General features: G+C 38.1%; 7 protein-coding genes across 11 annotated transcripts; 4 read left to right on the plus strand and 3 right to left on the minus strand.

Annotated features, from left to right (window-relative positions):
* Nucleotides 1-5,376: 5,376 nt before the first annotated feature.
* Nucleotides 5,377-13,258, minus strand: cib2 (calcium and integrin binding family member 2; the record flags this gene model as incomplete). 2 transcript variants are annotated; one of them, XM_083893857.1, is made up of 6 exons in its annotated part: nt 5,377-5,398; nt 6,273-6,468; nt 6,579-6,726; nt 8,040-8,151; nt 11,513-11,547; nt 13,201-13,258. In XM_083893857.1, 6 exons carry the CDS (start codon nt 13,249-13,251, stop codon nt 5,377-5,379), a joined length of 564 nt encoding a protein of 187 aa, XP_083749983.1. The 2 variants fall into 2 exon arrangements, with proteins under 2 accessions (XP_083749983.1, XP_083749984.1); XM_083893858.1 differs by lacking the exons at nt 8,040-8,151; nt 11,513-11,547 and having other exon boundaries at nt 13,201-13,251.
* Nucleotides 13,259-14,337: 1,079 nt separating this feature from the next.
* lrrc61 (leucine rich repeat containing 61) lies at nt 14,338-17,641 on the plus strand (the record flags this gene model as incomplete). The annotated part of the gene is made up of 9 exons (XM_083893255.1): nt 14,338-14,365; nt 15,857-15,952; nt 16,035-16,181; nt 16,302-16,362; nt 16,481-16,566; nt 16,651-16,716; nt 16,808-16,876; nt 17,308-17,433; nt 17,535-17,641. 9 exons carry the CDS (start codon nt 14,338-14,340, stop codon nt 17,639-17,641), a joined length of 786 nt encoding a protein of 261 aa, XP_083749381.1.
* Nucleotides 17,642-19,072: 1,431 nt separating this feature from the next.
* On the plus strand, nt 19,073-22,540 carry idh3a (isocitrate dehydrogenase (NAD(+)) 3 catalytic subunit alpha). 2 transcript variants are annotated; one of them, XM_083893938.1, is made up of 12 exons: nt 19,073-19,141; nt 19,441-19,506; nt 20,088-20,150; nt 20,258-20,341; nt 20,474-20,588; nt 20,671-20,858; nt 20,987-21,120; nt 21,210-21,312; nt 21,399-21,463; nt 21,755-21,839; nt 21,957-22,109; nt 22,198-22,540. In XM_083893938.1, exons 1-12 carry the CDS (start codon nt 19,115-19,117, stop codon nt 22,279-22,281), a joined length of 1,167 nt encoding a protein of 388 aa, XP_083750064.1. In that variant the 5' UTR covers nt 19,073-19,114; the 3' UTR covers nt 22,282-22,540. The 2 variants fall into 2 exon arrangements, with proteins under 2 accessions (XP_083750064.1, XP_083750065.1); XM_083893939.1 differs by lacking the exon at nt 19,441-19,506 and having other exon boundaries at nt 19,077-19,141.
* Nucleotides 22,541-24,051: 1,511 nt separating this feature from the next.
* On the plus strand, nt 24,052-30,031 carry dnaja (DnaJ heat shock protein family (Hsp40) member A). Of its 3 annotated transcripts, none has more exons than XM_083893815.1 (9): nt 24,052-24,133; nt 24,445-24,586; nt 26,513-26,687; nt 27,918-28,022; nt 28,109-28,336; nt 28,430-28,660; nt 28,756-28,856; nt 28,951-29,183; nt 29,272-30,031. In XM_083893815.1, the coding sequence occupies exons 2-8, from the start codon at nt 24,455-24,457 to the stop codon at nt 29,164-29,166; spliced, it is 1,188 nt and encodes a 395-aa protein (XP_083749941.1). In that variant the 5' UTR covers nt 24,052-24,133; nt 24,445-24,454; the 3' UTR covers nt 29,167-29,183; nt 29,272-30,031. The 3 variants fall into 3 exon arrangements, with proteins under 3 accessions (XP_083749941.1, XP_083749942.1, XP_083749940.1); XM_083893816.1 differs by having other exon boundaries at nt 29,338-30,031; XM_083893814.1 differs by having other exon boundaries at nt 28,951-30,031.
* A 37-nt stretch (nt 30,032-30,068) lies between these two features.
* Nucleotides 30,069-31,690, minus strand: LOC310930774 (small ribosomal subunit protein eS27-like). The gene is made up of 4 exons (XM_083893817.1): nt 31,607-31,690; nt 30,975-31,083; nt 30,359-30,469; nt 30,069-30,243 (listed from the first exon to the last, which is right to left on the minus strand). The coding sequence occupies exons 1-4, from the start codon at nt 31,610-31,612 to the stop codon at nt 30,215-30,217; spliced, it is 255 nt and encodes an 84-aa protein (XP_083749943.1). The 5' UTR covers nt 31,613-31,690; the 3' UTR covers nt 30,069-30,214.
* Nucleotides 31,691-42,009: 10,319 nt separating this feature from the next.
* Nucleotides 42,010-48,133, plus strand: LOC310930978 (ras-related protein Rab-8B). The gene is made up of 8 exons (XM_083894047.1): nt 42,010-42,203; nt 43,122-43,182; nt 43,281-43,341; nt 43,421-43,498; nt 46,207-46,296; nt 46,407-46,472; nt 46,574-46,624; nt 47,076-48,133. Exons 1-8 carry the CDS (start codon nt 42,080-42,082, stop codon nt 47,166-47,168), a joined length of 624 nt encoding a protein of 207 aa, XP_083750173.1. The 5' UTR covers nt 42,010-42,079; the 3' UTR covers nt 47,169-48,133.
* Nucleotides 48,134-48,286: 153 nt separating this feature from the next.
* On the minus strand, nt 48,287-67,964 carry LOC310930656 (transient receptor potential cation channel subfamily M member 1-like; the record flags this gene model as incomplete). The annotated part of the gene is made up of 27 exons (XM_083893698.1): nt 48,287-49,634; nt 50,400-50,532; nt 50,741-50,946; nt 51,038-51,182; nt 51,274-51,294; nt 51,868-52,060; nt 52,167-52,418; nt 52,511-52,639; nt 52,734-52,865; nt 52,946-53,077; nt 53,201-53,429; nt 53,565-53,857; nt 53,965-53,994; nt 54,085-54,225; nt 54,309-54,359; nt 54,458-54,592; nt 55,273-55,434; nt 55,636-55,736; nt 55,830-55,902; nt 58,625-58,748; nt 58,855-59,029; nt 59,384-59,555; nt 59,647-59,771; nt 60,073-60,286; nt 60,377-60,572; nt 61,135-61,211; nt 67,893-67,964. The coding sequence occupies 27 exons, from the start codon at nt 67,962-67,964 to the stop codon at nt 48,287-48,289; spliced, it is 5,061 nt and encodes a 1,686-aa protein (XP_083749824.1).
* Nucleotides 67,965-71,063: the final 3,099 nt, after the last annotated feature.

Below are 71,063 nucleotides of genomic sequence, written 5' to 3' on the forward strand. Positions count from 1 at the left end.
TGAGATTAAAAGAAAACAAAAAAAAAACATTATTTTTAGTTTTCACCCTCTCTTAAAGCAGTGGATGTGGATCAGGGATGTTCTGACTGCTGTTTTGTTTTTGTATTGATGCAGGTCATGACTGAAGAGCTGTATGACACCATCCACATCAGCCCTAAAGAAAGAACTGTGCAAACACAACACACTAACTGTGTTTCACCACAAACCCAGCCATCAAGGAGCGACATGGAAGAGGTTCGTACACTTCATCTATTTCTTTCTCTCACCATTGTTAGTATTTCCCTAATCTCTGATGATACATATATTATGATCATTTCATGTCTTAACCCTTAGTGCTCACATAGCATAGATCTTTGGTGCACCCATGGTCATTTGCCATGGGAATAATACACAACTCCTTATATGGACATCCTGGGGGTGGGTGTTTATAGGTCACATATTCTGGCTTTAAAAATGCCTTCATATGTGTTGTTGAGTCAAAGTTATGATTCATTTGATATCACATTTTTTACTAGGGATATAAAGTAGCAATATTTGTACAAAAATCACAAAATAGAGTGTTTTTCTTTACTTTTTGTTCATAAAACAAGCAAATTATGACAAATTTCACAAATTCAATCCGATTTTAAACATTTCGAGTACTTTTGCTCAGGTGTGTTTATATTTGGTGATTTTTTTCATCCAATTGCCTAGGTTGTGCTAAAAAAAAAGGATATAAAACACTCTAGTGCACAGTCTTATATATACTGTATATTTAAACATAGTAATGGAAAAAAGCAGCATAATACATTTTTGCCATATAGCACCTATAACAATATGGCACGTTTGTGTCAAACAGGAAGTGCCACCGTTGCCTCAGAGAAGCAGACACCTTGACGTTAGCCCCCCACATGACCAGGGCGTGCTTTTATATGCTCAGCTCAAGAAGCAATCACCCAGGGAGACTCCAAGATCAAAAAAAAACTGTCAACGCCATTCACCCGAGGACAGATCCACTGCAAGTGACCACTGTGTCAGTCGTTGTAGTTCTCCATCAAGACCGGACTCTATTTACTCTGACCCCCACTTTCTGGACAACAACAGGAGGTCCTTACAGTCCATGGATATGAGCTCTGATGTGGAGCACCACTACAGGCTGAATGTGCCGCCCCAAACTCCACCAAGACTTTCCCCCAAGCCCATCAGACAAGCCACGAGCAGCGACTCCTGGTCGCAGAAGACGGACTTCAGCAGCGCACCCAGCAGTCTGAGCTACATGGGTGACAGTGCTGTCTATTACCTGGCTGGAAGCCCACACACCGCTCTGTCTGAGAGAAGCTCGCTGCCGTTAGAGCAGCAAAGCGATTTGGTGTACGATGAGGTCCCACGTGACGCCATCTTCGTCTCTCAAGAAGACATATACGAGATGATTCCCGGGAGCGAACGTTCACTTCATCCGAATCTCATCAGCAACACTTACGAGCCTTTGGAGGACGTCAGACCCAAGGTGGTGAAGGTAAGCAAAATGTTTTCTTTGAAATACTTTGATTCTGTAAAATACTTATTCATCCAAAGTTTTGTCCTGTTTGATAATCAACTTTCTGATCTTTTTTCAGAATGATAAATGGAAATGGCTTTTTCCTGATGCCAAGCGGAAATGATGAAGAGGTTGAACTCCCTGAGGGAAACAATCACTAGCTCTACTTTGACACTACTGTGCTTCCAGGATGCACTCAGTGAAACAGATATTTAAATATTATCGTCTGTATTTTTGCTTGTTAATGTATTTATTTAAAAAAAAAAAAAAAAATGATGATGCATTTACTTTTACAGATGTAAACCAAGGCACTAAAACGTACTGTACAATCTTTTTAACATTTTGCTAAACATTTCATGGCATTTAACAATGATTCACAGAGACTGGGTCAGGAGGTTGTGGGAGATTTTTTTTTCCTGCCTTTTACTAAATATTTATATTAAAATACAATTGCATAAAATGAAGATGTGATTTTAATTAAACATACGTCTCTTGGAAAATAGTGTGTATTCTCTCCGGCTTCCTCCCACAGTCCAAAAACAGACAGAATAGGTTAACCCAACACTTTAAATTCACCGTAGGTGTGAGGGTGTATTTTTAGTTTGTCTCTTTATGTTGGCCCTGTGATGGACAGGCGACCTTGCACAACCTCATGTGGTGGATAGAGTGGTTAAAAAAATGAATGAATAAATAATGCATTACAGATAAAAAATTAATAGAATATGTAAAATCAAATAATAAAGGTATGACCTCTGAATTTTTTGGATAGTAAAAGCACTGTTGATCAAAAAAATTTAAGGGAATGTTTCTAAGTTCTATATTCCTACAGTATATGAACAGTCTTATACAATCTTGTATAAAGTATATGACATTTACTGCACTGTGTACGGTGGCCCTGAGGTGCAACACACAAACGCAAATCACAAAACGCAAATAAAAAACACAAACGCAAAAAACACAAATGCAAAACAAAAAAACAAATGCAAAACAAAAAACACAAATGCAAAACAAAAAAACAAACGCAAAACAAAAAACACAAATGCAAAACAAAAAAACAAACACAAAACAAAAAACACAAATGCAAAACAAAAAACACAAATACAAAACAAAAAAACAAATGCAAAACAAAAAAACAAATGCAAAACAAAAAACGCAAACGCAAAAGATAGTCAGAGGAAAATGTAGTGGAGTAAAAGTACAGCAACAAAGTATTTGTACTTCGTTACATTACAACACCGCCTATGAATAACTTACACAGTGTAAAAAAATATGCTTCTCTATTTACTGAATTCACCTGGACACACTTCATCATCATCACAGAGGATGAACGACGACTGTTGTCATGCTGTTTAAACTACAAGCTCAAATAAGAATCAACAAGGCCCCTGAAGAGACATCAGCGTGAGCGTCACACACGGTGTGGGCTGTTCTCCGCCTCAGAGGCGTTCACTTACAGCGACGGGCTGCTTTACAGCCCAAGTATCACAGTGTGCCAGAAGCCTCTGTGCTGGAATCACAATGAACAGATGTTCTCAGTTAATTAACGGGGGCCACACAATCGGCGCCATATTGCCGTGAATATGCAACACTGGGGGAAGCGTCGGAGATAATGGAGCGAATTAACTGGCTGCCCTGCGGACTGCACGCTGTTAAACAACATCCTCCTCTTTCAGCTGAAGTTTTGACAACACGTCGCTTTCATTTCATTTGTAACGTACATAATGGGACTTTCTGTTCACCTGAGTGGCTCTAATGTGCACTCGTATTTAGACGTTGATCCAAATAGATGTAGTTTGTTAATCTACATTCATTTTATTGTCTTCTTGCACCCACAACAGATTCCTCCCAAAAGCTGCGTGCAAGAGGAAACTACTCTTGTTATACTTTAAAGGTACAATATGTAGTATTTATGGGTTTATATAACCCAAAATCCACTTTTTTATACATATTATGTGCTCCTGCATTGTCTAGTCGCTGTATAATAGTTTTTGTTTCATTTTCGTAGTGTTTTCAAAAAGTCATGTAAAATAACATGGTCGCGGGCCACGGTTGCATTGCCACTGTTAGCAGCGAGACGCCATGTTTCTACCGGAGCCTGTAAGGACAAACTCGAGAGAACAAAACAAAGCGTCTCTTTACTTGTAGCGGAAGTCCCGCCTCCACTCTCTCCGCTTTGTCTGCTACGGCCGCGGTAGCTCGCCGTATCTGCTGACACGGAGAAAGACGACGAGGACGACATTTGACCAGCTGCGGATACCGTCGCGCTCAGGGAAGGGAGGGGGTGAGCAGAGCAGCAGGTCTTTGTTGTAAATTTCAGCCTCTCCTCTAGATGGCACTATAAACTACTTATTTCCCCTTTAATGCTTTAAAAAGATCTCATTTGACTCTTTCTTGTACAGTAATTAGTTCATTTAAGCAGGGGTTTGGGCCTCAGCAATTTCCTTGCACTTTATGTACATTCACTTGGCAATAATAACAGATGTGTAAACACGACACCACTGCTGTTGTTCAAACCCGCAGCTTGTGCCCCAGTTTCTACTTTATATCTGCGTTTGTCTGACTCAGCACCAGTCATCCGGGTCAAATTTATTTTCGCAGCACATGACGGCAAAAGCCTATAAAGAGACGCGCGGACGAGGCTCTCAGCAAACCAGCCAGACGAAAGTTCAGCGTGTACCCAACATCCGTGTGACTCGCGAGTGTTTTCAGCGTTGCGCGATGCTTCACGTGTACCTGATGCGAACCTGCAGCCTGGAAACAAGAATCCATAAATCATTAACCAACATGACCAAGGCCGTTTCCTCCATTTTCCCCCCCCTGCGAGATTAACTGTGTGTGCAGGATGTAATCTTGCTTGCGAATGCTGAGGCAGCTGGCTCTTGATCACATCCTGCTTAACAAGTTATTACAGCTCATATGATGAGCTGCACAGAGGCGCACTCATTCATTTCCTCATCTTTACTGTGCACACTCCTCGATCATCACGGGTGGGTGGGTTGAGGTGAACTGGTCATATGGACGGGATATTGCTGATCTCGTTAAAGTTGCCGGTCAGAGGGAAGTCTCTCAGTATTTATTATTTTCCTACTTTATCGAGAGACAACAAGAAATCACACACAGAGGGGGGGGGGGGGGGGGGGGAAACATTTATTCACAGTAAGACAAATACCTGAAGACACAATACTGTAAAATGTACAAAGATGGCAGTAACTAACATCTCATTATAATGGCTGAGGCAGATGGAAGCAACCAAATGGGATTGAGACGACGGAGCCCTTTTGTTTGACTGGAGAACAGATTATATGATTGTCATCATGTTCCAGTACCACAAGCAATTAACACACAACCTAAAATGGCAAGAAACGATGCACTGAATGTACAAATATTGCATAGCTTAAATAGAATATCTGTATGCCCTTAATGCCAGTGCTGTGTGCTTTCATTCATGTCAAGCTTAACCTTATATCTATTGTGTCATTTAGGAAGACATGTGCAATATACAGTAGGTAGATAAGCATTGTATCAGTGAATGTGCTCAATAAGCAATAATCAAGCAAGACTGGTTCATTTTAGGCTTATTTTCGAATTTACAATGTGGAAAATTCACTTTTCTACCAACAAGAGACCAATCCAGGTCGAGCCCTTTATACGGTGACAGAAGAAAATATATATTTTATCTATAGTAATTAATAAACCCTGGGTCCTTGGACTTCAGATTTACAGAATATTTGGAGATTTTGACAGAACAGACTTCAATAACGCCAGAGCCAGGCACTGCGCTGTTGCCAGGACACGGTTCAGGTCCTGAGGTTCATCGCACGGTCAACCTCGGATAACTTCCTTTTTTTTTTTCAGCCCTCTCAGATTCGTATGTGGAAGGTACTGCAGTAACAAAAGAGACAATATAAGGGGGGCGAGCACTCACGAGTAGACACAACAATCAGATAAAGGTCCAGTGTGTAATATTTATGAGGGTTTATTGTCAGAAATTGGGCGGGGTGGGAGAGATAAATGTAGGTCATAGAGATCGCTCTGTTTTGGTCATTTCTCAGAGATCCACAGGGTGAAAGAGATCCTGTGCCTTAAGTGTCAATGTCATTTCCATAGCCTTTAGAATAAACTCTTAATATGTAAATAAGGGCCTTGCTTTACGGAGGCCAAATAGACAAATGAGCCAGATCATGTTTTTCCCATTCTGAAGTTGAAGCTTACTATACAAACAACATATACACAAAGAACAGCATCCTCTCTGCCCTTCGCTATACAATCTGCAACCACCGTCAGATTCGACTAATTAGACAAATTCTTACACACTGGACCTTTAAAGGTGATGTAAACATACGCGGGCCAGAACCAAGGGTCCAATCGGGGGGCCGCGGGATGAATTTGTTAAATTTCACTGACGATTACAATCTGCTCATAATGTGAAAAAACGACATTTGTCAGTTTCAATGTTGTTCTGCACATGTGTAAATGGTAAACTTTTGCATAATATCGTTGAAATTGCACTTATTTTTGTAAAAATGGAGGTCATTTTCCTATTATTTTACTGGTCCGGCCCACTTGAGATAAAATTGGGTTGTATGCAGACCCCTGAACTAAAATGAGTTTGACAGCCCTGGTGTAAGGCATACACTGACTCATTTGATGTGAGCTTTTCAAGATGGGATGTAAACAACGTACTGCCACATGCTTTTAGGCAACAATCTGAAAGGGTTATTTGTATTTCAGAAAAAGAAAGTTTTTTTTTTTTTACCTTAAAAAGTCTGGAGCCCTTGTTATCATATTTTCGAAGTCAGCAAAGGAGAGTTTGTGGTCTCCGTCCAAATCTGCCTCCTCGATGGTCTTCTCACACACCAGCTCCACCTCCTCAGGAGTCAGTTCCTCCTTCGTCAGCTTATTCAGCGTTTTTTCCAGGTCCTCCTTGCACAGGTAATTGTCCACATTGAAATCTGCGGGGTAATAACGGGCACAGCAAACAATGGCTGATTTTCATTTGACACCATTCTGGAAATTTTTGAGCAAAAAATCAAAAAGTATCCTTGAGAAATTTGACAAATACCATATATTTTGAAGGCATATATGGCCTTGAGTTCTCTCGGAGCCATTTCACTGAGGACTGAAAACATGTCCACAAATTCATTGAAGCTGAGGTTCCCCATGCCGTCCTCTGAGAAAGACTCTACGATCCTGTTGCGGAACGGATTTTCCTATAGATGAAGGGGATAACATCATTAAAATGGATACAGGGAGTTCAAAAACCTCACAACGTGTATGTGTTTTCTAAGTTTTTATATATGGTTTTGTCGCCAATAGCATCAATCTTAAATTAAACGTGTAATGCCAAAAATGTGAATTTGAGCTGTAATATCTGCAATATTTTAAACACTTGCACGAGTGTTTGGTTATTGAAATAAATGTCCAAATAGGCAAAAGCTTTGCAATTATAACATCATTTCTATTTCTTTTTGTTTGGAGGTTCGATCCCCAGCTCCTCGATGTGAATGCTGATGTATGGGTAAGACACTTAACCCTAAACTGCTGTATGATGTGTGATAGATGTGCTGCAGTAGAGTGTTTGTGTGTGGGAATCGTTGAATGGCAAAACTGTTGTGTAAAGTGCTCCGAGCGGTCAACAAGACTCGAAATGCACAATAAAAACAAAGACCGTTTACCACTACAGTACATATGCGCTGCAGTGGTATTCTGCTGATTACAGTGCTCATCTAAAAAACGGCTGACTGCGTCCGTTTGCTCGTATGGCAAAGACAATATTTTCTCCTCTGTTGCTCAACCATTGGGGGGTTTTATATCCCCCGGTAATGAGCTGATTTGGCACAATGACTTGTAATGAATTTATCCTGTAGCGGAGGCCGTCAGAAGAGACCTACGTCTGTCCTCTACACAGTGGAGCAAGTTGAAACGAAAGCCTTCTAAAGCAAATTCATTTTGAACTAAATCCATAACACATGAGCAAAGCTTTAATCCGACATTTGAAACAAGTCCTCACTAACGTGGGAATGTGTATTACTCTCTCCATCCTTATAGTCAAACGGGTAAAAAACAACCCAGACGAACACATTTTAATGATTTTTGCTGTATCTTTAGTTGCTATTTGACAATTTAGTATTTTCAAATGGCAGGTGCTTCAAAAATAGCAGTGTAAGTAGCTTTAGGGCTGCAACTAACGAGTACTTCCGTAATCGATTAATCTGTCGATTCTTTTCTTGATGAATTGATTGGTTTGGCCCATGAAATGACAGAAAATGTTGAGGAAAGTTCAGTTCAGTGTTTCTTAGATGTGGAAACGATGATGTTCTCAAATTGTCTGTTTTAATGATTTCTTTGGAAGAAGCTTGAACAAACGTTTGTTTTAATTACTGAAAAAAGACAGTCATTTAGTAATCGATTAATAACTGATTGATCTAATAATCGTTGACAGTGTTTGTGTCCTTAAAAAGTACAGTTGTAAGTTGTATATGCATCATGCTGGTGCTTTAAAGTAAATAATGTTTCCCCTTACGTTTAACTCTGGCATATTGACTATCAAGGCTAAAGGCACTTTACACTCAGGATCATTGGTGTAGTCCATTGGAACGAGATGCGGAGCCAACTCATGGTATCTGGCATGCAACCTAGAACAAAAAAAAAAAGACTTGTATTACAAATTTTGAGACATCTTTATAACACGGCTGATATAATAATATTTGATAAATAAATAGCACACATGTTGTGTTATATGTTGTCATTTAGTCAGGCTTCCTTCTTCTTCAGAACACAAAGGTGATGAGATGACGATGCAGAACGAGACTTTGTGACACAAGACTTTTCTCCAAACAAAGAGATCTTTATTGTGTTCCAAGTCAAGTGTCGATTCCAAGCGCTGCAGTTCGCTTGAGAGAGCTTCAGCTAAATTCCCCAAAAAAAGCTCTAACTCTCCCTAAGCAATACTCCTCTTTTCAAAGGCTACCTGCTCCTCCTCCTCCTATACATGACCGTATGCCCTTGTTTGGCCATTTGAACTTCAGTCTCCCTTACAAATCCTTAACCTATACATTGTCAACCGAAGATGCAGAATGCTTCAGGTAAAGCCTGCAGCTTCCGTAAACATAATTATTGGGCATTGTGTACCTATAGTTACGGTGTATGTGGACACAAACTTATAGTGCATCGTAAACATATTTGCGTTAATGTGTTAATGTGTGTCTAATGTGTGTTAATGTGTGTCTAAGACACTGTATACACAATTTGTACACAAATACGACTTTTTCAAGTGTCAAAGTAAGTAAACAACTTTAGATGTAGCTGTTACATACATGTTAGGGGACATTTTTTCCAACATATTCAACATACAGCACTGGAAAAACCTACACAAATCTTTTGTTTGACATCATTTAACATCTAGGGGTGCAAAGAATGATGTTAAAAAAAAAAATGTATATCTTTAGCCTCCTCGTTTCATAACCTATCAATGTTGGCCCGTCCATAGATCGACATGAAGAAGTAAGGAATCATCTAAAAATAATTTATAAAAACATTATACAGTCCGTGACTACTGTGTGTAATCTGCATTACAGATGCAGCGTAGTTTAAAAACGTTCTCTCGCTCGTTTATAGCGAGTGCCGGTCGATGTATTTCCAGTTCCTTTAGGGCACACAAGTCTTTACCAAAGAGACAACACTCAGTGTGTTTTTTTTTTCTTCTGATTCTTGTTTTTTTTTATCACCAGCCGCCATTGTAACCTATCTCTGTTGCTATAGACCAGAGCCAGTCATTGATCTTAGAGGACAAACTGACTCCAATTTAATTAAATAAACCTGTCAAAAATGGTGAAATTCCACTATGGCACTGTAAGAAATGGATGAGCAGTTCTGCCGTTTTAATGCACCGCGACCTTTGAAAGGGTCATACATCTTCTCTGACCTTTCGGTCTCTAAAATATTGCGCTCCGTCGCAAAGATAAGCGTGATACTCTGTAGAATTATTGACATGGCACTTCATGATCTACAAAAAAAAAAAACACTGAAATGTTGTGCTCTGGTGTTAAAATACAGCCAAGAGGCTCAACAACGTTGACCTTCTGATCATCGGTGATAAGCTGTTTCTTTGACGTTGCATAACTGTGCTGTAGCAGCTGCAGCTGGGGACGGGAACAGGGCCTGTTTTATGTGGGTCATAAAGTGTGGGACCCTGTTAGACCTTCAGATGATTGTCAATTTAGTCTCCAAACCACGGCTGTCCTTAGAATCAAAGTCAATTCAATATCACTGAGGCGGAAGATGCACATGCACCATTTGTTGGTGGCCTGAAAAAGCGGAATAAAGCAATAATGCAACTGAGAACACGGCACATCTTTTTTTTTTTTTTTTTTTTTTTTTTTACATAGGTTTGCACTCCCTGCGTGAAAATTCAGGTATTTGTAGAATAAAGCGACCACCAGCAGACACACATGCCTTACAGTGTGAGAGCCTGGGATCATACAACCTCTGACGCTTCACTGCCACATTCTTCAGGATCTGTGTTTAATTTCTTTAAGTTGCTGTCCACCCCCCCCCCCCCCCCCACACACACACACATCTACAGCCACTAACAAAAGACACTGAAACACGAGCGTCACTGGTTAATTCCATTAAAAGGAGTGACATGGCGAGAGGAACGGCTGATGTCACCCCCTCTGAATTATGATACCTACAGTGCAATTGCTAAGAGCGCATTTATATATTTTTTTCTTTCATTTTTTTTTGTTGAGGCGTTGACGTTAGCAGAGGTAGAAACGTGAGACTTGTGAAAACAACACCCGCAGTCAAAAGGTCAACATGACTTTCAGAGGTTTCAGTAACATACTGATACTGATGAAGGATTATTCAGGGAGATATAAGATCACCAGGATGTCAGTCTGTGTAAAGAAATTCAGCAGCCCCCCTGGCAGTGTCCTGATTTCTTCTTTGCACTTTAGTTTCCTTTTGTACTCTTGAGACTGCTTGAAGTATATAGTAACACAGCGATATGTCAGTCAGTATATGTTGATTACATTTAAAGAAGATTGAAAACTATCTTGTATATTCTACCATCTGACGGCTGTAACATCACTTCCCCTTTTTTTGAAAAGTGGCCAAATACTGAACATGCTTTGTTATCAAGTTCCTTAAATAGTTATTATCTCTGAACACATGGTTCACACATGGTATAATAGGAAGTGTTAAAGGTGCCATATGGAAGAATGTGGCCAAAAACGGTTACTACATTCAAATTCAAAATACCGAGGTATTTTAGGTTTTGTTTTCTGACGTAACTGGCAACCCTCCTAATATGTCACAGAGACTCAGGAATAATATTCATATAACAAAACTGAACTCACCAACAACAACAGTACAGACAAAATATTTGCATACCAATCATTGCGGTCAGTAGAGTCTCAGCTGCCGAGCAACCACGGGTTGCCAGTTACGTCAGAAAACGAAACCTAAAAGACCTCGGTATTTTGAATTTGAATGTAGTAACCATTTTTGGCCACATTCTTACATATGGCACCTTTAAACATTTTTTTAAATTTCTAAAGTGATTATAGACTCATACAAACAGTCTCGGCAGCGGAGACTCTACTGAGTGCAATGATTGGTAGACGGCGGTAGGTGGCGCCACATGCCAAAACATGATTTCAAAACATAAACATGATTTGCAGTCTGCAAAATGTTTTTTTTTAATGCAAATATTTTGTCTGTACTGTTGTTGTTGGTGAGTTCAGTTTGTTATATGAACATTATTCCTGAGTCTCTGTGACATATGAGGAGGATTTTATGGCCAGTTGCTTTACATTTATTACATAATGCAGCTTTAATGTTTTAAGATAGAATATTGTACTGAAAGTAACGTAAATGCTAAATAAACCACATGGCACAGAGCAAAGAATGAAACAGTTTGGTGATAGTATAATGTGTAATAATGTGCATGTTCCAACACATAAATCCGTGAGACTTAAACTTATAAAAACTTACCGCAGAATTTCTTTGCGGGTGAAAAATGTGCAGTCCTGCAATGAAAGAAAAACAGCACCCATTATGATGTAATTCTGATCAACTGTACTAATATGTAAGGTAGAGTACAATTAACGCATTCTATGAAGGTCTTGAAAACACTCCTCTCATTGACACATCTGGGAGTCATGTCAAATAGCATTACAGGCTCTCGGAAGTCACGTGCACAAGCTTTTCCTGTAAAATGCCAGTGGAGGTGTCCGGTTTCTCTAGAAAATGACGACGTGTCTGTGAGCGTTGTCACCTGCCACTTGCAATAGCGATGATGAAGGCAGAGGAACATGATCTGCTGTTGTCTGACATGCATGTACCGGCACTTACATTATCCAACAACTCTGCTGGGAGCAACTCCATTGACGTTGCTCCCCTTGTTCTGTCTGTGCTGAGCTCCACAGACAGTGAGACCCAGACAAAAACAGGCCCACTGAAGATATTTGGATTAATAAATTACAATTGTGTGTAAATAGTTGACGCAATATCCGATTTTAATGCTGTGGTAGTTTCTATTCGACTTTATAATGCAGCAAATTGACAGATAATGTAGTGTTGTTAATGATTATAGCCGATGAAATTCATTTCTTGGGGACCAAACAACGACGCTCAACCGTATCAGGTGATGCATCTTATATGTTTGAATCTAAAATAATTAAAATAACGATTATTAAACCAGAAAACAAGAGTATTTTAAGAAGGACGCGAAAGCAATATACGAGAAACCAGAGATCCTCTTGAGAAGTAAACTGTCTCCTGAGAGTAGAGTTTCACAGCATATCACACTGACTTGGCATCAATTATTAAGTCCACACCTAACGACACGATAAACCTGTGCATATGACTGTGTGTGTGTTCCTCAAAAAACGCTCTACTTTCTAAAGAGAAAGGGGAATAAAAAGCCAGATCCAAACCAAAATTAAACTTCATTCATCTAAAAAAAAAAAGCACCCGACAAGGGCGTGTTTAATCAACATACAATTGTCAGTGAGTATTCAAAAGTAAAAGAATTAAGAGAGTGATGAATGTTGACACAACAGCTTGACACAGGTCTTATAGTCCTGAAGGTGAGTGATGAGCATCTCCAGCCTGAAGGTGAGCGACTGCGTTGGCCGTGTTTGTGTGTGTGTGTGTGTGTGTGGCATGTGAGTGAGCGGCATCAGCATTCCTTTTGTTGTCGCGCTTCTCTTGTAAATAGTGATTAACGACTCCGCCGCCGTGCAGTCCAATTACTCTGAGGATCAGTTTTATGATTTTGTGGGCAGTGATGTCGGTTTTCAGACCTGCACATAGTCCACGATGACACTTTTATAGGTAAATATATTAAATGATATGGAACATCCATGACCACTTTAGACTGAGGTTGGGCATTATTAATGACTGATACTGAAAAAAACCCATCTAATCCCAAAAAACCATAATAGAATAGAATAGAATAGAATGCCTTTATTGTCATTGCATTTAAGTACAATGAGATTCATAGAGCTACTCCAGTAAAGTGCGTCAGCACATTTACACTTAAAAAACCCTTACACACACACATACACATGCATGCACACGTTTCAATACATCCTCCCACCATCCATTGCAACATTGCAAACATAATAAACAAAAGGAAAGTAGTAAATAATAATAATAATAATAATGTGCAGACTTACCTGGTAGGCATCAAGTTGTTCATCTGTAAATATTGTTTGCTTGTTACCCATCTTAATCAGGTCATCTGTTGCTTGAACACATTGACGGCACTGAACGTCCGAAGCCTTTTCTCAGTGAAAGGCATTGAGAGCATCAAAGACTCTGTGGCACACACCCACACACACACACCCACACACACACACACACACAATTTGTCAAACAGGTTGCAAAGTAACCAAATGTCCCTGACAGAGTATATGAGTAAAAAAGACAAGTGTCCAGTGGTGACAGCAGCAGCAGCAGCAGCAGCAGCAGTGGAGACTGACTGACTATTGCAAACTGATCTGCTGCCTCCTCAGCTGCTCAGCAGCTCTGTGCACCGGAGCCAAGACAAACCAATAGGAACACAGGCAAATAAATTAATAAATAAGTAAGCACTGCTGTTGATAAAGGGAGAAACTGCTCATATACTGAGGGTGAAGTAATGTGCCCAGTGGCTATTATTATTATTATTATTCTCATTATTAGTAGTAGGATTATTGTTGTTTTTTTTATGTGAACTGTTGGACATTATTTATAATGCTATACATGTTATACATGTATAATAGATACATAATAGATAGATAGATAGATAGATAGATAGATAGATAGATAGATAGATAGATAGATAGATAGATAGATAGATAGATAGATAGATAGATAGATAGATAGATAGATAGATAGACAGATAGCCAATTGACAATAAACTTAATTATATTCATTGTGTTCAATAGAGAGATCATCATATTTATTGTGGACATTTTGACATTAAGTAATATGTCCCCAAATTTTAGTCATTGCTCTCAGTTCCTCAGAAGACGATCTAATAAACACAGGAGCGTGCGTGTGCGTGTGCGTGCGTACATGCGTGCACGTGCGCGTGCGCGTGCTGGTCCTGAGCCTGAGCCTGGACTCACTGCAGGGACAATCAGAGCTCGCTCGTCCACCTGCTACTGCAGCAGCACTACACTACATTACACTACAGTACAGTTCGTACAGTAGAGAGAAGCGGCTGCCGGTACAGATGTCACTTTCACTCCCCCACTCTGTCACCGCTGACCCGCCTTTTCCCTGCACCGGTTAACGACGCCGTCGACACGTCGCAAAAGTTGCCCGCGATGGACTCGAAGCGGGAGAAAGAGCAGGGTAAGTTGTGATGGAGAGCTTGTTGCTACGTCGCAATGCTAAGCCGTTAGCGTAGCTTATGCTAGCGAGCGGTGGCTGTAGATGTAGGCGACAGCGTATCGTCCGTTTGCCACACAACATGTTTGTTAATGTGTGTAAATTATCTGTGAAAAGGGGAATAACAGTTATCTTGTCATCTTAAAAAAAATAAAAAAAACACGTCTCCTCATCCTGCTGAATCACCCTCATTCATTTACGTATAACCGCTGCCGCACGACGTTCATACTGTAGCTACGCTACAGGTAGCATTAGCTTATTACACCCACTGTTTACTGTTTATCACATTGACACTGTAACACTGCACTGTGAACATATGACAGTATAATATTATAAGAATTCAGTGTGCAATGTTACTATGTGCAGTTTTACTTTTTAATCACTATCTTAAATTTACTAATCTATTCATATGATATTATGCTTTATAAGATGTATTAATTATATTCATAATATATGCTCTTTTATTGTCATTGCTCACTTATGTTTGTATTCTGTTGGCGTTAGTGCAATCACTAGCACAAATACTATCCTTCAGACTATTAAAGTTCTTCTGGTTTTGAGATGGACCAAATTATCAATATGATTTTTGCAGCATCAGCCAATTTTGTTCACAGAAACGCGTTAAATGCTGTGCAATAACTATCCTTTTCATCCACGTGTATTTTGTTGATAAGGATTTATTTTGAACATGCAACATTTACATACAATAATAAAAGAAGTCCAAACGTATCAGGCCCTACCTCTTCTCCCTGCACCAATAATGTATGTGACTATTTCATTCCATACATTGTTTTTACTCGATTAAACACATTATCATTAGAATTATTTGTTTAACTTAAACGTTTTATTTTTAATTACTAGTTTTATATACAACTATTTTGATTATTCATTATTTTGTATATATTATATTTATTTATATTTATCAGCCAAAGAAATGGCATCCTGTATCAACCATAGAAAACACATAACAGTAAACAATCAGTCTATGCTCATGGAACCAAAATAAGACCTGTTTTTTTTTTTGTTAATCTAAAAGTATTAAATAGCAGAGTAAATAAGGAGGAACTGCAGCAAAGCATCTTAATGTCCGTGAGTGTGTTCTCTACATAATCTGTGTTTTCTTTTCAGCAGACTCATATTGTGTGTTAATGTGTCATGGAACATATTCTGCTTCAGGAAATTAAACCAAACAGAACCTCCTTCAGTTGTGTTTTATTTTTTTCATGCATGCAACTGGCGAGACAGTGACATCACCATTGTGGCACAGATCAGCCTGTTAGTACTTACTGTTCAGAGAGGATTGTGAGAATTCTGTTGTTATGGCATAAAACGGAGAGACACAGTGTTTTTCAGCATTCAGCTTTTGTACTGCTGACTCGCATATGTAAGGATTCTTTCCACAGTTGTGTTGCATATGGAAGAATGAAAGAGTGAATGTGCTCTCTTATGCTGCAGATGCAGACGTCGACAAGATTACAGCTGCGCTGCTCAAGTCACGTACCGGAGAATTTGATCTGGAGTCTATATTATTTCTTAAATTGAGAGGTCTTGGTAAGATGCTATTTATGTTTCACCATTTTAATTAAAAATAATAATCGTTGTTTTCTCAAATAATATTTGGTTTGTCTTACAGGAATACAAGATCTTGGCTGCATCGGGGAGTGTATTAGTCTGGAGAGATTGGACCTCTCTGGGAATAATATCACAAATTTGGCTGCCTTGGCATCACTTCGGGTACTTTCTGTACTAAATTTGGCTGCAAACAGGATTTCCAATTTAGGTAAGCTTTCAAGCACAATTAAGTCTCAAATTCCATGCTATATAATCTCCTATTACGGAACACTATAATTCATTAATAATTATTAAAATAATAATACAGTTATTACTGCTGTGTTTTCAGAGCCACTACGCAGCTGTGACAGTTTACAGAATTTAAACGTGGCTGGTAATATCATATCCAGGTATTCCGTCATCAAATGCTTACCCTTTAAAAATGAATGGAGGATGTTTGCTATTGTATTCACAAGAACATAATACTGTACTGAATTGTTTCTATTTTCTCGATCTGTTCCTCCACAGCATTGAGAGCCTTCACTGCCTTCAGTCTTTGAGAAAGCTCGAAAGTATTCGTCTTAAAGACAACACTTACAATTATACTAATCCAGGTAATTTTCAGCGATTTGAAAACAAATCACGTAGAAGATGTAGCATCTTGATGAGTGAACTCACGGTGTTTCTCTCTCTGTCAGTGTGCAGGAACACATCTTATAGAATCATAGTTCTGGAAATGTTCCCCAGTATTAAGGTGCTCGATGGTAAGACACACAGATATGTTTTTGTTTTTGTACATTCAGACTGAATTTTAATGTTTCCCAAGATCTCTTAAGTTGTTTTTTCAAATTCTAGGGGAAAGAGTGGCGGGACGTGGGAGTGACTTGTACCAGTTATGTAAAGACATTGAGGATACAATCAAAGGTGAATTTTTGTTCCTACTAATGCAAGAGTAAAATGTTTGCAGACCCCTGCACTTTTACATTTTCAACAATCAGCCAGTTCTGCCTACTACTGCATTAAACCACACAGACTTTATTTCACATGTATTCAAAAGCAAAAACTACAATAAGCCATTTTCAGACACTGTCCAGAGGATTGGTTCCAGGCTTTAAGTTTGTGTAGGGTTCTTTGTCTTTCATTTATTTAATGTAAACTTTGTTATTTTATTATTTACAATTTTAAATACTTTCTGAATGCACTGTTAGTCAAATGGATGTACAGTTTTCAACTCCCACAAATTACAGACATAACTGCGACATTTTCTGGTCTAATTTAAATTTTACTGGAATGAAAAGGCTGCGAAATAAAATACAAATAAATGTTTTGTTTTTTTCCTCCCTGTGACTGTCTAGCTGGTTTATACAAGAACGGACAGCTTATTGAACACCATGATTGTAAGCCATGGGTGGAAGCTAATTACTGGGAGATAAAGAGATCGAACAATGCCATTGTTGAAGAAGCCTACAAACAATTTAATGGTAGGACATTCTTTGCTGAGCCACGTTGTTTTTTAATGTCGACTCGACCCTCATTGTGTTAAATCTATGGCATTTAAAATGATTATTTTTCCTTTCTACAGACGTTCTTCACGAATGCAGACTCCTCAACAACAGAGCCACACATGTCATTTCGCAAACGGAAAAGTCAATGAGCCTGAAGAAGCAGCCAAAGCAGTTTGCCATCTGAGCTTTTTCTAACACTTTTTTTTTTTTTATTACAACCTTTTGTTGTATGATATAATATAATGTACTGTAAGCTTTTCTTATGAAGCTACATCCAAATGCTCAGTATTGTACACACACACACAAGCTTTTTTTTCCACAGTGTGTGTGAGTCATCTCTTGAAATTTCATCGCATTCCTATGCATTAGATATAAGAAAATACAAGTGATAAAAGTGATTTTTGAAAGCCTTTATTCATATCGACTCCTCTCCGTTTGCTTTAAAGATGTCTTTACTTGCACAGTGTGCATTTTGTACCATGTTGTAGCCTGCGTTTATGCTGAAGAAGCTCAAGAATTTCTATCAATTTTCAGTATTACAGAGAGCTCTTTTCCATTTTGCATCGGTGGATAGGTTTGAGAGTTGATGTGACCCATGTTCCTTTGCTTTCTTTGTAAGTTAACCTTTTGCAAAAAAGTGGATGAATGATTGTTTCAGCTGTTTTTTACCTTAAAGTTTATGTGTATGGTCAACTTGCTGAAAATACAGTGCTTATAATGGTGAAAGGGTGCAGTTTTTGCTTACTACTGACGCATACACCGCTCACATGCACAGAGCTAAAAACAAACTATGTATTTGTGATGTGCCTCAATCATGACGTTTACAGCACTCATGGAGAAGTGTGTAGACTCTCAATAGTAGAACATTGCCGCCACCTACTGGCGGTAGTTATACTGTGAATAGATTTTCTATAGTAAGAACCTGAAGCAATTTTAAATGTGTACATGCTTTAGGGGTGTTTACTTCTCTTGTCTTTAAGTCAAACCAAGTGAGGTATTCAAGGATTTGACACACTGGAAAGTTGGTTTATCGATGTAGGCTCTACCAACAGTTCTTTATGAAATACTGACGGTGCACTGACATTGTCAGTCATGCTCCTCAAATCCTGTTCCTGTAGATTTGTTGGAATGTTTCCTATTAATAGATCAGTTACAATCAGAACAGAAGGTTAGTACAGAGGAAACAGACCGCAGAGACTAGGAATTGTGATCATGAATACAAACATTAGGAAAGGACAGATTTGTTTTCCTTTATTTAATTAATTTATTAATTTACGTTAGAGTTTGTACGATAGTGAAACACTGTACATGGTTAAATGTAGTTTGAGATAAAACTAGAATTTTGTGTTCGAGAACAGCCAGACATACAAAAGGATTATAATTGTAATTATAATACTAATTGATGCGACAGGGCATCGGTTATGTTATATTATTAATACATTATGATGCTCTAACGCATCTGGATATGAGGATAAAATGTTAAAAGTAGCGCCACAGTGTGAAACGTGTTTTATTACACTCCGGAGCGGTAGGTGGCAGTAGTGCGCCAAAAGTTATAAGCCAACTGCTGTAAAACAAGAGGAAGAAACGTAACCCTGACGCAGAGGCAGGAAGTGTCCACCACTCCTGCTGCAGTGTCGACCTTGGCTAGTTCAGGATGGCAGGGAAAGCGTGGAGGTCAGCGGTATGTACTTCAAAACCTACATATCAATGTTTTCTCAAACCAAACGCATGTCCTTGAGTTCCAGTGTATTATTCTCTTGTTCTCTGAATGTCGTCCACGCAATGAAAGAGTGCAGGGACGTCACGTACATGAGCTACTCTTGCTAACTTGCTAGGTGCTAGCAACTGCTACTTTCCTCTCGTTACCATAGCAACCTGAGTATTTACAGCCATTTAGCTTAATATATCTGCTAAAGTGAGATGTGCTCAAGTTGAACATGTTAAAGCTACAGTGTGGCAACACATGTTTATCATCTACAGATTCTTAATCAGCTAAGAAAGTGGGGTTTATCAGGCAATGCCGAGGATAAACTCAAGGCACAGGAAGTAAGTTATATGAATTAAGAATATACACATTAAATAGGTGACTTTGAAAATAGATAATTAAAAATAATGTTACGTACATTATAAATGGGCTGTTATTTTGCTGTTTTCCTGCGAATGACCTCAGCTAAGATTAGGCAATATATGACATTTCATGTCATGCTTATCCTTATCAACAATAAGATTGAAGGCATTACTGTTTAAAAAAAAAAAAAAAAATGTGTCTGTACCTTCATTGGGTTTGTATCCATTGCATCCACAAACTGAGGAAATGTGTTTCATGAGACACCAGTTACTAATGACCAAGAATTGGCTTTGCACTCACTGTATTGTATTTTTGGGACGCTGTTTGCATTATATCACGAGTATATTTACATAAGCAGTACCCAGTTCTCTTCATAGCATAACCTGACTCTTTCTCTTTAATTGTTTTTTTTCCATTCAAATATATAGCCCATATATTCTTTAGACTATAGAACAAAATGAGAATGATTCTGACAAATTTATTGATGACATTAAGTGTACAGAGAGACAGATTGTGTTGGAGGGAAAATGATTTGATATTGATCTTTTTTGATTGAAAGGTATCGCAGGTGGTTGGAGTTTTGATGAGAGAGACTCCACAACCCAGGACATTCACCCGTGGGGTACTTATCTTTTCTCTGCAAATCATATTTTGACTCTAAAGTGCATATGTATTATTTTTTATTTTATTTTACTATATCACTGAATTTGACGTTGTTCTGTTTTACAGATGCAAACTGTTACTTTAATTCCTGGCGATGGAATAGGGCCAGAGATATCCTCTGCTGTCATGAAAATATTTGAAGCAGCTAAAGTAAGTACTTTTGCGACATAGAAAGGTGTTATAGTCTGTAACCCTAGCATAGATACTACAACGTATTTCGATCAAACAATTATTCATGTCAACTGATCTTGAACTTCTGCTGCATGTATGTTTTTGATCTAGGCACCTATCCAGTGGGAAGAGAGAAATGTTACTGCCATCCAAGGGCCTGGTGGAAAGTGGATGATTCCCCCTGATTGCAAAGAATCAATGGACAGGAACAAAATTGGCCTGAAAGGTTATTTTTCTACTTACAGTAGACTAAATACCCTATTAGAGATCTGTTGCTAACTGAAAACATTATTCCACACTTATCTTAGGTCCTTTGAAGACGCCGATAGCTGCTGGTCATCCCTCGATGAACCTGCTGCTTAGGAAAACCTTTGATCTCTATGCCAACGTGCGTCCCTGTGTGTCCATTGAGGGTTACAAAACCCCCTACACTGATGTCAACCTGGTCACTATCAGGGAGAACACGGAGGGGGAATACAGTGGAATTGAACATGTGGTAAAAAACATTTTAACAACACATTACTACTGTACTTATCACATTCAACAACAATTTAACCTCTCATTTATTTCTAATTGAGCCAAATAGTGGTATATTCACACACTTTTTGCATTATTCATTTTCAGATTGTTGATGGCGTTGTACAGAGTATTAAGCTCATCACAGAGCAAGCCAGCGCACGCATTGCAGAGTATGCTTTTGAATATGCCAGAAACAATAAAAGAGCCAGCGTCGTTGCTGTTCATAAAGCCAATATCATGTAAGCTGTATTTATTATACATACACATATGTTTCAGTGTCATTTTAAAGCAGTTACTAACCATTTTCTTTAAAAAAATATTTTTACAGGCGCATGTCAGATGGTCTTTTCCTACGGAAATGCAGAGAGGCTGCTGAAAAGCACAAAGACGTGAAATTCACTGAGATGTACTTGGATACTGTGTGTCTCAACGTAAGTCTCAATAAGTTTTGCTATCAATTATTCCAATGCTTTTACCAATTTTGTACATTTAAATTCTGTTATGGTTATTTTTACAGATGGTACAAGACCCGACACAGTTTGACGTGTTAGTGATGCCAAATTTGTATGGCGACATCTTAAGGTAATAACAAAGAACACTTAAAAGCAACACACTGTATTACTTTACCAGAAAATACAGTTGTTCCTACAGCAATAGTTAATTTTTTGCATATGGATTGACTGAATTTTAATGAATTAATGGCAGGAAAGCAGACTAGCTATAGTAATAATGCAATGTAATAAAAAACTGTAACTTTAAATGATGTGTGCTTATCAGGACTAATTTAACGTCTCCATCCGTTCAGTATTATGTGCCTCTTTTTCTTGAAATGCCGTCCAGTAAATGTAAAGGGAATTGTGTTTACGTTTATAGTGATCTTTGTGCTGGACTCATTGGAGGTCTTGGTGTGACTCCCAGTGGGAACATTGGAGCCAACGGTGTTGCCATATTCGAGTCGGTATGTTGTTGTTATTCCCATTTGTCACTTGTTTTACAGGTTCACATTAGCAGTACATTTGTTTTTATGTTGAAATGCACTTTGTGATGATGCATTGTGATTAATTTCTTCCGTCAGGTTCATGGAACTGCACCAGATATAGCAGGTAAAGACATGGCCAACCCCACCGCTTTGCTGCTCAGTGCTGTCATGATGCTGCGTCACATGGGTCTGCACGGCCACGCGAACAATATAGAAACTGCCTGCTTTGACACCATTCGAGACAAAAAGGTAATTTACTCCTCAAGACATGGAAACTTACACTTATATTTTGTTGGTTCCCTTTCTGATCATTGTCCTTATGTTTTCCTACTTTAAGGTTCTCACAAAAGACCTGGGTGGGAACTCCAAGTGTTCAGAGTTTACTGACGCGATATGCCAAAGAGTGCGGGATATGGAATAAAAGAAATATACTAATGTTGCTGTGAGATAACTGTTGGTCTCTGTACGTCATCATGTCGTGTCATATCTGCACATTATAAGCAAAATATGTATTTTTAAAAAAGACTCAGGGGTCAGAGATTCCTGCGTGTTTTATCTTTTCTGCACACTTCAAAGCACTGTCTTTAAAACTTTGGACCATCAGCAACTGTATGTTGTATGTATTTATTCTATAACAGCTTCATCTATGGTGGATATTGTCTAATTCTTGTTTGGTTGTATTAAGCCTCATTTATGTTACGGATTTGACATCATTAAACACATAGTATAGATGTGACAATTCCTCCACTTGTGATTATTCAAGACATCTATTACACAGTTTTGTTGCAGCCATCACTAATAATCACTGTTTAAAGTAGAATTTTACTTTATTTTTACTCGTTTGTATTCTTGTTTTGTCATTCCACACAAAACTAAAACAAAAGTATATGTTCTCAACAATTAAGAAATGTGCAAGAGTTATTCCGGAACATGATGGCATTTTTGATGGAGGCTTTCAACGACATTGTGACAACAGGCCCAACAACGCTTACTGATGGGCCCTTGAAACGAGAAGCTGCCGAGTCGGTGATGTGCTATATTTACTTTACTGTCATCCAGAAACAGGACACCTTTACAATAGTGCACTTTTGAACACCCTGTGGAATGTGTCTTGAAATGTCAGGTGCACTGCCTTGGCTTGTAACAAACCTCTCAAGGGAGACATACATTAAAAAAACAACACAGCACTAGCTCAGATGGATATATACCCTTTCATTCTCCCTGCAGTGAAGAAATTCTATTCATCCGTCTTCCTCCGAATGCAGCATTAATCTTTAATAAACACTTCAGGAGGAAACCCATTAATATGCTATGTCCTCAAAAGCAACATTTAACCCCTAAAAGTCTGTGTCGGCCATTTTGAATTACAGCCAGGTGCCACTTTGCCATAGCTATAAGTAAGAAATAATTATTTCTGTTACTTGATTTGAACTAAAATATCCTTGACCCTTGATTTGACTTGGTCATTTGAGAATATGATACCTCATACAAGTAGATGTTCACAGTTTCACTTTGGTGCTGATCCACAATTAGAAGAACAGTAATGGTTTTCTCATCCATTAAACAGCTTTTTGAGAAGTGAAATGCAAACGGAGCCATCACATAAATGCATTATGTAATGTAAAAAGATTCATCCCATCTTATTTCTGCTTGCATTCTGACTGACGTCATGTCACCGGTCACGTTTGGGACTAAGTTCTAGTCCTGGTTCATGTAAGCCCAACGTCTTATGTTTGTTGTTAAGCTTGTACTAGATTGAATATGCAGATACGTTAAACGGAGACATTCGATTGTCATTTTAATTCCCCATTTCAACAGGTTTATATGAGGAAATACAGTATACCTTACCTTACCTAAAGAGCACATCAAAGGCATATTAAAGCCAAAGTATTTAAAAGCAATTTATTGACATATGTACAATACATATGGGTTTGATGCTCAAGTTAAGATTCTTGAATGTTACACAGTGGACCTTTAAATTCACAAGTGAAACAAAATTGTTCTCGTGAAAAACACTTTTATTTTTGAACATCTGGAACTTTCTTTAATGTTTTCACTATAGTTGCGAAATAGATGTGCCCCGTCCCCCCAACCAGCCCCTTCTTGAATAAATTGTTCTTACGCCCCTGCTCGTAGCAACCTAACATCCGGCCCCGCTGTCTAGATCTCTCCAGAAAGTTCTTCGCCGTGGGCGGTTATAAAAGCCAGCCATCCTCCTCCTCTACCTCCGTGTAACGCACATCGACCCAGAGCCGGGACAGCTGCTTCTCCCGGTAAGTTATTAAACTCTCAGACAAAGTGTTCGAATATTTAATTTCATTAATGCTCATAGTTGTATTAAAGCTTAACGTACTGTGTTCGTTCTTAGTGTGCGGGAATTGTAACGTAACCACATGCTAACTGTATGAATACACATGCTAACTGTATGTTTAACCATCAGATAACACGTTGTTTTTTTTTTGTCCAGTTTGACCGGAAGGTGTTAAATACAGGCTTTAAAAAAAGAAAAAAACATTAACAAAGGCATTATAATTCATAGCTTTTTATTTGATACGTGTTTCGGCGTTTTTCGTCTATGTTTTAGCTCGGTCACCATGGTTCACGAAACCGGCTTCTACGATCTCCTGGGTGTCGACCCCAAAGCCTCGCCGCAGGAAATCAAGAAAGCCTACAGGAAACTGGCTCTGAAATACCACCCGGACAAGAACCCCAGTGAAGGAGACCGGGTAAGTCCCCAATAGAGTCCACCATGGTGGTGTTCATGCTGCTGTTAATAGTCTGCTGAAAGGGCTTTTCTAATTTTAAACCCACACACGCCTGTTCGAACAGACGTGTGGAGTCTTTCTGGAAAGATGGAGCCGCAGCAGTGAGCTCCTGTCTCTCTGGTTGAACGATTTGGGCTAAATGTAATTATATTTATATAAAAAAAATAGAAATATAGTAAAGTTACATCTATTGTCAATATTCACAGTATTAATACATTCAAATCATAACTTTCAAGATTCAAGATGCTTTATTTATCCCGAGGGAAATTATTGTGCAACAATTGGGAGGTAAAAGTGGAGATGTACAAGAGTTAAAAGATAAAAGATACATAAATTAAAATAAAAGTAAAATAAACAAATAAGACAAATGCAACGAAGTGCCAAACGGAAGGAAAAAGACATACAACAGTAACTTAAATGCAACAATGCCACGAAAAAAAATCAAAAAAGAATCACAGTCAACGTAGGTATATATAATATACAGCAGTACGCACGGAAATAAAATTAAATAAGTACAACTAAATATGGTGAGCAAATGTTGAAAGTGATAAACAGTGATAAGGTGACTAATGATATCAGCATAGTGCACACAAAGTAAAGTGATGAAGTGATATGGGTAAAGTGACATTTGGATCAGGACACAGTGTCTCCACTGTTCCTAATGCGGCCAGAAGTAGCTAATTTAAACACTTCAACACACAAGTGCCCCAGCATGTATGAATTCCATTTATAAAATACAACGATTATTACAATAGTCATGCCTGTGTTAACTAGATAATGAGTAAAACTACTACTAACTACTAACTGTCAAAAAGCCCCAGACTGCAGTGTTGCTGGGAAACAATTGTTTAAATTGTTGAATCGATTTATGGTCAACTATTTTGATTAATATTAATACGTTTGATTTAATGAATTATAACCACTTCTCGTATGATTTTTCAGCTTCTTAAATGTAAATGTTTTCTGGTTTATTTGCTCCATGTGACAAAGAAATCATTAAAACTGAGTCATTTTGGTTTGTGGACAAAAGAAGAACATCATTATTTCCATGAGACGGATCCATTTCATTCGATGTCTCTTTAGACTTCTATTGTAAGGGGTCATGAGCTTCAAATTATAGATTCCACAATCTTTTTTTCAAAAATATTTTAAAGGGCCACTTCACTCAGAAAATATACAGTTTTTTTTTTACTAATTTCCAGAGCTAAATGTGATATTGGATCATCAGACAGTGGATCTCAGATACATGTTTCATTACCACAACAACAGAGGATGTTGGGATTGAAAAAAATAAATAAAATTGACAAAAAGTTGATGTCAAAGTCACTTCCTTCAAAGGAAATAAAAGCCCTACACTGCCCTACTTCTAATGACTGTGTTTCAGTCAAGTTTTATGAATAAAAGATCTGAAAAAAATCTAATAAATAAAATAAAATAGACAGCAGCATCATAATAATAATAATGAAGTTTATTCTTCATTTGACCAAGTGGGAAAAATAAAGGGTGAAACCGCTCTTTTAGTGCAATTATGAAAAACAAACAAACAAAAAACAATGTCACAGGTCTGTTGTTCAGTAAATGTTTCACTTATGCAGTTCTGTGTTATTTGCTATTATACAACTGTTATATCTGATCAGATGGATGAAAAAATGTACATCATATTTTGGCCATTTCTAGCTGCATAAATATAATGATAGAAAGATCATATGTTGCAAGCGAGAGATAATATATTGTGATAATAACTAAATAGCTCTAATAGTAATACTAATACTAATAGTAATTAAACCAATGCCATTGCCACTTACAACCATTAACGCTGGTTTGATTACGAAAGCTTTAAATGTAGCCTTGTTTTCCAAAGTGACTCTGTGGTTTTTATTTCCACAGTTCAAGCACATATCTCAAGCATATGAAGTTCTGTCAGATCCAAACAAGAGAGACTTGTATGACCAAGGAGGAGAACAAGCCATCAAAGAGGGAGGCATGGGTGGAGGATCTTCACCAATGGACATTTTCAACATGTTCTTTGGAGGTGGTGGTCGGATGCAAAGAGAGAGAAAAGGTAAGAAAGACCCTGCATTGCTTCCATTTAGTCTGTTTTCTGCTATAGAACTAACATCTGTGCAAGGACAGGTTTTGTTAAGACTGCAGGCCTGGTTCGTATGTCCATTCAGTGCAGCACTCCTGACTTCTGGGTAAAACGTTACAACAAAATAAGCTATTCATCTTTTTTCTTTTTCTTTTTTAATTACATCATTATATACACCTATACCAGATTATTATTATTATTAGGCAATACCTCCTGCGTCCACTAGAGGGCCCTTCAACCACATCTGTTATGTAACATTTGCAACAAGTTTTATCAACACATGGCCAGAAATGTGTAATAAATATATATACATAGATAAGATATAACACCAGAAATATTCTATTATATAAGAAGCTCAAAAACACACATTGCTATCCTAAGTCTCGAAAAGACAACTCTTCATGGATAAAGACAAGCAGGTAATTTTATTCCCACTCTGCTATTAACACATGGATTAAGTAAATAAATTAAATCATATCAAAACGAAAACAGAAGTTCTTATGGCTGCAGCATTTAACACAGCAAAGTTTCAAACAAAACTGGTTTATTGTCTGTACGTTAATGCAATGAATGGAGGTGTGTGCTCATGCTGCTCGTAGTCGAGTGGTACTTTAACGATTTACAGCATAACTTAACGGTTTCTCTGGAAGTAAAATTAAACATTTTTCCACACAACGCTTTTTAAGTTTTCCGGGGTTATGCTTTCCAGCGATGCATCTGTTGGAGCGATGCTCCCCGCCATCTTGTAAACAAAATTCGGAACCGCGTTGCTATGCGTTAAGGCAGAAGTTCGAATATTAGTTTCCACATTCGAATCTTCTCCTTTTTTAAAAAAAAATTTGAATTATATTCGAATAGCAAAGTTTGTTTTGACAGCGCTACCACCTATTTTTTTCTGTTTATATGCACATCCAAGAAAATCATTCAATCGTAGAGTATCTTTTGTCTTTTTCCGTTTTCAATGATTGCTGTTTTTCAATTCAGTTTCTAAATGGTAATTGGGAAACGGCTCCATTTTGTTTTTATTCTCTCAAAACGAAAATCCGTTGGCCGGAATTACAATTGCTTTAATTCATTCATCAATCCATTTTTACCACTACATTTTTAATATTTCATTTTTGTTTAATTCCTCATACAGGATGTTTGCAAATGTTTATATTGTTTTTATTTTTCGGTAACTTTGATTTCTTTCTTTTCCTGTAGGTAAGAACATTGTCCACCAGATAGGGGTCACACTGGAGGAGATGTACAATGGCACCACCAGGAAACTTGGACTCCAAAAAAATGTAATTTGTGAAAAATGTGAAGGTATGTATTTGCTTCTTGTGTTTTAATCTCATATCCAACTGTGTTTGCTTCGACATTAGTTGCTAAATGACCTAATTCTGTGACAGGTTATGGTGGAAAGAAAGGTGCCATGGAGAAGTGCTCCAACTGCAAGGGAAGAGGAGTACAAGTTAGGGTGCAACAGATTGGACCAGGCATGATTCAGCAGATCCAAAGCATGTGTTCAGACTGCCAGGGACAGGGTGAGAAATTCAACTCCAAAGACCGATGCAAAAACTGCAGCGGACAAAAAGTAGAACGTAAGAAGAAAATTCTTGAAGTCCACATTGACAAAGGTAAGTGTTCTTCTAAGACGGTTTTATGTATAAATGTAGTAGTCAAATATGTCTTTAATAGCAAATTAAACAGAAGGAAAATGTGTTGTGCAGGCATGAAAGACGGTCAGAAAATTCCATTCAGTGGAGAAGGTGACCAGGAGCCTGGACTTGAACCTGGAGATGTGATTATTGTGCTGGACCAGAAGGAGCATCCTGTTTTCCAAAGACAAGAGGATAATTTAATAACAAAGATGAACATCAAACTTGTTGAGGCCCTGTGTGGTTTCAAGAAAACGATTCAAACATTAGACGACAGAATGCTTGTCATCTCCTCGCAGCCAGGTAACTGAATGCAATTACCTGGTCCTCAGATTGTGTCTGATTTCCGGGAGTAACTAATTTTAATTACCATTTAATTTATGTCTTTATTTCGACAGGTGAGGTGATAAAAAATGGTGACGTGAAGTGTGTTCAGAATGAGGGCATGCCAATTTACAAGGACCCATATGACAGGGGGCAGCTATTTATTAAATTCCAGGTAAGAGACTGACACGGTTTCATCAACGTGACCCAAAGATTCTCATGTTTTATTTGGACCATTTAGTTGAGCTTTATCATACGTTATCCTGCAGGTGGAATTCCCAGAAAAAGACTGGCTTCCAGAGCATCTCATGTTCCAGCTGGAAAGACTACTTCCTCAGAGAGAGGATGTGATGGTCACTGATGACATGGAGGAGGTGGATCTGCAGGTGGTGGATAAGCAGACACAACAGAGAAACCACAGTGGGGAAGCTTATGAGGAAGATGAAGATCACCCGAGAGGGGGAGTGCAATGTCAGACGCAGTGATTGTAGCCTGTGATGCAGTAAGTTGGAGGGTTTTACAATAGTGTAGTAATGCACCGTAGCGCAATCACGTAACGTTACAATGATGTTCTTGTCCTCTCTTCCTAGAACACATATGCAAGTGCAGTACCCATTTCACAGTATTCTTGTTGACTACTCTCATGTGCTCACTAGGGATGCACCGAAAATTCGCCCACCGAAATGATGTTGTGATGATTTGTGCAAAAACTGCGGCCAGCACTCACCCTCTATTCTCTCTTGGAGTTCACACCAGAGAACGTTCTCTCTCTCTCTTTGAAAAGTTAACTGAAGAGATCAGATTGTCCGATGCATCAGTTATTCCCTTAATTGCAGCACTAAAGTGTCTTTTACACATAGAGGTTGAGACGGACCAGAGTGAAAACAATGAAAAGTGCGCTCTTAAGAGTCTGTCAACAGGTTTTGCTATGATCTACTCTGATGCCCCGCACTTCATTGCGACTTCACTTTGCATGTGGGGATAAAGCTGCGTGTAGAGAAATTATCCAGTCTGCATTCTAGTCTAATTGCAATGCCTTGACTTTAGTGAGGTAAGTACACAGTCTCAGTCATAACAACAATTAGATTAAAAAACAACAAAAGGACGGTAAAGAATTGGCATGATAATTTCTTTTGGTTTTAGTTTTTCCGCCAAGTGTTTCCTGATTTTTTGGTTTCAGCCAACAACTTTCATTTCGGTGCATCCCTAGCGCCTCACTATTTAAAATCCACATCTTTATGTATGTTTGTGAAATGTTCAGAAGCTGATTTGTATGCTTTCTGTGAAGGTAATTTCAGCCATGACAGACCACTTTTTGGTTGTTTCTCAATAAAAGTCCTGGAGTGCTGACATATGTATGCGCAAGAGTCTTTATTGATGTTGTGAAACATGACTTTAAAAGTTTTCAAGTATGTTTAAGAAATTGATCATAAAAGTTTGAACATTTGTACAGTGACATTATTTGTCATGAACAGCTGCTTTGTAATCAAAGGGAATGCTTGAATTAGACTCCATCTTGTGGGTAGGCCATTATTAATGTTGCTTCCTCCTGAAGGAGCAACCTGCAAAAAAAAACAAAGTTTCCAAATTAGAAATAATGTCAAGTACCTTTCTGTTACAATACTGGAAAAGTACAGCACGTAGCACAATTAATACACAGGAAAATGGATGTTTTACCCTCCGTCAGTCTGGCCTTTCCTCCTTTTGGCTGACACAACACCGTCGCACATCCCACACAGAGAACTACTGTCTGTGCATGGCTGAACACTGTGGTGATTTTGTAGCAGCCTGTGAAGAAATTGTGTTAAAACAAGGGGATTAGGGCTGAAAAAATCTATAATAAATATCGAATTGCGATTATTTTTGGCAGGAATTGCCAATATTTAACATGACTACTGTGATATTTGCGCAGATCTGTGAGAAACAAAGATGATTTCTTCAGTCCGTATAATAAGATGTATATAGCTCAAGACGATAATCTTTTCTTTTTTTTTTTTAAACACACATTTTGGCTTTAACAAATATTGTGCCTCCTGGGGTTTTTGCAAACATTTTGATGAATTGTTCAGTACTAAACGGGATTTTAATAAAATACATTCATGCCATTAGTGGTGGAAGACCAGTCCAACATCCTGACCCAGTAAGAATATTTTATTTATAGGGCTATATATGTTGTAAACAAAGACACTTAAACTTGGGAAATCATTTTCATGAGGGTTAAATTAATGGGGTGAAATTGACCCCAAGGATTAACGGTGTTGGAAAATGTGAGGATAACCTGAGGATAACTCACCTGGACACTTCACGTCCATAAAGTAGGAGTTAGGACACTGAACAAGCCTTTTCTTTTTGTGTTGGCTTCTCTCGAAGTCAGTGGCAGGGTGGAGGAGGTCTTTGGCCAGCTAAATCATATCATCATATTAGATCAGACAGCCTTTTTAAGGTCACTTAAATCCGTTATGTTCACGCCTTAGTGCAACAGAAGAGTGTCCAGTGACTTATGACATATCGATCTGATAAAATTACATATTTTCCTGATCTAATTTGACATCAAACCTCACTCTCGTTCAGACAAAATGGCTAATAACGAACACAAACCAAAACACACTCGCCTTCTTTTTCCTTCACAGTAGCATTGTTAAACAAATACAGTCGTGAAACAGTCAAAAAATAAAGGCAGGAACTAGTTGTTTTCATCCCAAACAAGTTCGATTGTCGAGTTCCAGCAAAATATTCGCCCTCCCGCGTCGGACTAAAGCTACGTTAGCTAACTTGTGCTCCATGTGCTGCCGCCGCTGCTACAACTACAACAACAACAACAACAACAACAACAACAACAACAGACTTCGTCAACAAAGCGCACGACAGCTGACAACACGACACGTTTATTGTGTAAATAAACGAGTGGAAAACTTTTCAACTTACAGGCATTTTCACTGTAGTAGGGTTAGCCTAGCTTTACTGCGCATACGTGTGTCGTCAGTGCAGAGACGGCTGTGTGTGTGTGTGTGTGTGTGGGTTCTTGTACTTGCGGCATACTGAGGACCAGTGAGGGTTTTTAACCAACAAATTGAGGTCATTTTTACGAAGTGAGGACATTTTGTCCGGTCCTCACTTTGTTTTCATTGAAATCACTTCCTTAGGTTGCTATAACATGCTATACTCAATTTCTCAAAAAAAAAAAAAAATTCTAATTTTGGACGACATAGTATAGTTTGAGTTTTTTGTCAAATTTTGGACCATCAATTTTTTGTCAAAGATTTTTTCAAATTTTGGATGACATAGTATAGTATGACGTTTTTGTCAAATTTTGGAGCAAACATTTTGGAGCAAAAATTTTGGGTCAAATGTTTTTAAACATTTTGGACAACATAGTATGACGTTTTTGTCAAATTCTGGACCAAAAAAATAAAAAAAAATGTTCAGCCCTTTCTGCTCTGGGGCTCTACCTGCAGACATTTTATGGTACTGCAACCAGTAGTTCTTTGTAGATGTCGTTCATGAAGTAGATATTTGTAATTGTGTTGATTTAAAGTGGAAATGCTGGTCCTCAGGATGCAGCAAGTACAAGAATGTGTGTGTGTGTGTGTGTGGGAGGGTAATGTAATGGAGCTGTGTCAACAACACACTCCACGCCAAACAAATGACACGTATGGACAAATCGGGACTACAACACTTTCTCCCTTTAAACCTCACAGACAATAAAACGTAAGGTTGCCAGGTCTGCATGTCGAAGCTAACCCAAACATAAACATATAACAGTAGACGCCGCATCGACCGCTACTGCCTATTGGCGCTGACGAGCCGTGGGGCCGCCATCTTGGACAGGTCGCCCGCTCCACTCTACAACTATACTATGTCGTCCATAATCTGACAATTTTTTGGAAAAACTGTTTTTTGGTCCAAAACTTGACAAAAACGTCAAACTATACTATGTAGTACGTCATACTATACTATGTCCTCCAAAATCTGACCGTTTTTTGAAAAAGAAATTTGATCCAAAATTTGACAAAAACGACATAGTATACTATGTCGTCCGAAATCGGAAAATTTCTTGGAAAAAACGTTTTTTTGGTCCAAAACTTTACAAAAACGTCAAACTATACTATGTAGTACATCATACTATACTATGTCCTCCAAAATCTGACCGTTTTTTGAAAAAGAAATTTGGTCCAAAATTTGACAAAAACGACATACTATACTATGTCGTCCAAAATCTGACAATTTTTTTGAAAAACAGTTTTTTGGTCCAAAACTTGACAAAAACGTCATACTTTACTATGTAGTACGTCATACTATACTATGTAGTCCATAATGTGACCATTTTTTGAAAAAACTAATTTGGTCCAAAATTTGACAAAAACGACATACTATACTATGTCGTCCAAAATCTGACCATTTCTTGGAAAAACTTTTTTTGGTCCAAAACATGACAAAAACATCATACTATACTATGTAGTACGTCCTACTATACTATGTAGTCCATAATGTGACCATTTTTGGAAAAAAAAAATTGGTCCAAAATTTGACAAAAATGACATACTATACTATGTCGTCCAAAATCTGACCATTTTTTGGAAAAACGTTTTTTTGGTCCAAAACATGACAAAAACGTCATACTATACTTTGTAGTACGTCCTACTATACTATGTCGTCCATAATGTGACCATTTTTGGAAAAAGAAAATTGGTCAAATATTTGACAAAAACGACATACTATACTATGTCGTCCAAAATCTGTCCATTTTTTGGAAAAACTTTTTTTGGTCCAAAACATGACAAAAACGTCATACTATACTATGTAGTACGTCCTACTATACTATGTAGTCCATAATGTGACCATTTTTTGAAAAAAAGAAATTGGTCCAAAATTTGACAAAAACGACATACTATACTATGTCGTCCAAAATCTGACAATTTTTTTGAAAACAGTTTTTTGGTCCAAAACTTGACAAAAACATCATACTATACTATGTAGTACGTCATAGTATACTATGGCGTCAAAAATGTGGCAATTTTTTGACAAAAAAGTTTGGTCCAAAATTTGACAAAAACGACATACTATACTATGTCGTCCAAAATCTGACAATTTTTTTGAAAACAGTTTTTTGGTCCGAAACTTGACAAAAACATCATACTATACTATGTAGTACGTCATACTATACTATGGCGTCAAAAATGTGGCAATTTTTTGACAAAAAAATTTGGTCCAAAATTTGACAAAAACGACATACTATATATACTATGTCGTCCAAAATCTGTCCATTTTTTTGAAAAACTTTTTTTGGTCCAAAACATGACAAAAACGTCATACTATACTATGTAGTACGTCATACTATACTATGTAGTCCATAATGTGACCATTTTTTGAAAAAAAAAATTGGTCCAAAATTTGACAAAAACGACATACTATATACTATGTCGTCCAAAATCTGACAATTTTTTTGAAAACAGTTTTTTGGTCCAAAACTTGACAAAAACATCATACTATACTATGTAGTACGTCATACTATACTATGGCGTCAAAAATGTGGCAATTTTTTGACAAAAAAGTTTGGTCCAAAATTTGACAAAAACGACATACTATACTATGTCGTCCAAAATCTGACAATTTTTTTGAAAACAGTTTTTTGGTCCGAAACTTGACAAAAACATCATACTATACTATGTAGTACGTCATACTATACTATGGCGTCAAAAATGTGGCAATTTTTTGACAAAAAAATTTGGTCCAAAATTTGACAAAAACGACATACTATACTATGTCGTCCAAAATCTGTCCATTTTTTTGAAAAACGTTTTTTTGGTCCAAAACATGACAAAAACGTCATACTATACTATGTAGTACGTCCTACTATACTATGTAGTCCATAATGTGACCATTTTTTGAAAAAAAAAATTGGTCCAAAATTTGACAAAAACGACATGCTATACTATGTAGTACTTCCTACTATACTATGTAGTCCATAATGTGACCATTTTTTGAAAAAAAAAATTGGTCCAAAATTTGACAAAAACGACATGCTATACTATGTCGTCCAAAATCTGACAATTTTTTTGAAAACAGTTTTTTGGTCCAAAACTTGACAAAAACATCATACTATACTATGTAGTACGTCATACTATACTATGGCGTCAAAAATGTGGCAATTTTTGGAAAAAAAAATTTGGTCCAAAATTTGACAAAAACGACATACTATACTATGTCGTCCAAAATCTGACAATTTTTTGGAAAAACGTTTTTTTGGTCCAAAACATGACAAAAACGTCATACTATACTATGTAGTACGTCCTACTATACTATGTAGTCCATAATGTGACCATTTTTGGAAAAAAAAAATTGGTCCAAAACTTGACAAAAACATCATACTATACTATGTAGCACGTCATACTATACTATGGCGTCAAAAATGTGGCAATTTTTTGACAAAAAAATTTGGTCCAAAATTTGACAAAAACGACATACTTATACTATGTCGTCCAAAATCTGACAATTTTTTTGAAAACAGTTTTTTGGTCCAAAACTTGACAAAAACATCATACTATACTATGTAGTATGTCATACTATACTATGGCGTCAAAAATGTGGCAATTTTTTGACAAAAAAAATTTGGTCCAAAATTTGACAAAAACGACACTACTATGTCGTCCAAAATCTGTCCATTTTTTTGAAAAACGTTTTTTTGGTCCAAAACATGACAAAAACGTCATACTATACTATGTAGTACGTCATACTATACTATGGCGTCAAAAATGTGGCAATTTTTTGACAAAAAAATTTGGTCCAAAATTTGACAAAAACGACATACTATACTATGTCGTCCAAAATCTGTCAATTTTTTTGAAAAACGTTTTTTTGGTCCAAAACATGACAAAAACGTCATACTATACTATGTAGTACGTCCTACTATACTATGTAGTCCATAATGTGACCATTTTTTGAAAAAAAAAATTGGTCCAAAATTTGACAAAAACGACATGCTATACTATGTCGTCCAAAATCTGACAATTTTTTTGAAAACAGTTTTTTGGTCCAAAACTTGACAAAAACATCATACTATACTATGTAGTACGTCATACTATACTATGGCGTCAAAAATGTGGCAATTTTTTGACAAAAAAATTTGGTCCAAAATTTGACAAAAACGACATACTATACTATGTCGTCCAAAATCTGTCCATTTTTTTGAAAAACGTTTTTTTGGTCCAAAACATGACAAAAACGTCATACTATACTATGTAGTACGTCCTACTATACTATGTAGTCCATAATGTGACCATTTTTTGAAAAAAAAAATTGGTCCAAAATTTGACAAAAACGACATGCTATACTATGTAGTACGTCCTACTATACTATGTAGTCCATAATGTGACCATTTTTTGAAAAAAAAAATTGGTCCAAAATTTGACAAAAACGACATGCTATACTATGTCGTCCAAAATCTGACAATTTTTTTGAAAACAGTTTTTTGGTCCAAAACTTGACAAAAACATCATACTATACTATGTAGTACGTCATACTATACTATGGCGTCAAAAATGTGGCAATTTTTTGACAAAAAAATTTGGTCCAAAATTTGACAAAAACGACACTACTATGTCGTCCAAAATCTGTCCATTTTTTTGAAAAACGTTTTTTTGGTCCAAAACATGACAAAAACGTCATACTATACTATGTAGTACGTCATACTATACTATGGCGTCAAAAATGTGGCAATTTTTTGACAAAAAAATTTGGTCCAAAATTTGACAAAAACGACATACTATACTATGTCGTCCAAAATCTGTCCATTTTTTTGAAAAACGTTTTTTTGGTCCAAAACATGACAAAAACGTCATACTATACTATGTAGTACGTCATACTATACTATGGCGTCAAAAATGTGGCAATTTTTTGACAAAAAAATTTGGTCCAAAATTTGACAAAAACGACATACTTATACTATGTCGTCCAAAATCTGACAATTTTTTTGAAAACAGTTTTTTGGTCCAAAACTTGACAAAAACATCATACTATACTATGTAGTACGTCATACTATACTATGGCGTCAAAAATGTGGCAATTTTTTGACAAAAAAATTTGGTCCAAAATTTGACAAAAACGACACTACTATGTCGTCCAAAATCTGTCCATTTTTTTGAAAAACGTTTTTTTGGTCCAAAACATGACAAAAACGTCATACTATACTATGTAGTACGTCCTACTATACTATGTAGTCCATAATGTGACCATTTTTGGAAAAAAAAAATTGGTCCAAAATTTGACAAAAACGACATACTATACTATGTCGTCCAAAATCTGACAATTTTTTGGAAAAACGTTTTTTTGGTCCAAAACATGACAAAAACGTCATACTATACTATGTAGTACGTCCTACTATACTATGTCGTCCATAATGTGACCATTTTTGGAAAAACAAAGTTGGTCCAAAATTTGACAAAAACGACATACTATACTATGTCGTCCACAATGTAATAAATAGACAACACCACTGATGTTTAGGAGTCACAGTGGCTCAATTGGCAAAACGCTTGCATTCAAAGCCTAAGGTTGTGGGTTCAATTCCCTGCCTATACTATGTCGTCCAAAATCTGACCATTTCTTGGAAAAACTTTTTTTGGTCCAAAACATGACAAAAACATCATACTATACTATGTAGTACGTCCTACTATACTATGTCGTCCATAATGTGACCATTTTTGGAAAAAAAAAATTGGTCAAAAATTTGAAAAAAACGACATACTATACTATGTCGTCCAAAATGTGACCATTTCTTGGAAAAACTATTTTTGGTCCAAAACATGACAAAAACATCATACTATACTATGTAGTACGTCCTACTATACTATGTCGTCCATAATGTGACCATTTTTGGAAAAAAAAAATGTGTCCAAAATTTGACAAAAACGACATACTATACTATGTCGTCCACAATGTAATAAATAGACAACACCACTAATGTTTAGGAGTCACAGTGGCTCAATTGGCAAAACGCTTGCATTCAAAGCCTAAGGTTGTGGGTTCAATTCCCTGCCTATACTATGTCGTCCAAAATCTGACCATTTCTTGGAAAAACTTTTTTTGGTCCAAAACATGACAAAAACATCATACTATACTATGTAGTACGTCCTACTATACTATGTCGTCCATAATGTGACCATTTTTGGAAAAAAAAAATTGGTCAAAAATTTGAAAAAAACGACATACTATACTATGTCGTCCAAAATGTGACCATTTCTTGGAAAAACTATTTTTGGTCCAAAACATGACAAAAACATCATACTATACTATGTAGTACGTCCTACTATACTATGTCGTCCATAATGTGACCATTTTTGGAAAAAAAAAATGTGTCCAAAATTTGACAAAACGACATACTATACTATGTCGTCCACAATGTAATAAATAGACAACACCACTAATGTTAAGGAGTCACAGTGGCTCAATTGGCAAAACGCTTGCATTCAAAGCCTAAGGTTGTGGGTTCAATTCCCAGCCTTGTCAATTCTATGTGTGATGTTAAAAAAAAAAGCCATAATATGCTTCTATAGACAACATGAAAAGCTTTGACCAAGCAAGGATTTGAACCCACTACCTATACCTGCAAAATTTGACAAAAACGACATACTATGTCGTCCAAAATGTGACCATTTCTTGGAAAAACTTTTTTTGGTCCAAAACATGACAAAAACATCATACTATACTATGTAGTACGTCCTACTATACTATGTAGTCCATAATGTGACCATTTTTGGAAAAAAAAATTTGGTCGAAAATTTGACAAAAATGACATACTATACTATGTCGTCCAAAATCTGTCCATTTTTTTGAAAAACGTTTTTTTGGTCCAAAGCATGACAAAAATGTCATACTATACTATGTAGTATGTCCTACTATACTATGTAGTCCATAATGTGACCATTTTTGGAAAAAAAAATTTGTCAAAAATTTGACAAAAACGACATACTATACTATGCCGTCCAAAATCTGAAAAACAATTTTGAAAAACTGTTTTTTGATCCAAAATTTGACAAAAACGACATACTATACTATGTCGTCCAAAATCTGACCATATTTTGGAAAAACGTTTTTTTGGTCCAAAACATGACAAAAACGTCATACTATACTTTGTAGTACGTCCTACTATACCAGGGGTCACCAACCTTTTTGAGTCACTATGTCGTCCATAATGTGACCATTTTTGGAAAAAGAAAATTGGTCAAATATTTGAAAAAAACGACATACTATACTATGTCGTCCAAAATCTGTCCATTTTTTTGAAAAACGTTTTTTTGGTCCAAAACATGACAAAAACGTCATACTATACTATGTAGTACGTCCTACTATACTATGTAGTCCATAATGTGACCATTTTTTGAAAAAAAAAATTGGTCCAAAATTTGACAAAAACGACATGCTATACTATGTCGTCCAAAATCTGACAATTTTTTTGAAAACAGTTTTTTGGTCCAAAACTTGACAAAAACATCATACTATACTATGTAGTACGTCATACTATACTATGGCGTCAAAAAACTGGCAATTTTTTGACAAAAAAATTTGGTCCAAAATTTGAGAAAAACGACATACTATACTATGTCGTCCAAAATCTGACAATTTTTTTGAAAACAGTTTTTTGGTCCAAAACTTGACAAAAACATCATACTATACTATGTAGTACGTCCTACTATACTATGGCGTCAAAAATGTGGCAATTTTTTGACAAAAAAATTTGGTCCAAAATTTGACAAAAACGACATACTATACTATGTCGTCCAAAATCTGTCCATTTTTTTGAAAAACGTTTTTTTGGTCCAAAACATGACAAAAACGTCATACTATACTATGTAGTACGTCCTACTATACTATGTAGTCCATAATGTGACCATTTTTGGAAAAAAAAAATTGGTCCAAAATTTGACAAAAACGACATACTATACTATGTCGTCCAAAATCTGACAATTTTTTTGAAAACAGTTTTTTGGTCCAAAACTTGACAAAAACATCATACTATACTATGTAGTACGTCCTACTATACTATGGCGTCAAAAAACTGGCAATTTTTTGACAAAAAAATTTGGTCCAAAATTTGAGAAAAACGACATACTATACTATGTCGTCCAAAATCTGACAATTTTTTTGAAAACAGTTTTTTGGTCCAAAACTTGACAAAAACATCATACTATACTATGTAGTACGTCCTACTATACTATGGCGTCAAAAATGTGGCAATTTTTTGACAAAAAAATTTGGTCCAAAATTTGACAAAAACGACATACTATACTATGTCGTCCAAAATCTGTCCATTTTTTTGAAAAACGTTTTTTTGGTCCAAAACATGACAAAAACGTCATACTATACTATGTAGTACGTCCTACTATACTATGTAGTCCATAATGTGACCATTTTTGGAAAAAAAAAATTGGTCCAAAATTTGACAAAAACGACATACTATACTATGTCGTCCAAAATCTGACAATTTTTTTGAAAACAGTTTTTTGGTCCAAAACTTGACAAAAACATCATACTATACTATGTAGTACGTCCTACTATACTATGGCGTCAAAAATGTGGCAATTTTTTGACAAAAAAATTTGGTCCAAAATTTGACAAAAACGACATACTATACTATGTCGTCCAAAATCTGTCCATTTTTTTGAAAAACGTTTTTTTGGTCCAAAACATGACAAAAACGTCATACTATACTATGTAGTACGTCCTACTATACTATGTAGTCCATAATGTGACCATTTTTGGAAGAAAAAAAATTGGTCCAAAATTTGACAAAAACGACATACTATACTATGTCGTCCAAAATCTGACAATTTTTTTGAAAACAGTTTTTTGGTCCAAAACATGACAAAAACGTCATACTATACTATGTAGTACGTCATACTAAACTATGTCCTCAAAAATCTGACCATTTTTTGAAAAAAAAAATTTGGTCCAAAATTTGACAAAAACGACATACTATACTATGTCGTCCAAAATCTGACAATTTTTTGGAAAACAGTTTTTTGGTCCAAAACATGACAAAAATGTCATACTTTACTATGTAGTACGTCATACTAAACTATGTCCTCAAAAATCTGACCATTTTTTGAAAAAAAAAATTTGGTCCAAAATTTGACAAAAACGACATACTATACTATGTCGTCCAAAATCTGACAATTTTTTGGAAAACAGTTTTTAGGTCCAAAACTTGACAAAAACGTCATACTATACTATGTAGTACGTCATACTAAACTATGTCCTCAAAAATCTGACAATTTTTTGAAAAAAAAAATTTGGTCCAAAATTTGACAAAAACGACATACTATACTATGCCGTCCAAAATCTGAAAACAATTTTGAAAAACTGTTTTTTGATCCAAAACTTGACAAAAACGTCATACTACAGTATGTTGTTAAAAAATGTTCAAAACCGGCCAAGTATAGTATGTCCTCCAAAAATTGTCAAAAACGTCATAGTATAGTATGTCGTCCAAAAATGGTCAAACACATCATAGTATAGTATGTCGTCCAAAAATGGTCAGAAACGTCATAGTATAGTATGTCGTCCAAAAATGGTCAAACACATCATTATATAGTATGTCGTCCAAAAATGGTCAAAAACGTCATAGTATAGTATGTTGTTCAAAAATGGTCAAAAAAGTCATAGTATAGTATGTCACCCAAAAATGTTCATAAACGTCATAGTATAGTATGTCGTCCAAAAATTGTGAAAAACGTCATAGTATAGTATGTCGTCAAAAACTTCATAGTATAGTATGGCGTCCAAATATGTTCAAAAATCGTCAAAAACGTTATAGTATAGTATGTCGTCCAAAAATGGTCAAAAAGGTCATAATACAGTATGTAATGCAAATTTTGGACGACATGTATTCACATTACTTTTTTTTTTATTATTTGACCAAAAAGTCATACTATAGCATGTCCAAAATTTGATCTAAAAGTCATACTATACTATTTCTGGGTACAGAACCCAGGGGAAGTTCACAGAAAAATGGAAGGGTTGGTGCAGGTTAACAACGGTTATTTTGTTACTAGGTAAGTGCAAAAAAATACTTATACTTATTTTTTTTTTATATAACAGTTTACCCTTTAGTTCATTGGTCTTGGTCATTCTTGTGTGTGCACATACAGGTCTGCTTAACCAGTAATAATAATAACATCGACCTTACGCTGCACGCATTCCCGGAAAACGCGAACCTGGCAACCCTGAACGCACCGCTCAAAGTGACGTCACTTGCCTCGGCACCGGTCTGCTGCCGCTGCCAGTCTGACTCTCACTCTGACTCACAGACAGCTGAGGATTTCTAGGCGGTGGATCCGAGGCTCAGCTCAGCTCAGGCCTTTATTAAATCGAAACCGTTTGAGTCTCCGCTGTGTTTTTTAAATGGCGAAAACGTACGATTACCTCTTTAAGCTGTTGCTCATCGGAGACAGCGGCGTCGGCAAGACATGTCTGCTGTTCAGATTCAGCGAGGACTCCTTCAATACCACCTTCATATCCACAATAGGTGAATACTCTGCAGCCGCCCCTGAGCGTAAATCTGACATATACTGCATGTCCGTGTTCACTGATTGCAATGCGTTACTGCCTGATGTGTGTCATTATATACGTATATACATGATATAATGTGTAGCATATTGTACAGAGTGAACATAATAGCAAGACAAACTGAGAATGATGGTGGTAATGATAATCTATAAGACTATAGTCCAGATGTTTGACCTTTGGAAAACCCTTAATGAAGTGTGAGGCCTTTTTTAGAATACTTATAATCCTGCCATATCCTCTGTTACTGCAGCTACTTTTGCTGTGACTATAAAAAAAGGATGTCCTTCAGCAGACTGGCATTTATTTTAGATAACAAAGGACAAACTTTTGAAAAACACACCACATTTTGTGACCAGAGGATATGTTATAGTGAGAGAAAAAAAAACAGAATTATCTGACTCATATACACCATAAGTACATTTAATGCAGCGAATGCTTTGATGCAAAGCTTTTGGTCACATGACCTTGTTTCTACTTGCGATTTGATTTTTTTTTTTTTTTAATAGTGGAATTAAAGAGTAAACTATGTATCTACGATTGTAAATATTCTTTGGAGTTGTCGTGGGAAACTATGTGAAGTATTTTCTTACACGTTCTACTCGTACAGTTAAAAGCCAACGATGTGTTGATTGAAAATTCAAACAATAAAATGAAACGCATAGTTAATCTTTTCAAGAACCCATTTAGTGAGGTTTAGATTTATACCTGTGCCTCGGTTTGATTTATTAATTATTTATTTTCACTCTCACTTGTTTTCATTTGTGATGGTATGCAGTGCATTACTTGTAGAAATGCCAGAAATGATGCCATAACATCTTAACTAATCAAAGCAGCCAGAATCACCTCATAGAGTCCCTGTCTGTTTATTTGAATTCAGGAATAGACTTCAAAATCAGAACAATAGAGCTGGATGGAAAGAGAGTCAAACTTCAGATTTGGTAAGTTTCATTTAAGTTTAATTCCCTTCTTAAATCTTAAATGGACACAAATGTCCTTTTACCTACAATTCTGATTTGATTTCTCCTTGTTCTTCCAGGGACACTGCAGGACAAGAGAGGTTTCGAACCATCACCACGGCTTACTACAGAGGGGCGATGGTGAGTCAACTCTTCATTCCACACTTTGTCACCGTGTGTGTGATCAGGTTATGGACATTGTTTGTTTTGTCCTTCACAGGGTATCATGTTGGTCTATGACATCTGCAATGACAAGTCCTTTGAAAACATCAAAAACTGGATTAGAAACATTGAAGAGGTGAGCTGTGAACGTCTCACGTGCTACATGTACGTTTGCACCGCCGTTTCATAGCCAGTGTTTCGTATGAACGGCTGAACAGATTTTTACTTACCACTCTAACAAAGGAAGTGCTGGTTCAGCATCAAACTACTTCCCTTTTGCCGCCCAAGAGCAGTCGCTCTGTGTGGAAGGGGAAAGCCTAACTCTTGTTTTCAGATACTGAGTCACTGTTGCATCCGGTCTGAAAAGTACCGCTGCTCAGACGTCGTCTTGGAAACGACACAAATGCGGAAGCTCTTGTCAGGGCGACAACAATAAAGCAGTAAAATCTCATACATATGTCTTGGACGACATAGTATAGTATAACGTACTACATAGTATAGTATGACGTACTTGTCATGTTTTGGACCAAAAAAATATTTTTCAAAAAAATGGTCACATTTTGGACGACATAGTATAGTATAACGTACTACATAGTATAGTATGCCGTATTTGTCAAGTTTTGGACCAAAAAAAAGTTTTTCAAAAAAACGGTCAGATTTTGGACGACATCGTATAGTATGTCGTTTTTGTCAAATTTTGGACCAATTTTTTTTTTCAAGAAATTGTCACATTTTGGATGACATAGTATAGTAAAACGTACTACATAGTAAAGTATGACGTTTTTGTCAAGTTTTGGACCAAAAAAATGTTTTTCAAAAAAACGGTCAGATTTTGGACGACATAGTATAGTATGTCGTTTTTGTCAAATTTTGGAACAAATTTTTTTTTCAAGAAATTGTCACATGTTGGATGACATAGTATAGTAAAACGTACTACATAGTAAAGTATGACGTTTTTGTCAAGTTTTCGACCAAAAAAATGTTTTTCAAAAAAATGGTCAGATTTTGGACGACATAGTATAGTATGTCCTTTTTGTCAAATTTTGGAACAAATTTTTTTTTCAAGAAAATTGTCACATTTTTGACGACATAGTATAGTAAAACGTACTACATAGTATATAGTATGACATTTTTGTCAAGTTTTGGACCAAAAAAATGTTTTTCAAAAAAATGGTCAGATTTTGGACGACATAGTATAGTATGTCGTTTTTGTCAAATTTTGGACCAAATTGTTTTTTTCAAGAAATTGTCACATTTTGGACGACATAGTATAGTAAAACGTACTACATAGTATAGTATGACATTTTTGTCAAGTTTTGGACCAAAAAAATGTTTTTCAAAAAAATGGTCAGATTTTGGACGACATAGTATAGTATGTCGTTTTTGTCAAATTTTGGACCAATTTTTTTTTCAAAAAAATTGTCACATTTTGGACGACATAGTATAGTATAACATACTACATAGTATAGTATGCCGTATTTGTCATGTTTTGGACCAAAAAAAATGTTTTTCAAAAAAATGGTCAGATTTTGGACGACATAGTATAGTATGTCGTTTTTGTCAAATTTTGGACCAATTTCTTTTTTTCAAAAAATGGTCACACTTTGGACGACATAGTATAGTATAACGTACTACATAGTATAGTATGATGTTTTTGTCAAGTTTTGGACCAAAAAACTGTTTTTCAAAAAAATGGTCAGATTTTGGACGACATAGTATAGTATGTCGTTTTTGTCAAATTTTGGACCAAATTTTTTTTTCAAGAAATTGTCACATTTTGGATGACATAGTATAGTAAAACGTACTACATAGTATAGTATGACGTTTTTGTCAAGTTTTGGACCAAAAAAATGTTTTTCAAAAAAATGGTCAGATTTTGGACGACCTAGTATAGTATGTGGTTTTTGTCAAATTTTGGAACAAATTTTTTTTTCAAGAAATTGTCACATTTTGGACGACATAGTATAGTAAAACGTACTACATAGTATAGTATGACGTACTTGTCATGTTTTGGACCAAAAAATGTTGTTCAAAAAAACGGTCAGATTTTGGACGACATAGTATAGTATGTCGTTTTTGTCAAATTTTGGAACAAATTTTTTTTTCAAGAAATTGTCACATTTTGGAGACATAGTATAGTAAAACGTACTACATAGTATAGTATGACGTTTTTGTCAAGTTTTGGACCAAAAATATATTTTTCAAAGAAATGGTCAGATTTTGGACGACATAGTAAAGTATGTCGTTTTTGTCAAATTTTGGACAATTTTTTTTTTCAAAAAATTGTCACATTTTGGACGACATAGTATAGTATAACGTACTACATAGTATAGTATGACGTATTTGTCAAGTTTTGGACCAAAAAAAAGTTTTCAAAAAAACGGGTCAGATTTTGGACGACATAGTATAGTATGTCGTTTTTGTCAAATTTTGGAACAAATTTATTTTCAAGAAATTGTCACATTTTGGAGACATAGTATAGTAAAACGTACTACATAGTATAGTATGACGTTTTTGTCAAGTTTTGGACCAAAAAAATGTTTTTCAAAAAAATGGTCAGATTTTGGACGACATAGTATAGTATGTCGTTTTTGTCAAATTTTGGACCAATTTCTTTTTTTCAAAAAATTGTCACATTTTGGCCGACATAGTATCGTAAAAACGTCATACTATACTATGTAGTACGTTTTACTATACATATACTTACAGTATATTGGTAGCTTGACTGAAACTAGAAATGATGTTGAAATGAATCAGACTTTGAGAAATCTGTTTACATTATCATTGTACAGAACATCACACTTTGCATAAAGACTTTTTTTATTTTTTTTTTATTTCCGCCAGCATGCCTCGTCTGACGTGGAGAAGATGGTCTTGGGTAACAAATGTGACATGACTGACAGGAGACAGGTGTCCAAAGACAGAGGTGAAAAAGTGAGTGTCTTGCTGCTGGTCCTGATACAAATTCACAAACGCTGCATACTTTCACCACCGTGCACTGACTGACGTTAACACTGCCTTTTTTTTTTTTTTGTCTCACTCAGTTGGCTATCGACTATGGAGTTAAATTCCTGGAAACCAGTGCTAAGTCTAGCCTAAATGTAGAGGAGGTAAGCAGAAACGTTACACTCTGACCACATATATCAACATAAATGATTATTTATACACATATATTTGTCCTTTTTCTTTCTCTTTTTTCCTGTCACTCCAGGCTTTTTATACAATGGGAAGAGACATATTACACAATCTGAGCTCAAAGACGGTAAGTGTTGAAGAATTTCTTAAAATAGACGCTACAATCTGTGTCGAGGTCTTTTTTAGATAAAAACACGTGGCTGTTAAATTCAAACCATTGTCAAATACATTCTCACAATGATGATTAAGACTTTGTTTTAGACAGACATAGTATACATACAACATTGCACGAGTAAAGAGAGACGGCTGCACACAGGTGGGAGTATGACTGAAAACACAAAGAAGTTCACACAAAAAGTCTTTCAACGGTTAAACAGATAAACACAAACACTCCCTCTGTCTGGTCTGATAGTTTTGCTTGACAATAAGCACAGCACACGCATAATATTCCATCATTTCTGTCCATGAAGACCAAACAGAGTCAGAATAATGCAACAAGAAAAAAGTTATGCAACTGCAGCTTCTATAGTATATGGATTTCATTTGTTTTTTTACTGTAATGTTTCTTCCTGTATTAGACTGACACCAGCGCCGGGGGGTCGGGCAAACCAATCAAGATCACCGAGAAGAAGTCCAAGAAGATCAAAATCTTCAAGTGTTCGCTCCTCTAGGCTTCTAATCTCCAGTTTTCACATCTCACTGCTACTGTGACTCTGCTGTTTTCGGAGCCTTACTCCCACACCTTCACAGCGGTGGCAGCGGCACTCGTCATAATCAGAGAGCCAGCCCGATAGCCACAGCTGAAGCTAACAGGTTCACAAGTGCTTGAAACGCAATCCTGATCAGATGACCAGAGGTGCACCAGGGACAGCTGAGGCCTGATGCTGTATATCCGCTCACGCAAAAGACCTGTGTGTGATGGTCAGCAAGTCGTCTGCTCACAGAAGGGAGTGATTCTTTTGGCATTTGTTATACCTCTGATGGAAATATCTCAGTTACACACAGTTGTCTTATTATTATTATTATTATTATTATTATTATAATATAAAAGAATGAATACTTTTTTTTTTTCATCTGATGTAGCATACTTTCATACTTTCACGACCTATTATCATGTTCAATAGGATTCTTGAGACTTAAAGCACTGATTGTGTGTGTGTGTCTGTGTGATTTCATGTGTGTAAATAGGCTTATGGGCTGTGCTTATTCATGTGTGCCAAGAAGGAGTAATGTTTCAGAAAAGGCAAAAGTATTTATGAATACAGCCTACTGTGTTGTAATGTTTTTCTTTTTTCCTCTTTTCTATTGTTTTTAAAAAAAAATATTTATACAAGTGCATTATGCAAGTGTCAGTTTTTGCATGGAAGGTGTACGGTCACCTTTGAGTATTGAGCACATTTTTAAGTATCTCAAAAGAAGAAGAAAAAAAAAAAAGGTTTACAGACAGTGTTTCAAAGTGTCTGACGTGTACATGTAAAGGTCATTTGTTTGTTTTTTGCTGTTAGCGTAGTATAGGAGTTGTGTTTAGCCTTTTATCTGCACTGTGAAACTGTAGACATCACACTGGTTCCCCCTCTACATAACTGCTATGAAAACACAGTGACATGGAAAAGCTGTGACGTGAATGGTTGTCTTTGTGTTACACCAATGAAAAGTAAAGATGGTAAAGAAAGTGTCTTTTCAACTGTAGTGTTTTCACTATGTTTGCACTGATATTTACTGCACGGTGATGTGTTTTATTTATGTATTCGTTTTTCTTTGTTTTCGGATTCATTATCTTCTGCATGCCTTATTTTTCTTCCTTATCGTCCTCGCTCTTCTCCGCCTCCATCTTTGTTCCCACGTCTTCCCCGCCGACAGCTGCTGCCCCGCAGGCTTCGACGAGGTCTCTCTCGCTGCTGTAGGCTCTGGGTTCTTTGCTAACCGTGAAGCTCTTTGTTTTCCTCACACTAGCGTTCCAGCTGTCTGACCTGTGAGATGGCAAATAGTTGTCCTCAGCCACAGTCAGATACCCCGTAGTGTCTGAAAGGTTTCTCTTTGCCTTGGTCTTCACTGGCTCTGCCGTGGACTCGGCCGCGGGAGGAGTTCCCGTCCTTTGCGGTGGAATTTGATGCACCGGATTCTCCTCCATTTTGAGCTCCGCTGGTGCAGCGCTCACTTGAAACTGCTGGGCAAGAGCTCTGACTGTTGATACTTTGGGCGCGTGACCATAAATGCTGGCGTGCACCTCGTTCGGTGTTTTAGCTCCTTGCTCCACCGCTGACCCGTGGTCTGCGGTCTGCTGCCCGTCGTCACCTGCCGCTGCAGGGTCGTAGATGATGCTGCTCACTGCCCTCTTCTTTGTTAAAAAAGTTTCACTTTGGGTTTCACTCGGAATATATCTCAAAGATGTTGTTCTCTTTGGAGAAGCGGACGCCGCCAGCAGCATTTGGGCTTTTGTTGCTGGGTCGGCTGGTTCATCTGGAGGGTTGATAATGATGGTGCTCATCGCCCTCCTCTTTGTCAGTGGAGACAGTTGCTGGTCTTCGACTGGGTAGTGTTTCAAGGATTTGGTCCTTTTTGGAGGGGAAGAAGGTCTCAGTCTGTCCTTGTCTGTTAATCTGTCCATGAGAAACGTGCTACCTTGTTTACTGTTGGCTATGGTCTCTTGACTTGATCCCGCAGACTTTTGCTCACACGGCGATATGAAGATGTCCACACAAGAGCTGGGTCGCGATCGGTCCAAACCGGCAACGTCTAACATCTGGCCACCGCTTTTGGCGTTGAGAGCACGGAAACTGGACGCTTGCTGCAGATTCCTCTGCGACTCCAGACCGGTTTTCGTCGGCTCGTCCGTGTCCTTCTGCTTCTGCGCGTACTCTTCCATGTCCATGTGGAAACGGTAAAGACTGTAACCGTCAGCGCTGTTAATGCTGCCCTGACGATGGAGGGAGGAGGGGTCGCACACGGAAGAGTTCCGAGAATAGGTTCGCGTTAGCTCGAGTCTGTCCACGCCCGCAAGTTTTTCTAGAGCGACCGCCATTCGCCCGTGGATCTCTTCTAGTTGAGCCAGGCGCAAATCCACCGTCTGCAGAGAGGCCTTCATCGTGTTTTCCCTCTCATTTACCTCCTCCAGACGCATGGACATATTCTCGACTCTGCAACCAAAGACATTTAAAAAAAATTAGCCATTGGTGTGTAGATATGTTTACAGGTCCAATGTGTGACATTAAAGTAAAGCAACTGGCCATAAAATCCTCCTAATATGTCACAGGAATAATATAAATAAAATATAACAAACTGAACTCACCAACAACAACAGTACAGACAAAATATTTGCATTAAAAAAAATATTTTGCAGACTGCAAATCATGGTTATGTTTTGAAATCTACTACTGCCGTCTACCAATCATTGCAGTTGTCAGTAGAGTCTCAGCTGCCGATACTGTTTGTATGAGTCTATAATCGCTTTAGAAATAAATAAAAAAAATGTTTAAAGGTGCCATATGTAAGAATGTGGCAAAAAACGCTTACTACATTCAAATTCAATATACAGAGGTCTTTTAGGTTTCGTTTTCTGACGTAACTGGCAACCCGTGGTTGCTCGGCAGCTGAGACTCTACTGACTACAATGATTGGTATGCAAATATTTTGTCTGTACTGTTGTTGTTGGTGAGTTCAGTTTGTTATATGAACATTATTCCTGAGTCTCTGTGACATATTAGGAGGATTTTATGGCCAGTTGCTTTAGATTTATTACATAATGCACCTTTAACCAAAGAATAATACATCATTTCTATGTACTTTAGGTTTTGCATTTTGGAACAAAAGATTACTTTGCAAACTAAGGAAAATTACGAAAGCATTGGGATGGTTAAGTGGAGGAGTTTTCCATTTTTCTGCAAGGGGGGGGGGGGGCTAACCTTTCTGAGGTGACCTTAATGCGTTCATCACTGGAGGACTGCTGCTCGTCTTCCTTCCCACGGAAATACTCTTCCACACATTGTTCCTCAAACTCATACAGACTCTTCAACTCCTCTGGATTCAGCCTTAGTTCTGACAGAAAGAAAAAGTATACAGTACATTACTCTGTGTATAAGTCAGGACCAGATATATTTGTGTGATGTGTAAAGACAGGATGTGATTAGATTTATTCACTTGTTTTAAAATAAATCATGCATGTGATATAACAAGTGAAATGCATATGAATATTTGATTAAACTAGTTGAACTGTATGTGTACGTATGTTACAATGATTACTAACTGAGGCCTTTGTCCTTCTCGTCCAGCTCTCCTTCTTGCTTCTTCCTGGCACAGCGTCGAAACAGCCTGCTGAGAGGGATGTAGAGATGGCTGAAGATGATGAGAGGAGGAGGAAGGATGGGCCGGTCATGGAAAGTCATGATCAGCTGATATCTCTGGAACTTCCACACCTGGTTAGAAATAGACTTCACCTCGAAGAAGGTGTTGCTGTCGAAGAGGGAAAGAGGCGAGTGAGTCCAAACTGTCACAGCAGATGTGAAATAATAAATTAACATGTTATATTTAAACATGTATTTACTTGAAAACTGCAATAAGCAAGTTGACCAGAAGGATGTTTGCCACTAGAAGGTAACAGGCCATGATAGCAGGTGTGAGCCAGGCACCAGGGATGCAGGGAGGAAGTTTCTTCCCATCCTCATCATATAAATGTTCACCACACGGAGCTGCGTGCAAAGGTTAGTGCAGTAGATTTTAATTTGGAGAACTTGACATAATTGTTTAGAGTTGCGTTTTTGAATGTAAGACTATACTCACGGTTGATTTCCATTGCATAGACTTAAAGAAAGTCCAAGAAAAGCACCAAAGCATTGATGCAAAAACACGGAGAAAGTGTTATAATCAATAACTGTAGGCTTTTCATATCGTGCGTCTGTCAGGGTCAAGTTCAGGTGTTCATGTAAAAGTCAACTGCTGTCATCAAAATGTTTCTTTCACTTCAAAATTATAAAAAAATAGTTGCCTTTATGTAACATGATCTCAGAAAAATAAGACATGTGTGAGTTTGTTTTAAATACATTTAAATATCAATTAAAAAAAACAACTGTGCTTGTTTGATTTATTAGATCATATAAATAACAGCATTAACACAGTTGTCATTGCCGTCACCCTGACAGAAGAAAGTGACAAAGCAAAATACTTGAAGGCAGATGATCATAATCAAAGGTGATGAACTAACATACGAGCCACACTGCAGAGTTATGACCATGCACTAAAGCAAATGTACCAGCAGAGGGAGACAAAGTATGAGGGGGGAGTTTACAGTGTAATGTTACTAAAACATCACACGATTTAGGGCAGAAATTAATGTGACACCGATCATCTGCCCAGAATCAGGAAACAGAATCTTACTATGAATTCTAGTCTTACGGTCTATCGAGTCCGCAAAAACCTCCCCATAGATCATCCAGTAGGGCATGTAGAAGATGTTTCTGGCCAGCCGCCAAGTCGGCTCCTCGTCTGGGTGAAGGATGGCTTGCCGAGCCACACCGAAGCTCATGAGCACCACCAGCATGATCACGACAAAGTACATCATGTCAATCATCTGAAAACAGCACAAAAAGAGACGTATTTAAGAAAAAATGAAATTACAAAATTGCCGTTGTACTCTGTGTGATGTGTGTGTGTCATATGACTTTAAACGTGATTACCATCTTCCCTATCATCATCACATAGGGCCCCAGGTATTTGTTGACTCCAAAGATGTCCAGGACACGAATGTACCAGAAGATAATGTCTATGCAGTAGATGACTCTGCCGTAACCCATGTAAGGCTCGTGCTGCAGCCGCAGCATTAGCCCCATGAGGAAGGTGGAGATGGCGGCCAGGTCTGTGATGTTCCAGTAATCCTCCAACCACACACTGATCTTCTGTTTCAGTTTCCCAGGCTCGGACATCAGAATCTAGACATAGACCATGAGACCGTACGCCGTTATTTTCTTACGACACGTGGTGAGGAATGTGATAAAACTAAATCACGTCTTGTCCATTTTACCTGTCGGACTTTTTCAGTGCCAAGTGTGAGGATGTAAGAGATGACAGTCCACTCTTGTAAAGATGGCCATCTTTCCATTTTCACCAGGATTATGTAGTTGTACAACATTAAATATCCCAGATATGAAATCTATTGGAAGAAGAAGTAGTTCAGCGTCATAAATATATATATATATTTTAAAGAGCCTACCATAATGTCTCTTGTGTTAAAGAAGGGAACTGACAGTGTTGAACCAGAATTTGGTGAACGGTGCGTTATAAAACTCGAAGATCCTTTTGCCGATGGGGATTTTGTGGACTTTGGCGCTTCCTTCCTCTTCGTCGCCTTTACGGGAATTCCCGTCACTATTGTGTTCCTGCAACGTAACGGCAAACTGTCAGCTTTAGCTCCTAAGAATCTTGAAAAACATGATTATTCTAACGAATAATGTCAGACCTTGCTGGATTTTGCGTCATCATCCTTGTCTTTTCCCGCCACCTTGCCTCCCGGTGCGTGGTAAGCGACATCGTCTCCGAGACGGAAATCCAACAGTAGGATCAGCGGAGGACAGATGATTCCCAGAATAACCTATAGGTGAGATGTGTTTTACAAAGAATATTGTGAGTTTTCCCCCCTTATTTACCGTGACATCAGTAATATAAGTAACAAATCGACTGCTGCTTCAAAAGAAAACTATTTTTATATGCCAACCTTGATGCCAGGACTTTTGCCCATTCTTAAGCAGCCCATCCACATGTCAGTGAGCAGCATCTGGCAGCAGGTGTGGGCGATGAAGTCGCGTTGCTTCGCAGCCACAGCCAGCTTCAGACAGGTGGAGTTACTCCAGTGAACGAGCTCATATGTCAAAAGTTTCATGGCCACCTGTTCGTCGTGTTTGTACGACTGGTCTAACAGCTCGTAGGCCAACTGGCCAAATTCTCTGTGTTTAGTGAGAGAGAGAGAGAGAGAGTGGAATCAATAACAACAATAACCTGGGTGTTCTTATTTTCATTAAAACCATGTATGGTGCCATGTACAGCTGAGATCTATTTCAAGAGATGATGTGTGCACTGACTTGGAGTTGTTCTCCAGGTCCTGGGAGATGTCATCCACCAGTTCGCTCTCGGAGCATTCGTGGGCCATGGCTTTGTACAGTTTACACGCCACCAGGGCCTTCGCCATGCCCTCTTCTCCGCGCTGCCAGAGGAAAAGCGCCATCTTCTGACGCTTCATCAACACTCCCCACAGCATCAGCTCGTGGAAGGGGAACTTGAATCGACAGACCTCAGGGTCGTCCACGTCAATGTCCACTTCTTCTTCTTTCTTCTTTTTGGCCTTTTTCTTGCCTTTCGTTCTCGGTTCATCGTCCTAAGTGCATTTTTTTGAACAAAGATGATGGAGATAGTTATTCCACTGTGTGGTTTATACATTTTCTCAGCTAAATAACAGTGGTTTGTTGTATTGGGACGCCTCACCTCCATTCCCAGAAGCTTCAGTGCTTTTGGCTGCAGTTAGGAAATAAAGAAAGCATTACTAACTGATTGCTTGCTTGCTTAATATAACGATAAAGTCGTGAACACTTATTTTCAACAAACCCTTTTAAGTCCATATAAAGTATTGTAGAGGTTACGGAAAGCCTTCCTGGTGTAATTGCTCCTGTATGCTCCTCCCATGAGGTACTCCAGCACCAGACCAATGTCAATCAAAGTGATCTGATAATCTGGTGGAAGGTTTCCCTGTAGAGTCACCAAATTATGAACATTATTATGTTTTAAAAATATTAAATGTTCCCAGAAAGGTGTGTTTTTTTTTTTTTTACCTTTTTGACGTCCCTAACCACGGCATGCAGTGTGTTCGCTGGGCCTAGTTTCTGAGAGGAGGAGAAGAGAAGAGATGAGTGTCACGTGTCATTCATTTATTTATGCATATTTGTATTTATTCATTTCTGCCGCGGTGCATCAGTTCCACCGTGTTGTATAACTCCTCCAGCCTCGGAATGGTCAGGAAGTGGTGAATATTGACCCCATTCTCAAGAAGCAGTTTCACAAAGTCCACTCTGTCCAGCACCAGAGCGTCCATCATGGCCTGCTCTAGAGAATTCACCTACAGGAACAAATGAATACACAAGAAAGACTTTTATTGTTATTATCTTCATCTTACACCGCTCAATCTGATTATTTTTATTATTTTTTTTGAACATCTATGGTATAAACCAGGGGTCTGCAACCTTAAGGATGAAAAGAGCCATTTTTGTCACCTCTCCACCCAAATAAAATTCATTTGGAGCCGCAAAACAACCCACAAAACGAAGATAATAACAGGAATAAAGGTTTTTATGCAGATATAATACATACAAGAGCAATAGTTCTTTTCATTTATGAACTTTAAGAACTACAAAATGTTCAGTTTATACCCAGCCTCTTATAAAGTGGAGCAAAAATAAAACACACATTGATGTTGACCTGGTTCTTCCATTGTTTCATTGTTTGTGACAAATTGTTGAAATTAAAATGACCCCACTTTGAAATAAATTAAGCAAACATTCGGATTGTGTGTTGTTCATACTTGAGAAAAAGGCATGTGGATCCAAAGATGGACAGGACATCCACATGTGTACTTAATATTGCGTTTTTACTTTGACTTTGGATGCGTTGCACAACATATTAAAAGACTTTTATTTGTCGCTCTGTTCTCTAAAGCTACAAGGAGCCACTGCAGAAAGGCTGAAGAGCCACATGTGGCTCTAGAGCCGCAGGTTGCAGACCCCTGGTATAAACTCTTACCCATCGAATCAGCTCCAACTTCCTCGGGTCTGTTTCCTCTGGAGGTTCAGGCTTTGCTTTTCCTTTGCCCTTCTTTCCCCTGGTCTTGTTGCGAGGAGCGGAGACAGGACTCCTCTGCCTCTCCTGCATTGTGGTTGTTGTGTTGGCGATGGCACCTGCAGGCTGAGCAGAAGAAATGAGCGTAAACAGCACCACGTGAACTCTCCCTGATTTCTGCTTAATTAGAATTAAACTGTTAGATCAAATCATTTAAGTTTTCCGTATCTGTGTGAAAAACACACAATTCAAGTTTATATTCTATATTCTTTCCTTCAGTCGTAAATGCTGCTGGTCATCTGTGATAACTGTGTGAGCGCCACTCACTGGTAAATTGTGTCCGTAAACAAAGATGTGATTGCGAGCGATGTCCACTCGGTTCCAGGCCAGAGCCAAACTGAGCTGATCTGCCGCAGAGGCATTTGTGCCTTTTGGAAAAAAAGAGAGCGACGGACGAGAGGAGCGAAATGGTGACATACAGTATCTGAGATATATGTAACAGTGATGCAACTGGAAAATACCTTTTAACAGGGCTGTGAGAATGGCCATTTCAATGTCTTGTTGTCCCTCTGAACCCATTCGGAAAACTGTGATCTGCATGTGAGAGAAAATAATGAAAAATACACAAAGACATGAGGTCGGCAGTGACTGAGTGTGTTAATAACACATGACATGGATGAATACAATGAGACTGAGGAAAACTCTCTTCAAGTAAAGCATATGATATTGTATCATGGGTTGTATGAGAATATTCAGACTTAATTATTATAATAATACTATTACTACACTTTATTTTTAGGCACCTTTCAAAGCACTCAAGGTCACCTTACATCAGGGGTCTGCAACCTGCGGCTCTAGAGCCTCATATGGCTCTTCAGCCCCTCTGTAGTGGCTCCTTCTCGCTTTGAAGAAAAAACTTTTCATGTTTTTTCACACTTTTTTGTCAAGTTAAAGGTGTAAATAAAAGTGTTTTTGATATTTTGTCCGTCACATCCAATTGTAAAAACCTCCCCTGAAAGCCATTGAAGTAATGCGTACATGAAGAAGTTCACATTTGGAGTCCTGTCCATGCTTAGGTCCATGTACTTAGGCCAGGCAGGTTTTCTCAGACATAAACTACATATAATTGTTCATAAAAATTCATCTCAAAGTCGTTTTTCTACAGTTTAGAGGTTTGATATCAACATAGTTCTTTAAATATAGTAAATTATGTGTAAAAACAACAACTTTACATGGGATTTTATCTTCATTTTAAGGATAAAATAGGTTTTGCGGCTCCAGAATAATTTTATTTGAGTGGAGAGGGGACACAAATGGCTCTTTTCATTCTAAAGGTTGCAGACCCCTGCCTTACATGAATAGTGAAAATAATTGTAGTAAAATTAATAAGACAAACAAATTAATTACACATCGAATCATGCAAAAGTGAGGCGTTTGAAACGTGGACATAACACATCAAAGTGAATATGCAAGTAGTTTCAACAGGATTTGAAGGTTGGAAGTCTGTCCGTTACGGGGTTTCGAGCAGGACAGAGTTCTGGAGGTGGGAAGCAGAGCAGCTGAAGGCTCTATAGACCCCCATGGTGGAAAGTTGAGGGTATGGAGAGCCTTGAAGGTGAGGAGCAGGATTGTGAAGACTTGTGTGATGTGATTAGTGGATGGGGTTCTAGTGATGAGGTGGGGGCGCCAGAGTTGTGGACCAATTGCACTTAAGTGCATGGTTTAATATCTCAAACACTGCCTATGAATATGCATAATCTCGGGTTTTCAGAATGTTCTAGATGGAGAATGTTCTATATGAGTCAGGAGGTGCCATCCTGACCTAGAAGAGTGTGCAGAAGTAGTGTGATGTGCGTGGACTGTTGCTGCAAACCTGTGGTCAAAGTGTGGGAGTAGCACTCTCTGACCGACCCTTTGAACACAAACAGCTACTTTACTCAGAGTGACAGTACTTGCCCTGTCATGGGCTTGGGGTGTATCAAATGAAATCATGCTGACGGCTCTGTCACATGTGCGGCCACAGTACATGGGATTAGATTGGCATGAATATGCGACACTGTACCAGAGCTCTCAGAGCTCGTCTCGAGATGCGTGAATAATTAGCAGCTCGCCTTAGGATCAAGGCCGAAACAACTTGTGTTGTTGCTCGTTCTTTGTGCTCTGTTTTTTGGTGAACTCGTGATTCATTTGAATGTTGTATCCTGATGTCACGTCGTTGCAAATTTCAGCCCTGCTAAATCATCATTCGTCATTTTTGTTTCGTCTGATCCAGCTGTTCACATGAGATGCACTTAGGACGAAGGGATTAGAGGGTGACACTGATTCACCTGTAGGGTTAGTCATGGCACTTTAGATTAATAGCAGGCAATGATGTGGCCTCTCTCAGTTGTGTGTAAAAGTTCTGCCACATCGTCTGGGTGAGGGTATGAGTGCGAGCTAAATGGTAGAGGAGAAAGCCCGCAGCAGTATGATCTTTGATAAGCTGTTTTAAGTTGCTTATCTGAGTGTTGGAGCATTAGGCGCTCTAATACACCCAGGATAGTGGACGCGAAACTCACTGCTGAAGACCAAAGCACTGTGGACGCTGACAAAGCTCCAGGAGCGGAGGCGAAAGAGTAACCTGGTGGAGGATTAAGGGAGATGGATTCTCTCCTCCATCTGTGTGCTGCATGTTTACTGCGAATAGATAAAAGTAAGAGCCTCCGCTAAGCAGGTGGCAGTGTGCTCTGATCTTTCCCACCCAATGTATAGTGTGTGGAGATTATATGTGCTGGGTATTACAAACTACTAATCACATCACATCACATGGAAATCAGTTGAGGATGCACAAATGCCAGTGATATTTCTATACCGAGGTCTCCGTCAAACACTCTGGGATTAATCTGATATCTATAATCACTCATATTGGGACGTGTGTGCGTGCGCGTCGTCGTGAAAACCCTATCGCCCCCCGCAGTAAAACTGTTAAGTTCTGCAGAACCATCTCGCGTGCACTTACAGAGTCCACGGATTTTCCAGAGCATTTGCGGTGGTCAACAGTGAAGCTGCGAACGACCCGGATTATATGACATGACCACGACAGGAAGGAGAGATGACGGGCAGATTGTGGGGATTATGTTTATTCAATATGTTAATGGGAAACACACAGATGAGTGGAATGAATGACAATGGAGACCAGATGTTTCACAAGTCAGAAATGATTTATTGATTGACACACACACACACGTACACACACATTATTTACAAATGAAGGATACTTGGAATTCATGGAAGACATTATTAATAAGGTCTTTGGGGAATTTATTCTCCTACTCACCAGTTCCCTTTTCTTCATACACTCCATTACCATGAGCAAGATCTGCTGTGACTGGCTCTTGCTGTAATTGAAAGTCTTTTGAATGGTCACCAGGAGCTGGTCTCGCACGTCATCGTTAACCAGGCTGAAAATTCAGATATTTTTTTTTAAAGGAGAGAAGTTAAATTCTTTGTTTATTCACAGAAGAAGAATATAAATACAGAAATAGAGAATTCGTCACACGCGCTCACCCTCCATCCTCTGAGAACTTGTGTGCAAAGGAAATAATGTCAGAAGCTCGACCGCTGCCGTCGCACACCACCACGGGAATAGGGGGCTCGTCTCTGAGGCTCTCGAGGGCGATGGAGATAACGTTTGGACCTCCCTCCACTATCAGACACACCAGCGGGACGCCCTGACCCAGACCTGAAAAACACAAACCCCATGCATTCGTTTATCTAAACTCACAGCTGTGGCCTTATACAATAGCAGAAGTTTGCGGTATGAAATATTGAAGCAGAACACGTGAATGCGATGTGCTTACAGACAAAACCAAAAGGAGGGAGGTATAGTGAAGTCAGTGGTGACAGCTGAGCATCCCTTTGCTGTCCCTGCCTTATCCGAGCTCCAGGCATAGGATGACAAAGGGAAGCCCACAGGTCACAGAGGAGCAATCCGTGCGCACGTCCAACAACACTGAGTGGTCTCAAACTCACACACCATGGAGGATGGGAGTACATGCTTCACGACATATGTTGCAGGGATCACCGTGTCACTCACGAGTGTTAATCTTCTGCAGGGAGATGTGCTTCTCCAGCAGTCGACGCAGTTTGACTTCCGAGCCGTATTTCCCACAGGTGCCGTTGTCGGTCAGGATGAAGTGGGAGTGGCTGTTGTTGAGCACGGCCAGCTTGCTCAGCGGGTTTGCCATCGTTTGATAGGGCCTGGTTACCTGGAAAAAAAGAAAAAAGAGCTTGAGCGTGTAAAGTTTCAAGAAGAAATACAAGTGACTTCATTCAGAAAACGACTGCACGTGTTCTTACATCTTTCCCGATGAGGTCCTCTTTGTTTTCTAGGATCCCCCATGGAGCAATTCCTATTGCGCACACCTTCCCTCGTGATTTGGAAGAATGGTCCTTTAAGGCATCTCCCACATGACGAATCACCCCTAATTTTTAATAATAAATGATAATGTCAAATATAGCTTCATGGATAATAACTCTCTCAAAGGCCCTAATGGGGCTGCATCACTCAAAATCCACACAGATTGTCATTTGCAATTCATTTCCCTACAAAAGCTTTAATTATAGTGCTTAAACCTGTGACAATAGGTTGGTCAAATCTCCCCCGCAGAAAATGGCAGAGTAAGGATTATGTAATGACATTTTAGAGAAAAGGGTAATCCTTTAATGTCCAAAAATTGTCATTTGTCGAGGGAACATTAAATCCTCAACTGTCACAGCCTTTACCTGTGTTGACTCCGCCCGTGAAGATCCACGCTCCCGTGGTGACGGCCGCTTTGATCAGACCTTTGCCGAACACCTGCTTGAGTTTGGGCTGCAGGTCAAAGTTCTGGAGACCCCCATGGACGGAGATGAGCAGCGTGGGCAGCTCCAGCTGCCAGTCCTTCACCATCAAATGCAGCAGGTTTTCAGCCTTGGTTTCGTAGGAAACACGGATATACTATAGTGGAGTAAAAGGAAAAAACCTGTGTCAACTGTGTCACATCATGTCACATTCAAGCACTTGCAAAAGTCTGGAAGCAAAGCTCACCATGGCCTTGTTGATGAATCCTCCGCCCTGGAACTCAATTATGCCAAAGGCGTCTGTTGGGTACGTTCTGGTGTATTTGGTCACGGTCCATTTATCCTTCGGGGCGTCAATCTGCACCAGCTGGTGAGCTTCCTCTACCGAGTTGGCACCGGGAGGGATGGCCACGTGCTGTGTGGTCAGCTGACCACAGGCACATCTAGACGCCACAGAACAAAGAATCACCCAGTTAATATCACTAGTATCGAGGCCATTTTGGCTGATTTTTACGCATAAATAAGTGGGTTAACTATTCATAGAATCCCCTCCGGTGGTTTTAAACAGTCCAGTGTTCTTGAGGGTATCAGCGGTGATGACTAGAGGAATGCTGTTCTGTTTGCCAAAGAATTCTGTGTCTTTTTTTTCCTCGAAACACACGTCGTGCCAGCTCTTTTGTAAATGTGCCCGTTTCTGGGAAATCCACGCCTCGATGCACAAAAGGGTTTCGCTGGCTGGCCGCTCTCAGAGCACAGGAGAGAAAACCACGTGCTGAAGCAGTTTTAATCCCAGCAAATGTCTGATAACCTGCACTTGTGTTGAACAGATCACGTTCGACCTATATTTATTTATATGTATATATACTGAATAATTTTATAGACTAGCATTATCCAAATATCTGATCTTGATAAGTTTCAAAATCATGTTCTAAATGTTATTTTCATACTTAATAATAGCAAATTACAACATTATCAAATTTTTGGAGAAACAAAGACAACAGTCACCTGGTGGGGTCCTTGGTGGGAAATATGTGAACACATTCTCTTTTGACGAATGTCCTTTCAATCCAAGCTTTCTGTGCCTGAAGAGAGAAAAAAGACAAAGAAAAAAAATGCTGTTAAACCACAGTTTAATGAATAATGAGATAATGTTTTCTTCTTCTTCTTTTGTTTGAGTATCACCGTCAAACTCCTCTCCATGATTATCCTGGAAAAAAAGACGATGACTTTTGCATCCGACTAAAACAGTGACAAATAGGATTGAGCTGAAAGTATTTTTCCTGAGGCTGTGGCACGTTCAACAGGCACAAACAGACAGAAAGGTATTGAGCATCTTCTGTTGACTCTGTAGTGGGTTAATCCACATTAAACACTCAAATTTATCTGCTCGTATTTGAAAAGCAACAGATCCCCATTGTCAGTGCAAAAATAACCCTTACCAAGAAAAGAAACCCCAAAAACAATTAAAAAATAAAGTGAAAACTTAAAAAAATTAAGACAGAAATTCTTGAAGCAAATCTGAAATATTTACATTTGCATTTAGTATTTAACAGCATTCGTATTGTATTTGTTTAAACTTCAGCTATGTCTTAAGTCATATGAGTCTTTGTGAAAAACCATGAGAATTCCAAGTATGTCATGTGACAAGTAATCACAAGTGTTCAAAAAACAGTGGAGTTACTGTTCTCTCTCTCTGACAGTCTGCAAATAAAATGTATATATATATATAAATATATAAAAAAGAAATAAGACAAAAAAAAGCTTTTGCATGTTCTTCATCTGCAATAATATTGTAATGATATAAGTATGGTAATGGTGTCAGTATCATCAAATCTTCATGTAATTTTATGTTTTTTTTTTGTTTTTTTTGAATAATTATTATCTGTAAATAAGTGTGATAATATCATAATTGTATTGCAGTTTGGTCTCTTTTGCTGACAGTAAGTTACACCTCAGAACTCAGAACTTAAAACGCCTCTTCCATATTGTTTGGTTGTATAATTGACTCAAATCTGACCAGAGTCATCGATTTCATTTTCAGAAATCATTTAAAAAGACATCGATATCTTAAAAATACATCCTGGTGTATTTGTCTAAAGTCAAAGGCAGTGGTGTGCGTCGCTTTCTTTTTTTGTGTCCGTCTTATAAAGTTTCTATATTCCATCTCTTTCCACTCACCGGCATCAAAAATAACTGCGTCCCAAAATGATCGAAAAAGAGTTACACTTACATATAAATCTTCTGTCTGAGCTGCAGAGACTACGCTTAGAGAGAAGAGTGGAGGTCCCCTGTCTGCTGCTGCTGCTGCTGCTGCTGCTGCTGCGTCTCCACCAGAGCTCTTTCTCCTGGTGCTGCACTCCCACTCGAGTGCTCGCATCAGTCTCACAGGACATGAAACTTCTTCACTTTATGAGGGCCACTTAATATGATGAGCATGTGAGCAGGGTCTTTGTTCGCCCCAAGTCTCATGACTCCAGTTCAAGGTAATCCTTTTGGGAGTCTCATGACCCGCTCTCTCCGTGTCCACAGGGTATTTTCATCCTTTCGCTTGAACAAGGCACAATAAATCTACTTTGATACTCGGCCCCCTAATCTCTCAGTTTGTTCAAACTCCTTTCTTTGTGGAAGATGTTAGTTTGAGTGAGAAAAAAATGGAGCAGAGCAGCCACACTAAAATCACTCCACTTTCCAATAGAGGCTCTCCAACTTTTAATGTGAAAATGTTGCCCCCTCTCCAACTACTTTGATTTCAACTACATTTGCATAATTGGGAGAATTGGATGCAGGCATTCTTTTGAAAGGCGCCTTGTGAAGACGTGACTGGTCTCCACTCGGGGGTTAGGTCACTCACTGCTAATTGCAGTTAATCTCTATTTCCACCCACCTTGTTTTTGTGGGGAGAGGAAATCCCAGCAGACCAGCTATTCAATTTTGCTTTAATTATTCTCCCTTTTTTTAAAAAAAAATTTAATTTCAGATTTGCATTTAAATCATTTAGAATACATTTATAAGGTGGAATAAATAATAAGCCAGTAAGTAGATGCAGTTTTACGGAAGCGTATTGCATTCACTTGAAAAAAAAAAAAAAAAAACTCCTGTTTTTCTCAGTAATTAATTTTCAGTTTGATTTTTTGAATAATTTTTTCTTTTGTCTAATATTTTTTTCTGTTTTTCTGAGTAATTTTTTTTCTGTTTTTCAGAGCAAATTTCAGGTGCCTGCGTTAAGTCGACAAACTAATGATAATACCATCTATGTGACTTAAAGACAGGACTATCTCCCAGTGTCTTAAACCCAGATCAAAGTAAAACTTGATTAAACCAAACAAGCCGTCCATGTTATTATAAAAAAAATGACTCCGAAAAGCAGAAAAAAAAATTACTCCGAAAAACAGAAAAAAAATTACTCCGAAAAACAGAAAAAAAAATTACTCCGAAAAACAGAAAAAAAAATTACTCAGAAAAACTGGAAAAAAATATTATATACATTTAAAAAGTTTTTTTTTTTTTTCAAGTGAATGCAATACGCTTCCGTACAGTTTGATCTCCTGCTCTATGTCTTTTTTTTCTTGTATCAACCAAGATTTACAAATGATTTAGGCCTTGTTTCTACAAGGAAATGTCAAAGTTTACAGTGTATTTTGTATTAGTGTAATTTGTGTACTTTTATATAGTTGGACATAATGTTGTAATTCATTTATGAGTATTATGAGCACATTTTGACGTGAGACGGAGCTAAACAAGTGATTAAATCTTTTTTATCTTTGCTCATCACACAGTTAAAGCCTGACTTTAACTCTTGCTTAAAACCCCCCCCAGAAACAAAATAAAGACAAGTATACACATCACATCGTCCCCCATTTTGGTTCTCCTCCGCACATGGGCCACGTTTAATCACTGCCGGAAAAAACAAAGTGCGTTTCCACCAGGTTTTTTTCCAGTGTGACGCAGTTATTCCAGCTTACTCGTTACTAACTCTCACTAACCCTCATTAACCACGACAATTAAAACCACAATCGACCAGCTGCCTCGCTAAGAGCCGCCTTAGCAGCAAAAACCTTAAAGAATTAGAAACTGCAGCAGGATCACGTTGTGTCACACCAGGCAAATTAACAGGGGGAATTAGGACAAGCCGTGGAACAATAAACAATGCTCGCTCCGACGTGCGGCATTGTTTCCCAAATAAATAATGATCGTTCAAAACAAAAGGCAACTGTGTGAGATTTAAAAATGTAATAAAAGATATAGTTTACAGGTTTTCATCCTTCTTGTGCTAAAGAAATGATGCTTCATTAAATATTGGCACTAAAACACAACATGTATCTATATCTATATATAGATCTATATATATATATATATATAAACACAGTTCATTTTGTTTATCGTCCTCAAAACTTCCACAATGTTGTAAATAATGTGTTTATTTGTCCACACACACACACACACACACACACACACACTATGTGTTATACATTCATGCCTTTAAGTGCTTGAATCACATGGTTCTGGTCTCCTGACCCACAGCTTAGTGAGCAGCTAAATCACGGGCAAATTTGTTCCAGGTCAGTTACAATTACATAGACTATTCAGCCCCAACAGTCGGAAGGGAAAAGGTGTATAATGATGTCTGTGTGTCTGTAGGTTGCTATATATGTGACATTTTCAACATATAATGTACACACAGTTGGTGGCTTTTTTTAAAAGTAGTCTATTTTCACTGTATTTGTTCTGAATTATTGCTGATTCGAAACACGATCGGAATTCAAAAAGTAAAAGCCTCATGAGCCCAAGCGAAAGGAAGGATCAGAAAGGATTTGGGGCTCCTACGAGGAATGTGATGTCACCACGCAGGGTTGAAGATAAAAGCAACTAATTGCTCAACTTTGGGGACTGAATGGCAATGTGGGTTAGAGACTGATGCAATGTGACAGGAAGGAAACACGCGTAAGACTCCTTTACCGTCTCAGAAAATAAAGCAGCCAGAACTCGCGGGCCGAGTCCACGTGGACCGAATAACACACTGCCTTTCACGTTATTTCACTTGAGGGAAAAGAGATATTTGATAAAAAATGAGCGATGCAACTCGAGTTTACGAGCTCTGAATGGGGCAAATATGCATCGACTGTGAAAGCGAACTGTTTTCAGCGAGGCCGCCCCCGTTTGTAAATGCACTCATTGTCCTCCTGGAGTCTGAAAATCCAGTTAGCACATCACATGAGTCCGTCAATGTCACTGATTATCCCTCCCGAGAGTTAAGGGAGTCATAAGACGTTTATAAGACACTGTTTTTTCTGTGCTTTCAAACCGTGGAAACTCACGACAGAGAGAGAGAGAGAGACTCGGGAATAAAATCAGGAAATCAAACTAAAGATAGCAGAAGTATGTAAAACCATGAATAATCTTCTGAGGTTTGAGAGAAGATCACACTTTTCTTTTGATGGGTAGTTTATTAGTGGATATTTTTGACTGCTAGATTTATTACTGTATATTGAAATCAAAACACGTTTTTAAGGTATTTCTACGATTCTGTAGCATGTTAGAGTTTGTCGTCTTCATTATCTTTAAGATTACTGAGACCATATAATATAATACATGGTTGTAGTCAAACTAAACCTATTTAACTTTTCACTGTTTCATTCTCACTTATTATACCCTAACTCAGACATTAACACATGATTTGCTGTAGCTATTTTATAACTCGACCGTGAAGTGAATCCTAAAGGTTTTTAAAGATGTTGGGTTTTTTTTAGCCGTCACCAGACCTGAGCCTGATGATTGCATCACACCCTCGGTCATATGATCCTAAACCCCAGTGTGAGAAAATAAGAACTTGTTTTTGTTGCATTTGCAGTTCAGTATTCAAGGGTCCAAGCACAAAACCTATACCAGAACCTTTCCTTGATTGATTTCTCAGCAAAAGAGGTTAAAGGTGAAAAGAGCCAGCATATTTGGGTGATTTCTTGACAGCAACAGGCAGTAATATCATATTAACATACACAACAAGTGGGACTTTCCACTGCATTCCTAAGTCTCTACTGTTTCTGATACATTAATCCTCCCGTTTTACCAAGAACAACTGTAAATGAAGCTATGCACCTTTCTTATAAATAAAACAGACACACCTACAATACTAAAGCAAATATTCATGATAAATACAAAGAGCACGATGCACTCTCATAGTGAACAACTTTACTAAAGAAATTCTGGCTACAATTCTGGGTATAAACTAGCCTAGTAATCTACAAAAGACAGTGAAATGCTACATATATATTATACAAAGTCTAATTTTACAGGAAAATTAAATGAAATTAGATTTTGTTCTACTCAAAACTGCATCAGAACACACATCAGAGACACTCTGGGTGTCACTTTTGTGTTGCAGTGTGTGTGTGTGTGTGTTCTTGTACTTGCAGCATACTGAGGACCAGTGAGGGATTTTAACCAACAAAGTGAGGTCATTTTTACGGAGTGAGGACATTTTGGCCGGTCCTTACTTTGTTTTAATTTAAATCACTTCCTGGGGTTGCTATAACATGCTATACTCAATTTGTCAAAAAAAAAAAAAAAAAAAAAAATTTGGACGACAGAAAGTTTTTGTAAAATTTTTGGCCAAAAAAATTTGTCAAATTTTTGGGCAAAACATTTTTTGTCACTTTTTTTTTCAAATTTTGTGTCATATTTTTTTTTCAAATGTTGGGTCAATTTTTTTTTTCACATTTTGGGTCAAATTTTTTTTTTACTTTGGGTCAAATTTTTTTTTCTAATTTTGGACGACATAGTATAGTATGACGTTTTTGTCAAATTTTGGACTAAACATTTTTGTTGATGTATGAAATTTTTGTAAAATTTTGGACCAAAAATTAAAAAAAAAAAAATTTTAAATCGAAAAACTTTTCCAGCCCTTTTTGCTCTGTGGCTCCACCTGCAGACATGTTATGGTACTGCAACCAGTAGTTCTTTGTAGATGTCATTCATGAAGTAGATATTTGTAATTGTGTTGATTTATAAAGTGGAAATGCTGGTCCTCAGTATGCAGTAATTACAAGAATGTGTGTGTGTGTGTGTGTGTGTGTGTGTGTGTGTGTGTGTGTGTCCTCTAATCCAAGCGCAGCTCATTGGAGCGAGAGCTGAGGTGCACATGTAAATGAAAAAAAAAGTCACATCTTTCTAGCTTTTAAGGACACGTTAAACGGGTGTTTTAATCAGATGAGAGCGGAAAGATTAGACATTTAGAAAAAAAAAAAGATATGAAAGTCCATAATCTGTCATCATGTCCACGGTCTGCCATACTGGGCCATTATGAAGGATTAAACTGCCGTATACTGTCGTAAGCGCCCCCGCTCATCTTCAAACACCACTTAACAGTAAGTTTGCAAGGGGTTTTTGCAGGAGTACAGGCCACGTGCTCGCAGATACGTGCAGCCAACGGCGCTTTATGTCGGACGTAGGCGCCCTAAAATGATCGGTTATGCCCTTAAATGGACTCTGACTAGAGTAATGATCCATGTGACGTGTGTACTGTCCTTCTCAGATAAATCATAAGGTTTCTGAATGCCAAAAGTAAAAAAAAAAAAAAAGCATCTACACTCAAGTGCAGTTGTCACATGTTTGCATGAAATCTACTATACTCGAAATATCAATGTCATGCGGATTTCATTATAATAAACAAAGAAGCAAGAAGGACATCATAAAACATACTGGAGCCAAATTACAGCACATCTGGTTGAAGCTGACTCTGATTCTGAATCAGTGTAACATCATCTTACCTTCTGTGAGCCCGACGTTGTGCGTTTGAGAGATGACCTCTTAAAGTTGGCACCTGGGCCCTTGGCGTCCATGTTGAAGGCGACTTGGACAGGAATCCTTGGAGAGCAGTGATGGGTCAGGGTTCAGCAGCAGCAGCAGCAGCATAACAAACAGACAGCATGTTCATTCACAGCAACAACAACAACAACAAAAAAAAGTGTTCAGTTTTCAGCATCACTAAAGGTTTGCGGTGCGTCTCTGTCCCCTCTGCAGCTCACGTCCATCTGACAAGACAGAGATCCCAGCCGGGGATATAAATCACTCGATGACACACTTGACACATAGACCCTTTTCCTCCCATCACATAATCAGGCTTAATGCAGCCGGCTCTTATGAAGCCTCAGACTCTAATGGATAGAGATTTAATAAATGGTTATTGAAGGTAAATCTACTTTAGCGCGCACAACAAAACCCCAAAAAAACGGCTTAAAGAGACCGTGCAAAAGCTAAAGTTAGACGGGCGGGAAAAGCCAGAGGTTTTCCCTGACCTGATGAGGCTCAGTGTGTCTGACATGGGAAGATGGGAGGGTGCAAAAAAAAGGGTATGCACAGACACAAAGGCAGAAACACAGACTTAAATACTTGAATTAAGCTCACTTTCGATTATGTTTCAGCACACCGGGGTTAAAGTTCCGTGTGATTAGAATAGTTTTGTTTACCGTTAGAATTTAGCAGAATGGACGCTAACAGACGTAGGCGCTGAGCTGAAAAATGTTGACCTGTTATATCATGAAATTAAATAAAAGAGCAGTGACTTAATACCATGTTAGAGCAAAAAATAATAACAGGGCTTGAAACCGTGAGTATTAAGGGCTGTATTTCCACAGTGCAGATTGTTGTATGTCAAGAACCTGAACTATTCTCACAGGCCATGAACCACTCTGGTGATTCTCCTCTGAACTGATGCTCACTGCATGCTTCATCAGTTTCTGAAAATACTCAGAGCAGCTCATCTTATACCAACAACCATGCTTTGCTCAGAGTCACCTCACATGCCCTTTCTTCTCCATTCTCTAGTTTGGTTTGAACTTCAGGAGGTGTCGTCCTCGCCGTGTGTCTACACGTCCGAGTGCGGTGACTGAGCTGTAGCCGTTGTCATCATTGTCTGGTTAGATATTTGCATTTACAAGTGGTTGCACCTGGTTGCGCTTCGTAAAGAGGCCAGTGAGTGCATTGTGTGTCAGTGTGCAGCAGCAGCAGATCTACAGCAAATAAAACAACAAACACACACACACATTCGATATCCAGCAACTCCCCCTGCTGGACATTGAACTGAGCTGTTGTTAAATGAAAGTAAGGCAAAAAAAAAAGAATTCCTTGGCAACAGTCAGATATATAGAGACACCTCATATGTGACTGCCCTGACAAAAAAGTTCTCAGCACATATTCAACAAAAGTAAAGTGTGGTGAAGTGAACAGGAACTTTAGAAAAACTTACTGTACCTGTTGTGGCCAGTGAAGGAAGTCAGATGATGCTTTTTCCTGGAATCAAAATCACAAACGGTAAACACCAAACTATGAAGGGTTTCACTGCAACCACGTGTCTCGCTATTGTCTGCCTGGATAAAGAAAGGATGATGCGTAATTTCTCCTAGTAAGCAGACACAAATAAGCTTTATCGTCTGTTGCGTGTGTCACTGGAGGAGATTACCTCGACCTCCTGGAGAAAAGGTGCAGCTCTGGAGGGTTATTGTTGTAACAGAAAGATAAGTTAACACTAATGAAAGAACTATCTTTTAGCTTTATTTATACAATGCAAGTGAAATCAAAGTCGGTGACTCCAAAACTGTATTTTCATTCAGTTCATTCAAATTTAGTCTGACCAAAAATGGTAAGAATGCTTTATGTAGTTTATATAAATAATACGTGCAAATAGTTGCCAAACAGTATCACCCTGCAACAACAAGTACATAATGTACAGACACTGCACAACATCTTTGTTTACAGAGGTGTAGGAGCCCACTTTAGCCACAAGATGGCGCTCCGAATTACTGTTAAGTGAGTTTTTCCGGACACGTTGTCCTCACCGTGGGGTCACAGAGGGAACGAGCTGAAGAATATCAAGTCACAGGCACTTCAGTTGTGGCAGGAACATTTCTTTTGGACTGCTGCTCCTGCTTTGTATTATTCTAAATTTACCTTCACCAAGTCATGTGTAAATGTCCGGATGTGACCAATTATATATAAGCCAGATGGGATCAAACCTATTACTGGAAAGCAGGTTTACACTGAGATGATGGAGACAAAAACAAAGAAAGAAAGAAAGAAGGACAGAAAAGACAGAAGAAGAAAAAAAATGGAGATGATTCATATTCGATGGTGCAGCTGAGCTTAGCTGTGCACGAGGAACGTTTAAATGTAAGAGTAGTGCAACAAAAACATGTGGGTGAAAACAGAAAACACCAAACAAAAAGCATTTATGTTTGTTTGCGTGTGTGCAGTTTCTTCTCTTTTTTTCCCCCTCCCTTTTATCAAGGCGATCTGCAGTGACCTGAGGTTGCAAAACAATAAAAGTTTGCGTGTTTTTGACTTGGTGTGCAGCCAGTGTTTCTCCACGGTTGCCGAGGCGACGGACTACACCCTCACCTGAGACTTGGAGCTTCAGGTGTGTTCAGTCCCTCAGTACTGCAGAGGAGAACAAACACACTGAGCTGATAATAGCGTGCACACAGGAGGGCAAACACATCCACACACACACACACACACAGTGTCCATGTGTGCACGGTACAGATAACCAGGATGTGTAAGATGTTTGTATGCTGACATTTCCTTTCTCCTGATGAAACTGAAGGGCAGGAAATGTTCTTCGGTGGTTTGTTATGAGTGGGTCATGTCAGGACATGTTCTCTCCGCGGTCTTCATGTCCAGGGGCAGCACCTTGTGTTCCCAACATAATTACCCACTCGTTTGACATGACACAGTAAAAGTTTGATTTGAGAGTCTCAAAAACGCAGCAGAGGGCTCATTAAAGAGGTGTCGACTTCCTGCAGGATTTTAGATTATCATTTGAAAACCAGAAAGAAAGATTACAATGAACTTTATAAAAGAGCAATTTAAAAAAATAAATCTTGGCTTGGAAGTTGGCTGATACAGCTTCACCTGGTGTTGTCTTGTGACATCTGTGCAAAATC

This window comes from Microchirus variegatus, assembly GCF_963457635.1.
Source record: "Microchirus variegatus genome assembly, chromosome: 8".
In the NCBI taxonomy this organism is placed as follows: Eukaryota; Metazoa; Chordata; class Actinopteri; order Pleuronectiformes; family Soleidae; genus Microchirus; species Microchirus variegatus.

Excerpts from the sequence above, each read along its gene's own strand:
- LOC310930978 (XM_083894047.1), top strand. The coding sequence starts at position 42,080 with ATGGCGAAAACGTACGATTACCTCTTTAAGCTGTTGCTCATCGGAGAC. Across the intron at positions 43,342-43,420 it reads CTTACTACAGAGGGGCGATG|GGTATCATGTTGGTCTATGA; the intron begins GTGAGTCAACTC and ends TGTCCTTCACAG. Across the intron at positions 46,625-47,075 it reads ACAATCTGAGCTCAAAGACG|ACTGACACCAGCGCCGGGGG; the intron begins GTAAGTGTTGAA and ends TTCCTGTATTAG.
- idh3a (XM_083893938.1), top strand. The coding sequence starts at position 19,115 with ATGGCAGGGAAAGCGTGGAGGTCAGCG. Across the intron at positions 19,142-19,440 it reads GGAAAGCGTGGAGGTCAGCG|ATTCTTAATCAGCTAAGAAA; the intron begins GTATGTACTTCA and ends TATCATCTACAG. Across the intron at positions 21,313-21,398 it reads TGGATACTGTGTGTCTCAAC|ATGGTACAAGACCCGACACA; the intron begins GTAAGTCTCAAT and ends TTATTTTTACAG.
- LOC310930774 (XM_083893817.1), bottom strand. Across the intron at positions 30,470-30,974 it reads TATGGACGTGAAGTGTCCAG|GCTGCTACAAAATCACCACA; the intron begins GTGAGTTATCCT and ends ATTTCTTCACAG. Across the intron at positions 30,244-30,358 it reads AAAGGCCAGACTGACGGAGG|GTTGCTCCTTCAGGAGGAAG; the intron begins GTAAAACATCCA and ends TTTTTTTTGCAG.
- dnaja (XM_083893814.1), top strand. The coding sequence starts at position 24,455 with ATGGTTCACGAAACCGGCTTCTACGATCTCCTGGGTGTCGACCCCAAA. Across the intron at positions 24,587-26,512 it reads ACCCCAGTGAAGGAGACCGG|TTCAAGCACATATCTCAAGC; the intron begins GTAAGTCCCCAA and ends TTATTTCCACAG. Across the intron at positions 26,688-27,917 it reads GATGCAAAGAGAGAGAAAAG|GTAAGAACATTGTCCACCAG; the intron begins GTAAGAAAGACC and ends CTTTTCCTGTAG.